The sequence below is a fragment of the Homo sapiens genome, chromosome 6 (assembly GCF_000001405.40).
Source record: "Homo sapiens chromosome 6, GRCh38.p14 Primary Assembly".
Lineage (NCBI taxonomy): Eukaryota > Metazoa > Chordata > Mammalia > Primates > Hominidae > Homo > Homo sapiens.
Window position 1 is genome coordinate 9369480 of NC_000006.12, and position 72089 is coordinate 9441568.

Genomic DNA, 72089 nt, shown 5'->3' on the forward strand with positions numbered 1-72089 from the left:
GTCCATTGCTTCATTTCACAGTTCTCTGTTATTTCCTCTTTCCTCACATGCTATCTTTTCTAATTCCTAAGGAGCCTCCAGAAAATGAGAAGTTAATCAATGAAATTTTAGAAGATATATTTGCGGCTTCATTTCCATCCCTTTTTAAATGGTTGATTCAGTAGTTAAAACACTCCAACTATAGAACATGTAGGAATATGGGATATTATGTAACATGCATCTCTTTTCATGCATATTTGAGCTTTCAAGATATTTTTTAAAAGTACAATATCAAGATTGGATGCCAGTGTAAACTATGGACTCGGAGTGATAATGATGTTTTAATGTGGGTTCATTAATTAACAAAGGGGCCACTCCAGAGGGGGTTATTGATCATGGAGCAGGCTGTGCATGTGTGGGGGAAGCAGATATATGAGAAATCTCTGTATCTTCCTCTCAGTTTTGTTGTGTGCCTGAAACTATTTTTTAAAATAAAAGTCTATTTAAAAAAAAAGATGTAAAGGAAATACTTGGGGATTGTATAGAGAACAAAAATAACCAGCTTTTTTCCTATGCTCACACTCAACACAGAACTCTTCTGTGACCAGATGTATGGGGGGGGTGCACACTGACCAATTATCTGACGCCAGCTGGGTGTCAGATAATTAACTCAGTCTGATACTATCTATCTAGAGATAGTGTCAGATTCCACAGATGAAGGGCTCACTCCCACAAGACTGTCCCCATTTCAGGTGCCCAGGGCCAGCAGTATGTTCTCAAGCTACCCACAATTTCTGTCCAACCTGGCTACAAACTGGAAGTTCTCACAACCACTTTCATGTACTCAAACTTGTTAGAATGGCTGACAGAACTCAGGGAAACACACTTTACATATGTTTATCCATTCATAAAAGCATATACTTCAGGAACAGAAAGAAGGAAGAGATACACAAGGCAAGGTATCAGGGAAGGGGTGCAGTTTCCATGCCTTTTCTAAATGTACCACCCTCCATGTGTTCCAAAACCCCAAAGATCTCTGAATCCAGTTTTCTGGGGTTATCATTACATAGGCATGATTGATTAAATCATTGGCCATAAGTGATCAACTCAACCTTCAGAGCCTCTCCCCTCCCTGCAGGTTGTGGAGTAGGGCTGAAAGTTCAAACGATTTAATCACATAGCTAGTTACCTTGGCAACCAGTCACCCAATCCTAAGGGGCTTTCCAAAAGTCATATCACTAACATAACTCAGGTGTGGTTAAAAGAGATTTCTTATTGTATTATCCATTTTCACGCTGCTATGAAGAAATACCCAAGACTGGGTAATTTACACAGAAAAAGAGGTTTAATGGACTCACAGTCCCACATGGCTGGGGAGGCCTTAAAACCATGGTGGAATGTGAAGGAGGAGCAAAGGCACATCTTACATGCTATGCAGGAGAACTGCCCTTTATAAAACCATCAGATCTCGTGAGACTTATTCACTGTTACGAGAACAGCACAGGAAAACCTGCCCCTGTAACTCAATTACCTCACACTGGGTCCCCTCCATGAAACATGGAGATTATGGGAGCTACAACTGAAGATGAGATTTGGGTGGGGACATAGTCAAACCATATCACTTATGAATAACAAAAGAGCTTTCTTTCAGCTTTATTGCTCTTATCACTTAGGAAATTCTAAGGGTTTTAGGAGCTCTGTGCCAGGAACAGATATGAAGACAAAATATATATTTTTTGTTATAAATCACAGTATTACAGGCACCATATATGATGAAGGAAATAAAAACCATAGCAGGGAGCTCATACTACTTATATTGCCCTATTGAGGGGATTTATCAATAAAAGTACTGAAGACTCTTGAATTTTATTAATTACCTAGCCATAAGAAGAAAGGCTTTAGGCTTGTCAATATGGAAAATTAGAGTGGATTCATCTCACACACATAATTTCAAAATTCTCTAAAGACTATTCTCCTGAAAGGAGATGTTATAAGGAGTTAACTTTTAGCCTGGGCTCTGGGCAGGAAAAACAAATCCCCTAAGATTTTGGCTGCATGGCTATACCTTTAGAGGAGCTTAGGGTTGAAGTATATCCTGCCTTTATGATTGAAGAAAGCAAAAACCAAAAAAATTAAAATAAAATAAGTTAAAGTGGTACTTATGTTAGGGTCTGTTTGAAGCACTTACAGCAACTGTGGGATGGCTGGCAAAAGCCAGCCAATTCTCTCTGAATATGGCTTCTCACAGAGAGCTCTTCCAAGAATGAACTCACAATTCAAAATTACCAAAAACCAAGTGATATACATCATCATGAACAAAAGTCGGTAAAGGTGGACATTAAAGAAATTTTGATAATGCAATTCAGTTCTAGACCCAGAAAATCCATATTATTATCAAGCACATTAAGAAAACAATGATGCAGAAAAATTTTTAAACATTTGAAAATTTATCCACACATATTTACATAATTCATAGGTTAAATGAAAAATCAAAATGGAAACTTGGAAATATCTAGAACTGAATAATATCAATATATTACCTCGGAAAATATGAGGGTTACTATTAGACTTACATTTAGATGGAAATGTTATTGTTATATTTGTTATGTTACTACTTTACATATAATTTTAGAAAAGAAAGGCTAAAAATTCACTTATTATCCAAAGTGGCAAACTGACAAAACAAAACAAATAGAATAAATTTTTAAAAAGAAAGGAAATAATGAAATTTAGAGCAGAATGCAAATGTGAATTGAAAAGAACCAACAAAGTCAAAAGGTGATTCCTTATAAAGATTAAGGAAATGGACAAACTTACAATCAAGAAAAACAAAGAAATGGCACAAGTACTTAGTATTAAGAATATTAAGGTTTAAAAAGGTGATACAACTACAGAGAAATCAGAAATTATAAAAACATAAAGACAGTGCAATGATGAACTTGATCAAAATAATTTTGAAAATTTAAATGAAATAAAAGATACCTTAAAATTATAACTTAAGAAAGCTGTCTCAAGAAGAAATGAAAACCCGAGAGAGGCTCATAACCAGATACTGTTAGTTATAAAACATACACACATATATTGATACAACCTAACAGATCAGATGGTATTAGAGTTACATTCTAACACTTTCAAAAGATAGTGAACTCCAACCTAACAACAACTTTAGTAGAAAATAATGAATAAGCATTGAATAACTTATTTTATAAAGATTAATAACTGATATCAAAACTATATAGGATCATATAAGAAAAAAATCATTAGAGGTCAGTCTCCTTATGAATGAACGTATGTCTGAATATTTTTAAATATTAGGAAGCTGACTTCATCAACTAATATGTAAACATAGAAATTCATCAAGACTAATTGTTTTTAGCACGGAAACTCAATAATATGTTTACACCAGAAAAACCATTGTTGTAACATGTTATGTTAATATATAAAAGGAAAAGCAACTGTTCTCCTCAAAAACGCTGAAAATTTTTTAGCAAAATTCAAATCCCACTCATGGGATAAAATACTCAGTGAGTTAGAAATGGAAGGATAGGGCCAGGCACGGTGGCTCACGCCTGTAATCCCAGCACTTTGGGAGGCCGAGGAGGGTGGATCACCTGAGGTCAGGAGTTCAAGACCAGCTTGGGCAATGTGGTGAAACCCCGTTTCTACTAAAAATACAAAAATTAGCTGGACACGGTGGCACGTGTCTATAATCCCAGCTACTCAGGAGGCTGAGGCAGGAGAATCATTTAAGCCCTGGAGGCAGAGGTGGCAGTGAGCTGAGATTGTTCCACTGCACTCCAGCCTAGGCGACAGAGTGAGACTCCTTCTCAAAAACAAAACAAAACAAAACAAAACAAAAAACAAAAAAGGGATAGAAGAAGAAATATCCTTAACCTGATAAATAGTGTCTATCACACCTCTTCCTTGGTGGTGAAAACTCTTTTAAAACACTCATGATCTCTATAGCTATTCCACATAGTATCAATGGTTTTATCTGAGCAGTAAGATAATTATCCAATATCCATGGCAAGCAATATGATTGAAAAGAAATGTCAGCATAATTTTCAGATAGTATAATTGTCTACACAGAAATCTCAGGAGTATCTTCAGGCATTCCTAATGGTGTAGCATGTTTTTAAACATATATATATATATTCACTCAATTTTTCTGCTGCCATTCACTCTCAAAATTCTTAAAAGAATGATTTACACATAATACTTCTATTTCCTAATCTCCTATTCACTTATCAATATATTGTAGTGTAACTTCTGATCTATTCCTTATTAAATTATTAATCTTTATTTTACTTGACTTCTTAGTAGCATTTGACATGATTGACCGTTGCCTCTTTGGAACAGTCTGCTGCTCTGCCATGTGAGGTCACTCTCTTATGCAGTCACACTTCTTTACCAGACTTCTAAATTAGAAGTCTCTCTTTATCTTCCCTCTATATTTTCACTTTAAAGAATGCCAATCCCAACAACATAAATAATGCATCTATATTATAACTCCAGACTTTAGGTCTCATGTCTTTAACATGGTTTACGGATAGTAAAATAAATATTAAAAAAACATTTGATTTTCAAAACCCCCAAACAGTTAAAATAAATTTTAGAAATAATTCATTTTACAAATAAAAATAAAGGAACATGTCCAACAAACCATATGCAAGAGCTTTATATTGAAAAGTATAAACCTTTATTAAGATATATTAAAGACGACCTAAACAAATAAAAAGTTATCGTGTATAAGAACCCTCACTAGTATAAAGATGCCAGATTTACCTCAATTAATTTGTAAGATCCATATAACTTAAATCAAAATCTCAGCCTTTCTAGGGGGTCAAAATTGTAAGCCTTTCCTATAGAAAAAGAGCAATGAGGCCACAGCAGTCAAGAATAAGAAGGTGAAAGACCACGCCCTGTGAGATATCAAGACTTACAGTGAAAGCATACAATAAACAGGCACGTAGAGTAGGATAGGGAGTCTGAAAGCAAAGCCACATGTATATGCAAAAGATGATTTATGACCCCCCATTGCAAGTCAGTGAGAAATGGATGGACTACTCAACAAATATTGCTATGTCAAGCATTCCTAAGAAATATCAAATCATGTTGTACACAACACAACCACTCATCAGGAAGGGGAATGGATACTAAAGTGGACTATATTTATGTTACAGAATAATATACAGCAGTAAAAGCAACAAATTAGTGCTATATATACAAACATGAACAAATCTCAAAGCCAAAAACGCAAATATCAGTAGGTCACATGCAGTACCATATATTAATATGAAGTTTGATTTGCAAAACAACACTGTATATATTTCAGAATTCTAAAGAAACTTACATATATAGTAAAAGTATACAGCAAAGTGTCAATAATTGCCATTCACACACACAGACACACACATACACTAGTATCCTCTTGAGATAAAACTGGAAAGAGTGCAAAGGAAATTTCATCTCTATATATTTAATATTAAATTTTGTAAGTGAATTGTTAGAAAAATGAATTTTTAAATTACTTTTAAATTATAGTTGTGGCTCTAAAATATTTTAAAATCCTCAAAAAATTATTTCAAAAGAGTTGCAATATTTTTTTTTCTATGACCAGAAGATTGACTTGTAAGAATTATTTCTTCTCACCTTTGTAATGTCATCATACTCCGTATTTACATTTTTCTTACTGGCTCTTTTCTCCCTCAGAAACAATCAGGGATTGAACCTATCTAACTGTATAAACACATGCACCATGGTCCCGAGGTTGAGAATGTTCTAGAAAGAGAATTGCCCTCTCAATAGCTCTCTCAAACCGGTTTCCACCTGTTGGGCAGTAAGGGCCTGCGGCGTGTTATTGAACTAAAGGATTTATGTGGGAAATTTCCAGATTCTAAATGGATGTTGAATCCTATTTCAGTGTGTGAGTGTTTTCCACGCATTGATAACTTGGGCAGATGGCTTTCTCAGAGCTGTTGAACACTCAGTTGAAACACATTTTTTTTCCTAACAGGCTACTGAAGCTAGCACAAATTCTAAGAAAGAAAAATAAACCCTGCAAATCAACACAGTCACACCTCAGAGTCACTATAATTAAGAAATAGTTCTTACGATTTGCCCTAATGTGGAACCAGTAGATCATATAACTGCAGGTAAAGGCAATGAAATGTGAGGCAAACTATTTGAATGAGCTACACATTTTCCCTCAAGAACAGAGTGCATTCTACGCCACAGGTGTTTCAGTAATTGCAGTACATTAGGAATATATCATGTTTAACAGGCCTTGTACACACATTTCCACCTGTGTGAGGTGGTGGTCCGATCTCAATACCTCTGTCTGAGTATCAAATATATGTGAGTCTGTGCGGCTTAATAAGGCTCGGCATGCTGAACAAGTCCTATAGCTCTGGTCACCTCCTCCTTCTGCCATTGATTAGTTGCATGATGGAGGTAAATCACTTGACCTTAACATGTCTACATTTCCTCGTGTAAAATAGCTCAATATTACTGAAGAGTTTTGCAGACCCTTTATGGGAAGTAAAATTTTAATTCTCCCCCAACAAGATGATAATTAAAAATGTAAATGTACATTCTAGATTGCAAGGAGTAAAAATGCCTGGTTGATTGAGGTTTGGATCAACATCTTGACAAAAGGAAAGTGAATTATCAAAGTACAACGAAGTTTGATTAGAATTGTTTTTATCAGTTGAATTCCTATAGAAACCATCAACTTAAGTTTTCCCACTAGAAGTCAAATGCCAGAACATAGCTTGTCACAATATCATATTATAGTGCATTATCTATTTACAAAATATAATGTTTGCTTTATTTAATGATTTAAAATTGAATTACATAAAATAAAGGGGATAGGATTATACGATTAAAAATATAAGCCCAAAGTCACAGCAAAGGAAGAAAAGTACACCAAACATATACTTTTGTAAAATACATTATATTTAACTTTGAATTTCTTGGCAGCTAAGGCGCAAGGAAATTAGAAGTGGTTATACGATTCTCTCTATCAAACAAAGGGAAGAATAATAGTACTTTACAAGTGAAGCAAATGTATTATCATGGTGTTTGAGGTTTGTCACTTTATTGCGTGCTTACACAAGGAACATGAAAAATAGTTTTTTGTGGAATGTTGATTTACAACGTAATTTAAATCCATATTTTGTGGTAGCTTGTAAAACTGGCTCTAATTTCCCACCTCTTCTTAAATTCCTGCTCTTGGCCATGTAAGTTTGAAATCCCCATCTATTCTAACTCTGCCTCAGCCTTGGGATTGCTTGAGCCACAGGACTCAACAAGCTCAATACTGGCAGAGGGTTGAAAAGTGTTGGCACAGTTGGGCTTGCTGTCTCTTGACTCTCTGCCATTGCCATGAAAGCCCACCCAGGATAGCCCGCTATCAGTTGAGAGGTATGAAGAATGCACCAATTTGTCCCAATCTCCTCAAGACAGGCTCCGAGAGATAAGCCACCAGCAAACCCAGTCCTGGACCTATGTATTATAAACACAGGCACGGCCAGTAGGGCTGTCTAGACAACCACCCCAGATGTTTAAGATTACTTTTGTTTGCCACTGGGGTTTCGTGGTGGCTTATTTTGCAGGGAGAACTAACTCATGTACTATATATATACTACATATGTGATGTTTTCTCATCCCATAATCACGAGCATAGGACTTAATTTTAAAGTTCATAAATATAGCTTAAATATGTGTAAACATTCCTTTGTAATCAAAGTGAGCCACCATCAGTAGAGCTTTTGCTTTGAATTTTTTTTTCAGGTTATGATCATGTTTGTGCTCATTTATCCAGACCATTTCAGCTGAGGCTCACCAAACAAAATCCTAGGACTCTAACTAAAACAATTACTTTACCTCCCTACTTCTTCCAATATGCTGACCGATATGGCTTTTTCATTCCATGCTGAGGTTTACTTTAAAGAACTGGGGATAGATCTAGGGCTGTCTCTTGGGTAAGTTAAATTCACACAGAGTCTGTTAAAGAGAGGCAGAAACCGTTTGTACATTCATATGCCACACCGTTCTTCACATGGAGAAGTTGTGGAGGAATTTTGGTCAAAGGCAGAGACCTGGACAGTGTCTGCCATTAACCCCACATCTGTCAGGTCCATTCTCCTGTCTAATAGGTATGGCCAGTGGAATGAATGGTCACCATGCAGAGATAACATAGAGGATTCTATCTGGGGAAGTACATTGAAATAGATTCATCTTCTCATTTATTTTCCTGCCGTGGTACATATAGAAAATTATATGTACTATAGTTAACGGAGTAGATCTGTTGGGATTTGTATGCCACTTGCCCACGGTGTATAGAGACCCCAGGCTGCACCTTGCATGCCTTGGGAATGGAGAGAGTCATGCATGGATTCAATGTTAACTGTTTGCCTCATTTTGGTTGAGAACCTCCGGAACAGATGACTCGAACGACCCTCTTGACTTTCATTTAAGTTCTGTGACCAGAGATTTCCTGTGGTTAATGGGGAGAAAAACTCAGGGTACGAGAACTTTTGACTCTTTCAAAAGCAACCGAAAGATTCCTTAGAAAATTGCTTAACATTTTGAATTTCATGTTTTCATCTGAAGAATGAGAGAGCTAGAAAAGCTTAGTTATCTTTAAGTTTCTTCTCTGTATTAAATGTTATATCAGCAGGCATATTAATGCATAAAATTGCTGACTAGTTCTGTACATTTTGGGAATAGAGAGAAGAAAGATCTTTGTATAACAATCTGATATATGATTACAAAATAACCATCTCAACTCATTGGACTTTTATGGTTTCTAGGTCATTGATAATAAGGCTTTGATTAGATGCTAGGTTTCTAGAGGTTAAGAGTGACAATAAACTAATTTTTAGGAACTAAACAAATGATCATTTCCCAAGTGTAACTTTTCAGAGACCATAATGTTTTGATCTTGTCATCACTTGAATTCAGAAATGTAAATGATTGAAATAAAATATTTAGTCAAGATATTTCAATTCAATATTTTAGATTGCATTAGATTTAAAATATGTAAAAATATTAAATAAGCCAGCTCTCACCAAAATCCCTTTAACGAATATATGTTAAGTCATATGATGTTTTTTAAAAGCAGTCACCAAAGAGGGTGGGAAAAACCTAAGACGCGAATTTTAGAAATACAACATTTCTATGACTGTAGTAAATTTTCAGAAGCCAAAAAAGATGTTGAGATTTAAAATATCCACAATCAATATTTATTACTATGTTATGGGTTTTCCTCTACACTTTAATAAATAATACTAAGCTTTCTTATTGATCATCTAAGACCTAAGACAGAAATAATTATTGAAATATGAAAAAAGAGAAAATACTGATACTAGCCTTTTTTTGATCCAGTATATGGTATAAGAAAAAGAAAGGTCCAGGAAGTTAGTAAAGAGCTATTACTGAAAACACAGAGACTTAGAAAGAAACGAGGCTCAAAAATAAATAATAAAATTTATGTTCTTTTTGTATTATGGTTTGATTTGCTAAAAGAAGTACAGACAAAATGTTATAAGTCTATCTGCCAAAGTCATCCTGAAACAAATTATAAATAGGGTTTTCCTACGTAAATTGTGTGCATATGTGCTTTTATGACATGAACATTTTTGTTAGGAACTCAGAATCCCATTCCTTTTTAGTTTCTTAATTGTCTTCAAGTATCTACTTTGACCCTGAACTTTATTTATTTATTTAATTTTTTGAGACAGAGTCTCACTCTGTCACCCAGGCTGGAATGCAGCGGCAAGATCTCTGCTCACTACAACCTCTGCCTCCTGGGTTCAAGCGATTCTCCTGCCTCAGCCTCCCGAGTAGCTGGGATTATAGGCATGTGCCACCATGCTTGGTTAATTTTTTGTATTTTTAGTAGAGATGGTGTTTCACCATTTTGGCCAAGCTGGTTTTGAACTCCTGACCTCAAGTGATCTGCCCACCTCTGCCTCCCAAAGTGCTAGGATTACAGGCGTCAGCCACTGTGCCCAGCCATTGAACTTTAAATTTAGATTACTACAAGGCTGTGTATGTGCGTGTGCTGGATTTAGGAAATCAGTCACTTTTCTAAAGTTTAGTTCGGAAAACAAGCACTCAGAGACTATTTTTATCCATGTACATTGCCAGGTAACACAAGAGTTGTAAGTAGTTATAATAACCCCAGTTCTGGAGAACAGTCAATTCGTTGATTCATTCATTCACTCATTCAGCTATTCTTTTCTTCCTCTAACTTATTCCCAAAGACAGTGTCCTAGTGAATGCAAATGCAAAGGCCAAGAGGTTTGTCACTTTAGGCATTCACTTTAGGCATTTGTCACTAGCCCCAAGACATTCTCTTCCCTTGGGGCTAGTATTGCTGTCTACCTACTCACTGCCCACTTTTCCTTTCTCCATTATTTACAGAACCTTGGCTTTATTCTGTTGGAAATACTTACCTTTCCAAATCCCTGCTGTCCAGTGATGATAATGGGACTCAATTCTAGCCAATAAGTTGTACTGGTTACACCTTATTGGCAGAGCTCAACTGGGTACAACTTATGGAAAGCTGCTATTATCTTCCAGCAGAATTGACAGAATCAACAGACACAAGTTTTTTTTTTTTTTTTTTTACCATTACCATATCTCCTTCCTCCTGCCTGGAATGCAGCCGTGATGCCTGGATGTGGAGCAGCTATACAGTGAGAATGAGGACAAGAGCCACAAGTGAAGAATGGTGCATGAGGAAGCTAGCAAGGATCAGGAACTTTGAAAAGCTCTCAAGCAGCTCTGAGCAATTGGCTGACCATATCTGGACTTCTTATAATGTCAGAAACATCATGCTATTACATTCTTTATGTATTCTATTCTTCTCGGGACACTCTTTAGATTAGACTTCCTGTGTATATCTCTCTTGTTCTTTTGGTTACGTGACTCTGTTATTTCACAGATTTAAGAGCAACAATGGGGACATTTTCTAATGAATACAATAAGATGGAAAGAAAGAATTGATGTGCGGAAATGTCATAGTGAGACAGTGGTAGGACTGAGAAGAAAAACAAAGTCCTAAAAGTCAGCTATGCTAGAAACTTGGACACACCATTAACTTTAAAAGTGATGTACATAAATATATTGCAAGAAGAAAAAATGGAATAGGATTTCCCAAATTAGAGCAAATTTACATTTTCCTTAATGTTACCATGTGAGACAGCTCTGCTGTCACTATTGTCAACAGGAAAGAGTGGGTTTTTTTCTTGATAATTTCTTCCCTCCATAACCCCGTCCTAGTCATAGTGAAAAGGAAGAATAAAAAATAGAAAACAAAATGCACCTTGATTCAAAATTCTCAGAAACGACATGAGAACTTCACACATGGCATTTGTTGTGTGTCTAAAGTGGCTGTGTCAAGTTTCCATTGAGTAATTAAATAATTTTACATCTAGAAACCTGCTCCTAATTTGTTTATTGAATATTACAAATCTTAATAGAGTGCTATTACCTATATCTTTAGAAGGAAAATACGTATTTTTTAAAACTGATATTTTGGACCCAGAGGGTTCTTGGCTCAAGTTCCTTCAAGGAATGCTTGCGCTGTGCACCTTCATATGTTATTGGTTAACATGCTCTAATTTTGTTTTTAAAAAACTGATCTTATTGGTGACCCAAAGGCCTTTTCTTGTTTTTCTAGTAACATAAGGGGAAGGTGAGTAGAAAACGTATGTGAGAGAGGGGATAAATTGCAGGCCTGCACTTCCATCAAACAGACCACTCTCTAGGACTTCCTTTGTCTTGTCTCATCATCTTTCAGAACCTGAGGTTTTTAACTTTCAGGACCTGGGACAAATATTTTTAACTTTAGTTAGTTAGTGATTCAGTGGGGGATTTTTGTTACCTTATTTTAATTTTTTAACCCTCATAAACAAGCTAAAGTCATAATTGTATATGGAGAGTTTAGGGAGAGAGTCCCTTAATAAAGAAAAGAAATTATAAACATGAATAAACAAAGACATTTACAAATTTAATTCATTTTAGGATATATTTACCAACTAGGCCAAAAAAAGTTTGTGTTAAAAAAATGAGTCCAAATATTTATGGTAGGTTTCCCTTAAATTATTTTAATCATTCTTGTTATGGGTTGTATATATGTGTGTGTGGAAACAATTATCATGTTAACACATGATTCATAGCATATATGTTTGCAAATACCCTCAATACTAATATGTTATTTCTTCCGTATGAGGTTTAACATTCCAGGCTAAGTGTTTAAAAATATATAAAAGAAGTAATAGGGAAAACATATGTTCACACACCTTGCTTTGCATGACAATTCATTAAAGAAGAAGAAATATAACCAAATAACGTCAATCTGGCTGGTGTTAAATATTATTTGCTGTGTAACAATCAACCACAGGAGAAAAATATTTGAATATTTAGACCGGCAGTTTTAATCCTGCAAGATAGATGTGTTGTTAGAAAAACACCTGTTGCTAATGTTTCCAATTAATGTCACTTTACAGTAGATCTTTATGAGTCCAAACATAACACCTTTCTCTTGCCTTATGCTTATTTAATACCACAAAACCAAAGATAGGCAATGTTAACCTTGATTTACAAGTTCTTCTCTAACGCTTGAAATGGACATTTTCTGATTCTTTTCTTTCCTTTTTTTCTATCACTTCCCTTTCTTTCTCTTCTCTTCCTCTCTCTACTTTCTCTTTCTTACCTCCCTCCTCCTTTCATCTCCTTCCTTCCCTTTCTCAGTTTCTCTCTCCTCTTCCTTTTCTTTTTTTTAATTATTTTAAATAAATCAGCCAGGTCAACTTAAAATTTCTCAATGCCGACTTTGAAGATAAAATAATGCAGTGTCACTTATTACCTCATAAAAAGTAAACCACATTTCAATTTTTGTATCAAAGAGAGGCTGTATTTTGCTGTTATACACATATATTATGTATATATACATATATGTATATACATATATGTATATATATATGTCTAGACATATATACATATATATATATAAAATTGGCCACATAGAAGAATAGTTTAATGAAAATAGAATTTTACAATTTAAATTGCATATTGATTTTTTTAACTTGATTTTGTTGTTATTCCTTTGCACTCAGAATCTTAGGAGGAAACAAATATGCTGGATAAAAATTCCAAGATATTTTTAATCTATATACTGAAATGTATTACCAGATAATTGAAAAAAATTCTATAAACACAAAGAAAAAAAAACCTGGAAATAGATTGAATACAATATTAAGCAAAGGTTTTTAGTGCTTTCAGGGTTCAGCCTCCAAGGCCAATAGTGTACTGGCAATAGGAAGGGGAGAAGTCATTAGCAAGTAAATTGTGACTGAAGTTTGTCTTCGGTTGTGGTCTGTTTGATTATTACAAGCCACTCAATTTCATTTGTTTTGCTCAGGCTCTAGCAAGGATTTAATCACAGTTATTGTCTAAATTGGAACCTAAACTTCTCTTCCTCAACAAATTATTTTTTCCTTTTTAACTCATCTATATTTGTTACATTTTCAAGCAGAATGTAACTCAGGTATTACGTTTCCATTCACAAGCCTTGTTCTGCTACGTTTTGAACGGTTTTACCACACACCTAGGTAGCTTCTAATCTTGGTAGTCTAACCAATGCTTTTCTTTGGAAAACAAGCCCATACATCTCCAGATCAGTTCCAAAGAGCAAAACTGCAAGAGGAGAATGGCATTACCTGGCCAAATGCAGCGGTTTCAGGCCCAGAAGGAATATTCTGGCAGAAAGTGATTGAGTAAAATATTGAGGAAAAACAAAAACCAACTTGGATGATAGCTACAGTAAGAAATAAGAAATTCAAAGGAGTGAGATGAGACATTACCTCATGGGTACAATGTACACCATTCAAGCGATGCACGCGCTAAAGCCCGAACTTCATATCACTACACAACATATTCATGTAACAAAACTGCACTTGTACCCCCTAAATCTATAAAAATAAAAAGAAGTTAAAGAATCACATGGGATAATTTTAAAAAAAGAAAAGAAAGAAAGAAATCTAAATAGTTTCAGTATTATTTGAAATCCAAGGCCCACTTCATATGTGCCACTCATTGACAAATTCAAAATATCTCAATACTTACATACAAACAAATTATTTGCTCTGCTTAACAGAAGGTGAACTTAAAGCAATTTACAGAAGCAAACAAAATATAACTTCTTTGATTTAGAAACTTGACTAGACTACCCATGAGGACAAACAGAGATTTCATGATATTCCCTTATTTTCTAGTTCTAACCATTCAAAAACCCCTTCAGATAGCACGGGCTTGTTGTAGTTTGTCAAACAGTAAATGCTGCTAGCTACAAAGTGAAGGGGAAAAGAAGTAGATGTGCTTTTCTACTACTTTCACACCAGGAAAAAATGTAACCTGTTTTAGTTATGATTAAATATGTGGTAGTGACTTTTATAAAAAAAGGAATCACTGCTTCGTAATATAAGAAATATAAGCATATATATTTCAGTCTCTTTCTGTGTTCATATGGGTCCTATTTATTGAGAAATCATAATCCAAATGTGTTCTTTAGAAGTAGCAACACCTTAATGAATTATTGAGAACCAAAAGGCAGTGCATGTAGTCCATGCTTATCACACAGTCATTGTGTCAGAAGGGATCTGAACGATGTTCTAGTCCAATCCCCCCCTTCTTAAGCTTAAATGTTATGTCATCTGGTTTGAAAAGCTACTGCAATGAAAAACTCAACATAATAGTTATTCTAATTTCAGAAAGTTATTTAGCTATTTTTAAATTCTTTAAAAGTAAGTTCATTTAAAAATACTAAATCTTTCTTCCTATGGGTCCAAATATTTGGTTTAATTCTGCCCACTGAAGCCATGTAAGACAAGTCTCTCACAATTAAGTTAACCGGTGACTTGTTAACGTATCTCTCTTTTTCGCTCTGTCTGGATTTTCCTTTCTCTCTTTCACATCACATCTCTCTCTCTCTCTCTCTCTCTCTCTCTCACACACACACACACACACACACACACACACACACACACAGCATTCTACTTTGTGAATATCTATGAACCTTTTTATTAGCTTCAACTTAATTGCCAGAAGTCTTTGCTCCCTTCCTCTAGATTAAGTTAGATGTTTCTTCTTTATGTTCCTGTAAGATCCTACTTTTCCTCTGTCATAACACTCAAGCTTATTAAATATAATTGACCATTTAATCATGTCTTCCTGACTAGATGGTAACATCTACAAGAGAGAAAACCCTGTATGTGTTGCTCCAAAATCAGTTGCTATCATCTAGCACAATGCTCTGCACCAAGTAAGAAACCAACCAATATTAGTTAAAAATGAATGGAGGCAGAGTGTGGGGTAAAGGGAGTGGCTGGGTAAAAGACGGTGGGATTGGGTAACAAAGAGTCTTACATGCCATTTTATTGCATTTGAATGTCATTCTTTAGTTAATGGGGAAAAATGGAGGGTGTTTGAGGAAGGGTCTAATGTTACAGAGTGGGACTGCTAAGAAACAGAAGGGCCGCCCTGGCTCCCCTGTTGGTCCCCTCCTCAACCCTAAGCCAAAAAACTTTATTTGTAAATATTCATACCGAAAAGTTATAAATCATAATTGCACGTGTCAGAGAATTTTTGCCATTGGGTGAACACACCCATTTCACCTACCATGTAGATCAAGAAATAGAACATTACTAGCCCTCAGAAATTCTCCTTCTACCCATCCTAGTCAGTACCAGCCCCACCTTCCCCAAAGTAACCACTATCCTGAAATCTAATACCAGCAAGTACTTTTGCCCGATGTAAGTTTTATAATTTTATATCCTGCATTGAAGTCTTATGATCCATTCTGAGATAATTTTTGTATAGTATGTGAAGTTTAAGTAGTATTTTTTCCGTTTTTTTTTTTTCATTCATTCATGTGGCTGGTTTTGGCCTATGGATATTCATTTGTTCTCACATCTTCTTCAAGAGCAAAATTCCTTCTTTGAATCTTTGTCAAAGTCTGTTGAGTATCATGTGTGGCTCTCTTCCTGGCTCCTCTATTTGGTTTTGTGGATCTATGTGTTTTTTCTCCAACAGTACAACATTGCCTTGATTACTGTTGCTACATAGACTTAATATTGGTGGAACAACTTTTTCTGCTTTATTCTTTTTTGTCAAGATTGTTTTAACTATCCTTAGGGCCTGTGCCTTTTCAGATAGATTTTAGAATAAGCCTGTTTATGTCTACCAAAGCCTTGTTGGGATTTTGACTACAATTGCCCTAAATCTATAGGTCAATTTGGAGAGAACTGACTGCTTGACTATGTTGAGTCTTCTTTTTTTTTGAGACGGAGTCTTGCTCTGTTGCCCAGGCTGGAGTGGAGTGGTGAGATCTTGGCTCACTACTACTTCCACCTCCTGGGTTCAAGCAATTCTCCTGTCTCAGCCTTCCTAGTAGCTGGGATTACAGGTGCGTGCCACCACACCTGGCTAATTTTTGTAATTTTAGCAGAAACAAGGTTTCACCATGTTGGCTAGGCTGGTCTTGAACTCCTTACCTCAGATGATCCACCTGCCTTGGCCTCCCAAAGTCCTGGGATTACAGGTGTGAGCCACCGTGCCTGGCCTATGTTGAGTCTTCTAATCCATGAACACAATAAGTGTCTCCTTTATTTAGGTCTTCTTTTATGTATTTCACGAGCATTTTGTAATTTTCAATATATAGGTCCTGTGCACGTTTTGTTAGACATATACCCATATGTTTTCCTTTGGTGCAATTTTATATAATGTTGCATTTTTATTTTGGTCTCTGCATGATTATTATTAGTATATGTGTAAATGCTATTGAGTTTTGTGTGGGGAACTTGTATCTTACAACCTTGCTGAACTCACTTAATTCTGAGGTTTCTGCATGTTTTTCTTAAGGTTTTCTATGTTGAGATTATCATATCATCTGATACAGATAGCTTTATTTCTTCTTTTCCACTCTGTATGCCTTTTCTTTCTTTATCTTGCCTATTACAGTGAAGAGAACTTCCAGTATTATGTTGAATAAAAAATGTGATCGTGATCATCCTTGCCTTTTCCTGATGTCAGGGCAAAGGCATTCAGCTTTTCACAATTAAGTGTGATGTTGGTGGGTGCAGTGGCTCACACCTGTAATCCCAGCATTTGGGAGTCCACGTTGGGAAGGTCACTTTTGTGCAGAAGTTCAAGAATAGCCTGGCCAACATGGCAAAACCCCATCTCTACTATAAATACAAAAAAATTAGCTGGGCCTGGTGGTGCACGACTGTAGTCCCAGCTACTCGGGAGGCTGAGGTAGGAGGATCACTTGAACCCAGGAGGTCGAGGTTGCAGTAGACCGAAATCACAGCTGTGCAGCCTGGGCGGCAGCATGAGACCCTGTCTCAAAAAGGAAAAAAAAAAGTGTGATGTTAACTGTGTAGGATTTTTTTCTGTATATGTTCTTTATCAAGTTGAGTAAATTATCCTCGATTCCTAACTTGTGGAAGGTTTTTGTCATGACTGGATGTTTGATTTTGTCAAATGATTTCTCCACTGTCACTTGATATAATAATAATATTTTTCTTCTTTAGCTTGTTGATAAAATAGATTACACTGGTATATTAGCAAGAATTTCTAGGAAATAATGATCATCAAAGTGAAAATACAAATTTTGTGAGTTGTTAGTTTTATTTAAAATGAGACACCCATTAATGATTAGAAAAATAAAAGAACATCAAAGAAGATGAGAGGAGATCGGTAGTGACAATAATGATATCAGCAATATCAACCATATCTACCTCAATAATAACCATGAATTGAGCACACATTACATCCTAGAAACTGTACTAATTGCTTTCTATATATATATATATATATTTTTTTTTTTTTTTTGAGACAAAGTTTCACTATTTGCCACCAAGGCTGAAGTGCAATGATGCAATCTCAGCTCATCGCAACCTCCACCTCCTTGGTTCAAGCGATTCTCCTTCTTCAGCCTCCTGGGTAGCTGGGATTACAGGTACCTGCCACCTTGCCCAGCTAATTTTAGTAGAGAAGGGGTTTCTCCATGTTGGCCAGGCTGGTCTCGAACTCCTGACCTCAGGTGATCCACCCACCTTAGCCTCCCAAAGTGCTGGGATTACAGGCGTGAGCCACTGAGCCTGGCCTGTTTTCTATATCTTAATCCTCAGCATACACTATGTGCAATAAGTATATTTAATCTAATGTAAATAAAACTTAATATTCATAATGAAGCAGGTTTAATTGTTGCATTTTAATGGTGAGAATACTAAGGCTCAGCAAAGTTCATCAGTTTGCCCAAAATCTCTTAGTTACAACATGTTAGAGCAAGGATGGTGAATCTGAACCTTTAGTCAATAAGTCAGAAAGCGAATCAGTGTTAGAGAAGAATGTGAATATGGAGCACCAACCAGGCAATCAATCTGGAAGTCCTATACTGGATAGGTTGTGCCAAATTTATTGAGGTTTAGGGGAATATGTTATAGTTTTGTTGACATATTGCAGTTTGGCCTAGGCCTTGCTACAGCAAGTATATCTGACATATTTTGAGGTAGCCACATGAATTGCATACCTCACTCACTGGTGTGAAGGGACCTCCTTCAATAAAGTCAGAGTTGGTCAAGACTGGCTCCAGAACATGGCAAGAGAAGGCAGAAATTGTCTTGTAGAAATAACAGTTAGTAGCACAGAGTGATTTAAATTTAAACCTTAATTCTATTTGTCTTAGATAATACTGGTCTGTGAGATATAAATATAACAATACTAGTAGTTAATTTTAAAATTATTTAAATAACCAGCTTTAAGGTTGTTGGTTTATGGAAAATAGAAGCTGAGCCAATGTTCTGAAGGCAGGAAAGAAAGCTGGATTTCAGGAATTTCTTCCTTTTCATCTTGATTCATGAAGTCAAGACTCGTAGATAGTTATTGTTCATATCAAGAAAAGAGAAAACACTGGAAGTGAGGTAAGAAAAGAACGAAAAAGTGCATTCAGAACAATTTTGCCCAAGACTATGCATTTCCATCTTGAAATTCTATTAGGACTCCACAATTGTACAAATGTCACAGTTCTTTTTATTTTATAAAATAGAAAATGATTACAGTTTTGTGTAATGTATTGTACAGGTTTAATAGGATTGCACTCTTGCCAAGTACTGTAGTAACAAATAAATGCAATAGAAAATTGCTGACACAATAGGAAACTGCTAGTTCAACATAAATGGTTTCTGTAAATAAATCTAGTGTAATTTCCCTATACATCTTGACTCCTGCTTTCAACTCTGCTCACAGGAGAGCAGTTGCACAGTGCTTGCAAAAGCCCATACTTTTGCCCGTTGTGTGCATTTGTGGCACAGCAGTTCAGACTGGTGGCTACAATTATGGCAAAACTCACCAAAGGAACCTGAGACATAGTGCTGACTCTGGATTTAGGTGTCTTCCCGAAAAGCCTATTGCCAAAAAGACACAGGTGCACCACACCTGAAAATGTGAAAATAGCCCCAGAAAGGGCCAATGGGTCGTGAGTCCACTTCCCATCCCAGTTGTGGTATGACTGAGCAGTTTTCAAGTTAGCAGCCCTTTTCTGTATTAGCCATACTCACGTGTTCAAACAGCTAAGTGTTAGATTACTCTGGAAGTTATAAAGCATAAAAAAGCAAGGAAGGGTGGTATTTAACAAAAGTGATGAAAAATAAATAACAATATTTTAAAGATATTTTTCCAGTCTTACCATGCAATTATTGATACCAACTGGACTAAGGAAACATTATTTGGACAACAGAAAATATAAAATATGCATTCATTTTTATTGAAATGTACATATTTTGGGCAGCTATACTGCACATCTTGGCAGCTTTGCAAAAATCTCTCTCAGGAAGTGAAGTTGAGAAGAAATTCAAGAGTTGAGAAGAAATTCTGTCAGGCAAAAAGCACCATGACATGGAAATCAAGCAGAAAACTAAAAATAATACCAAAGATTCATTCATCGAATCTTAGTCATTAAGCACATTTACTGAGTGGTCATTATGTGTTTGCTGTTGTACTGGTTGCTGGCATACAAAAGTGAATGCATCTAGTTCCTAATTTGATTAAAGAGCGGGGCTTAACAGAAGCGGTGGGAAGTCATTAATAAATAATTACAGTGCAATGGATTCAGTGTGGTCACACAAGTACATGAAATAGATGGTGGGAACATGTGAGCTGGGCTACTTAAATCTGCTGGAAAGTGAAGATGGGGCAAGGAGGATACTCCTGGAAGAGAAAATCACATAACAGAAGACAAAAGGCAAGAGAGAGTGTACTGAAGGAACCAAAAGACCTGGGATGCCAGATTGTTATTTTATCTTGAAGGCATAGAAAGAATGTGCTGCTACAGAAGAGAGAACTGGCTGGAGAAGATGAAAAAGGAGGCAGGGGATGGTCTGGAGCCTGTCATAGTAATCCAGGCAGACCGTGTTGAGGGGTTGAAAAAAGAAAATGGCAGTGAGCATGAAGAGATGAAACCAAGAGGAAGACAAAATACACAGACTTTCTTATCCTCATGAAGGAGGTAAGGAAGAGGCGTAACTCTATGCCCATCCCCATCAGGTTCTGGCTTTAGTGATTGGCTGAATGTGGGTGATGTTCACTGAGACAGAGGCTATTGGGCAAGTGACATGAGGGCAGAAATTGATGAGGTCCATTGTGGATGAGGTGCCTTCAAGGGTCACTGAAGTGGAGATTTCTGGAAGGCTCAGGTCACACTTGAAATTCCGTGAATAATACTTGGAGGGAAAGGTGGCTTCAGAAGACTTTCTGGAGCATCACCAGAGGTTGAAATGCTTTTTTAAGGTTGTCTACTTCCACTGGGTAAGCCCTGTTCTAATCCCGTATTTCCATCCTCCCCATAGCCTGTCCTCTGGAACTTTCTAGGTCATCAGAGAAATAGATTTTTTTAAAAAAGCTTTTCCCTGAAGGAGCTCCTTCTTCAAAGAAATTACTTAAAAGTTCAAGAAGTGAGAAAGTATACATGAAGCCACAGTGGTAGAAACAAGGAAGAGATGCATGAGCCCAGAGATGTTTGACTTTGACCTTTTGGACCACCTCAGTTGTGTGACACATATGTCATCTAGGGTTCTTCATAACACCATGTGAAAACCATTATCCTGTCTACTAAATTTGCCACAAATCAAACTGGTCAAGTAATGACTATTGTTAATACTTAGGATCTATAGAGAGGTATTCTCCAAGACTTTAGAAACAGAGGAAATGAGAAATGTAAAATTCTTTTCGGAGAAGTAGGTAATTTCAAAATCACCAGCCTAACAACTCCTGGTAAATGGGTAGGTGAAACTGTTTCCTTTTAGGTAGATCTGGCCTTTGATATTAGCCCTATCGATTCATTAAAACTATGACAAGAATAATACTAATAGGGCGGGCACGGTGGCTTACACCTGTAATTCCAGCACCTTGGGAGGCTGAGGTGGGCTGATCACTTGAGGCCAGGAGTTCGAGACCAGCCTGGCCAACATAGGAAAACCCCATCTCTACTAAAAATATAAAAGTTAGCCAGGTGTGGTGGCATGTGCCTGTAGTCCCAGCTACTCAATTTGGGAGGCTGAGGCACAAGAATCGCTTAAACCAGGAGGCAGATGTTGCAGTGAGCCAAGATTGCACCACTGTACTCCAGCCTGGGTGACAGAGCAAGACGCTGTCTCAAAAACAAATAAACAAAAAAGGGTAACAGAGGAAAAACAGAGAGCAGACATATAACCACATTAGTGGGTATTCCTTACTGTGCTAATTGACTCCCAGTGTTCCTGTCCCATTATTGAGTATTCAAGGCCCTAGAAATAGACAATCACTTATATTACTGAGGAGTAGCTGAGGAGTTTTTTGAACTTCTTATCCATGCTTTGTCTTTAAATCCATCAAATAAATTTTCTGACTTTGATTTGCCTTTCCAGGAGCAAGGTCACGGGGCTGTGATTGCTTATGTATATCTTCCCTTTGTCTGCATAAATTTTAGATGCATATTAGTTGGTTAGAATATTTCACTTAATGTCTACTTTTTTGATTTTACAAAAAAAAACCAGAATGCATTGCTGAAAAATGACATCTTATTGAGATTTTATTTTCAAGTTTCTGTAATGTTAAGATTTTGTCACTGAGTTATATCTAGATGTGGGTGTTGATATCTCTGTTCATTTGTTCATTTATTCAACAAACACTTATTGAATACTGCTATGCCAATTGTAGGGATTATTGATATTAAGATATAGCTTTTGTGTTCAAGGAGTTCTCAGCCTGTGATCAAGACAAATATGTAAACAATTCATGCAAAAACATATAAATTTGTTTCCTGAGAGACTATGTAAACACCACGGGGAAACCTGATGTGTTTGAGAGATTTCAATGAAATCTTCAAAGAGTAGCACACATTTGCTATCAGACTCCAAGGCTAGGGGATCTGTGCTGCATTAGTCTGTTTTCACACTGCTATAAAGATACTACCTGAGACTGGGTAATTTATGAAGAAAAGAGGTTTAACTGACTCACAGTTCTGCATGGCCAGGGGAGACCTCAGGAAACTTACAATCATGGGTAAGGTGCGAAGGGGAAGCAAGGCATGTCTTACCTGGAGGCAGGAGAGAGAGCAAAGGAGGAAGTGCCCCTTTTAAAACCATCTGATCTCATGAGAACTCACTCACTATCACAAGAACAGCATGGGGGAAACCACCCTCCCAATCCAATCGCCTCCCACAAGGTCCCTACCTTAATACATGGGGATTGTAATCCAGATTATAATTCAAGATGAGATTTGTATGGGGACACAGAGCCAAACCATATCATATGGGAAGAATAAAAGAGGGTATTCAAGAAAGAGAAAACATTTGTGCACATAATATACTGCTGCAAGTGAAAATAATTCTGCAGACTCTGAGCGCTTGTGGAGTTATGGTAGCCTGTCTATGGCAGTGCAAGATTGGTGCCTATCCACTCCAAGGGCTCCAGACACATAAGATAGCCCTCCACAGAGTTGTGCAGGGCTCACCTGCACCTCTGTACATGAGAGTCTTATTCTGAGAAGAGGATTTCAGAAAAAAATTTAGGAGCCTGACTTAATATCTACAACACTATTACCTTCCCACACTCCTCTGAACTCTCTGACTGCACTTACTAATCTTTAGGTAGACTCCACTTCCTTCTCTATTACTGTATTGTTGATAGTCTTCAGTGTCTTCTCCTTGGTTCACTGCTGTTTTACTCTCTTCCTTCTCCTAGGATAATCCCTTCTACTCCTTGGTTGTAACTATTACCAGCAGACATGCCAGCCCTATGGCCAATACTCTTAATATACCAGAGTTGTGTATTCATGATGCTAACCAAGTGAACATAACTAATTAGTTACAAATAATCCCTAACATTTAATAAATATGACAAAGTATCATGTACTGTGCAACAATATCATATATAGACTATTTAATTCTCCTGACAATCTTATTAGAATATTATTCATTCTATTATAGAGTTGAGAAAAATTTAACTAAGAAATTACGTAAATTGTCCTAGGTCACACAGCTAGAAAGTGACTAGGTCAGGATGCAAATCTACAACAGGTGGACATCAAATGTGGGTTGTTATAAAAGTGAGTTTGGCTTCCCAGACTCTTTTGCTTCCTCTCTCACTATGTGATGGCTTTGCACACACCTGTACCTCCTTATACTTTTCACTATGAGTTACAGCAGCATGACAACCTCACCGGATGGACTGCCCAGTCTTAGACTTCCCAGCCTCCAAAAAAGAGCCAAATAAATTTCTGGTCTTTATAAATTACCCAGTCTCAGGTACTCTGTTGTAGCAACACAAAACGGACTAAGACATCTAGCATCCTCCAAAACTCACATCTCACTATTTTTTTGTCTATTTGTTGCATGTGTATGGGTGTGTTCTTGTGCATCTGTGTGATTATAAATTCATATATTTAACATATGATTTGTCTCTACTTATTGCTGTTATCATTCCTATTGGTAGTTAATTTGTCCAAATTTTGTCCAAAATTTCTTACACAATAGGCTCCCACATCCTTTTCATAATCTCTGATAACTTCCTTTTATCTAGTAAAATAATGTGTCCCAAGCTCCTCAACTTGTACATTTCTTGCCTCAGACTTGCAATCAGTCATTTCTCCAAGAAGCCCATGTGAAATGAGCACTGGGGATGTGAAGTTTACTGCTTCTCTTCTGGCCCGAAAGTTCTTTTCAGTGAACACCTTATAATTGCGACTTCAAATTTGAATTTGAAAGTGTGTGTTTGCAAATATACCCACATATTTCCACTTAGAACTCCGAATTATAACTATAAGAGTTACTTATGAGAGAACACAATTATGTTTTCATGCAGATCCCTCCACTTAGAATTGAGAACCATAGCATGTTTATCTAACCTCTTCTATCTTATAACTGTAGCTCTTTATTTCCTCACCATATTGATTCTTAATATGGTAGAGATGATAGAATCATGTTACTACATAAAACACTATCAAAATAAGATACCAGCACTACAACCAACAATGATTACTGAAAACAGTTAAACATTTTTGCGATTCTTTCTGTATAATTTGTAGTTTTATTATCTGTATAATATAGCTCTTAGTTACTATAATCAATCTCTCATAAATCTCACTTACTTTCAATTTTGTAGGTAAATGTATATTTAATGTTTACAAACTTTTTTTATGTTGATGTCTCTATAGTCATATTGGTTGTCTGAAGCTTGTTTTCTAATTTATTTCTAAGGAATCTGTTCATTTTTTCCTCTACTTTGGTCTTGAGCTCTCCCCTTAAAGTGACTGTAAACTCTGGCCCTGCCCTCATGGGACTCCAGGGATTTGATCATCGGTGTTTACAGTGTGTCTTGTGTCTTTCTTGGGGTATTTCTTTATCTTCCTGGATGACTCAATGCCTAAGTGTCCTATGTGTGACCAGGTGTCCCTCTCACAAGAAAATTGATGACACTGGCAGATGTCTTTGTGCTCTTGTCTGACCTGTGTCCAGTTTATTTCTACCAAGATAGCCACTCAGTAGGAGAGCCCTGAGCAGGAGGAGAGTTAGGCACAAGTGTGTCAGTCAGACGAGAAACAGGAGAGGGAGCATGGCAAAACACACGAAGTAATAGAAGCAATTCTACTACTTACAGGTCACAGAGCCAAGAGGTGTCACACCTCGTAGGGCCAACAACAGGAAGGGGAAGCTGCCATGTGAGACATGCACACTCAGCCAGTGGGAGGAAAGGGAAAGAGAAAGAGAGAGCGAGGGATCTGTGGGCCAAAGGCTGTATTAGGATCTAAGGCATTCCCCAAGCAGGTTTCCCATGGGGAGTTCTAATTGGTGGGTTCATCGCAAGCATGCATGTGGAGTTGCACAGTGACTCAGAGGTGGTCTGTGTGGTACATCTGCATAGTCCATGTAGGGGGTGGAGGTCAGCAGGCAGGTGAAGTGGGTTGTATCTAGCTCTCCCATAGACAGGTGGTCACCAGGAGGTGGTTGTATAAGGCAGTTATCTGGATTAACCACATTGAAGAACTGGGAGGAGGCAGAGAACTGGAAACTGTCAAGGGTGACTGAGGCCCGCATCTGGTAAGACAAAGTCTAACTTCTATTTAAAATGAATATCAGAGGAACACGAAATTATAAGAATTTACTACAGAAAGGCTATAGGAACAATTTGTTTGAGTTCTTTCATGTGACATCAATTTATCTATGGTCTTTATGTGGAGAAGTCAATTTGCCTGGATATCAAATCCTTCATTCATATTTTCTTTTTTTGGCTAACTTGTAATTAATATTCTATTTTCTTCTGGCATAAACTGATGCTGAAAGTCTGATGACAATCTGGTCTTCTTTGTTTTATAAATTACTAAAACACCAAGAGGTGTTTTGATTTTATTTTTCTTTGATGACCAGTGGTTTTTACCGGTACGATACTTTTACTGAATGTGTCAGTTTTGTTAATTCTGGGTTTATTTTTCCAGGTATGCTGTATGCCTCTTTAATCTGTAGTTTGGAATCTTTTTCCTTTCTGAAAAGTTTCCAGAATTGTGATCTTATAGTTGTTCTGCTTCCTAGCTTCGGTTTTCTTTTTCTAGGGACTTTCATTATATGTATGTTGAATTCTTGATTGACTGGTCTTTATATGTGTCATTTTTTCTCCAATCTTTTTAATCATTCTCATTCTTTTTGCTTTAAAATCTTTTTTCTCTTTTCTTTTATATAATTTTAAGTCATTATCTCTTGAATTTGTTTACCATTACATGTGTTCTTGTTTATGTTCATTTCTGAAAAAACATTTTCGTTTAATTCTTTTTGGAATTTTAGCACCTCATTTCTGAGTTTTTTTCTAGTTCTAATTTGTGCTACTGCTTAATAACTTGAATCATTTTCTTAATACTTTTTAGTTTTTAGTTTGGGTTTTTTGTTGTTTTTGTTTCTTGTTAGAAATATTTGAAGATAGCTTTTCTCTTTTTGTGGGCATGCCTTTCTAGAAGACTGTTGCCTGCAGAAGTGCTATCCTGATATTTAATCTCTTTTTTTTTTAAAGATGACATTGCATGGGATTGATATTAATTGTTTTATATTGCTAATTTTTACAAAAATTTATTTTCCTTCATTTTTAGGAGGTAAATTTGATTTAGAATAGCTTTACTAACTTCTTGGGTTGTTTTGGTTTTGTTTGTTTGTTTGTTTTTGAGATGGAGTCTCACTCTGTCACCCAGGCTGGAGTGCAGTTGCATAATCTTGGCTCACTATAACCTCTGCCTCCTGGGTTGAAGTGATTCTCCTGCCTCAGCCTCCCAAGTAGCTGGGACTACAGGCGAGTGCCACCACGCCCGGCTAATTTTTTTGTATTTTTAGTAGAGATGGGGTTTCACGATGTTGGCCAGGCTGGTCTCAAACTTCTGACTTCAGGTGATCCATCCATCTCAGCCTCCCAAAGTGCCAGGATTACAGGCATGAGCCACCGTGCCCAGCCAAGAATAGCTTTACTAACTTCTAAGGAACTTCCAGGATAGCTCTTGAACTCTCTTCTGTGGTCCTTGTGAAATGTTTAAAGATATGATACTTTGCTTTCTGAAATCTCCTTAGTCCCTTTTCCTTCTCTACTCATTCACACATATGCACTGCATCGTTTTACTGGAATATTATTTTTCCTTTATTCCTATTGTCCTTGTCTTGCTACATTTCAATTTTATTTCCAGCAATTTCTTCTCAATGTGGGATTCTTTTCCAGGGAGGGAGGTTTGGCTGGTTCGCTGTGAGAAGTTGCCAGGGCCTTGTTGGCCCAGTCTGCTCAAGACATTTCAGATCCTTTGAATTCACCCACCACTGGAGCGTGTACTCCTCCCCACGCCAGCAGCTGTTCTCAGACTGGGTCACAGACAGTTTTCATAAGCATCTATTGGTTATTTTTGAATTCTTAGGTTGTAAAGATATTGTATTTTCTCCCTCAGCATCTCCTGCACAGATACTGAAAACATAGATTTTACAGCTCTTTATAGTTTCATTGGCACCCATTTGTATTTTGGAGTTTGTGGGAAATATAAATCACAAAATTAAAAGTGGCTGAGATAGCAATTGATGGAACTCAGTTGTATCAGAAAACCATTAATAGTGCCTCCCCATAAGACCACATTGGACCTAAAGCCTCCTCCAAATTCGTGAGGTCAATTTTAAATTACATATTTTATTTTGATTTTAAAATCAAAAATTTATTTTCAGATCACATTGGGACCAAATTTACAATAGATTCCTCAGCAATTATTTTTAAATTATTATACATCCTGCATTTCGTAGTTTCACCAAATGAGAGAAAGTTGATTCTTTTTTCAGGATTTTCTCCCTAAAACTCTACAAAAGTCACGACCATTCACTGCTGTGTATGTCAATGTATGTTTCGACTGCATTTACTGAATCATTAATTATTAAACTCTCAACATAAATAATTGCTTTTTACATGATAACTTTAGGTCAGATTCCCCACCCCCTTTTTTTTTCAAGAATGGCACTGTTTCCCTAATTTATAGCTTGCTAATTCTGGGGTAGGAAGGTTGCAATGTAATTTATACCAGCCATATCCCATCTTAAAAATGCGTTATTTTGGTCTTATTTCAAAAAGTTTAGGAGTACCGGAAATTTCTGATAAAACTCAACTATACCATACTCTTGTTTATGAACACCTGAGAAGGATTATTAAATTGGATTTGAATTTGAGTCCCTTTCAACTATGCATGTATATGAGTATTTGCATTATTATATTGAAACCATGGGATACACGAATCTTGCTATTACAGGCATCTAATGAGGGTGAAGGGATGACAACTATGCAGAAATCATACCCCACTCACTCCTCTCTGCTGTGTCCACAGCACTTTAGTGCTATTTAATGTTTTCCCACTGAATCTGGATATAACCTCAGACTCTTTCTTAACACCATGCTCCAGGCAGGTAGCACAAATCAGTTAGCCCAGGAATTCCAATCTATTTTGAGACAGAAAAGAATATCATCTCAGAGGCATATTCTTAAGCTGGCTGTAGCTGGTGGGTGAGGCGTGCCCTGTGGAAGCCTTTTTCAGCAGCAGGCCTTGGTGCCCTGGCACCTGCAGGCTTGTTAAGCAGCCGGGCCTGATATCTTCACCCATTACTCTGAGAAAGCACTTGAATGACAGGCACCGAGCCAGTGTTTACCCTGTGGGGCTCGTGACACACACAGTGTCTGTCAACACTTCCTATCACTCTCCTGCTTATGCAGACTTTTTTTTTTTTGCCTGATGTATTCATCACCAGACTGCAGACACCTAGTTAATCCATTTAGAACCTATCACCTCTGTTCATCGGCTCATAAACCTATTACATTGGAGGCGCAGTTCTGAGGGACACAGGTGCCAGACCAGTGCACAAAACCCAATTGAGTTATGTAGCAGGCAGTGAGGGGCCTCTAATCACCATGCTGACTGCATGGGGAATTGCCCGTGTTATGTGGTAGCAGCCACTTTATTAAATATCGATTTAAATCACGGCCTTTAATCAAATCGGATAGAAGACCTTTTTCACCTTCGCCCCTCTTCGGCTCCTCCTCGCCCTCCTCCTTTTCCAATCAGCCTGCCTGGTGACATCCGAGCTGAGGGATGAATAGTCAGCAAGGAGTTCACCAGCAAACCCTTTTCAACAGTAATGAGGCATTTGTGATAATCGAGTGATGAAATGTAAATGGGCAGTAATGAGCACAATTACATCCACTAGGGAACCATCAACGTGGCTTCTTTCCTCACAGATAGATAAGCTCTTTCCCTGTCATTGCCTACTGCTGACTTCACTGGGAGGCAGGGTGCCCAGCGAGCGCAGGGTGGGGGCGCGCCCTGGGATGGGTGGGGAGGCTGAGAACTGGCGGAGAGCAGGGCCGTGGCAGCGGGCGGGGCGGAGAGAACCCCCACCCGCACTACAAGGCCTTGAGCACCCGGGCCTTGCGGTTCCTCTGCCGGCTCCCATCCTTCTCCGCCTCTCCTCCTCCTTCCCTCCGAGGACGCTGGGGCTCCATTTGCCGCGCGGCTGGAAAGTCGCCTGCGTGCGCTAATGAGCTCAAGGTGAGCCGCGGCCTGTTGGTTACATTGAAAAACTGTGCGGAGTGACCGGGGCCGGCTGCGTGTGAGCAGAGACTGAAGCCAAGAAATGGGAGCCTTGCCAGGAAGCACGAGTGCCACCGCTGCTTGTGTCATCTTTGTAGTCAGGCGACCAACAGCGGAGAAAGACGCCGGCATTTCCAGGAAAGCGGGCAGCCCCGCGCATCTGCCACCGGCCTACCCAGACTCTGGCTTGGCCTGGCGCGATGTGTTGACAGGCCGGGGATGGTCTACCCACTGCAGACCAAATCTCAGAGGATGGGAAATGTTTTGTGGTTTTAAAAATTCTAAAATAACTTCGGAACAACATAGGGTGCCCTTGACATAAGAAATATGCTAAGAAGGTGTTTTACGAACGCAGTAAATGAATTACTGGTTCACCACTGTGATTTTATTGTGCATATATAGTCGTATTACAAATGATACATATATTCCTTATGAATAATTTTCTAAAGTGAATTGTGTTGATGTATAGATGTAACGGATCAGTTAGCAAAGTGAAAATTGATTTTAATAATTTTTCATCAATTAAAAGTCCACCATGATCATTTTGTATTCAAAAAAGTTAAAATTTTTAAAATATTTCTTTTGTGTGTGGTAGAAACTACCTATCTCTTTTATTTTGTTCTTTGAACTTTTCATCATTAAATGGAAAGCCAGAGTTGTCAAATTATAATAAAATATTAGGCCAAATTCTGTCCACAGAACAGTCTACAAAATTTACATGACTATTGGTCAATATGAGAAATGCATGTATGGTTTAATAATGTTTTTTGGCCCCAAGACAATTTGACATGTGGAGGCATTTTTTTTCCTTCAATTTCTCAAGTGTTTACTTTCAGCACTACTTTTTCTTGGAATATTCATTTCAAAGAGTACTGTGTTTATGGAACGCTCAGGTCCATGCGTGTTTTCTTCTTCATATCCTTGAACATATGTGGAAAGTTCAATAAAATGACTCACTCAGTAAACTGATGAATTGGCTGTTGGCGAACTGGTCATTTGGTTTATCACATATTCAGTAAATAGCCTTTTGGCAAGCCGACTTTTGTTCAACTGGCTTTCAAAACTTTGAATGCACTTAGAAAGCTATAGTGATTGTTAAAAAATGCCAATCCAACCAAATTAAAACAAAATCAATCTCATCTACTAATTTACTATAAAACGGTAATATCTCATCAAATCATGACCCTGGGCTACTGCAAGAACCTTACTCTTCTGACTAAGATGTATATCAGAAACTTACTGAGGCCGTAAATATGCAAGCAATGAAAATTTGAGAGTTTAGCATGGCATAAAACATCTTCTCCATGCCCGGCCTTGCCTGTTCCTGCAACCTTGCTTCTTTCAACTCTTCAACTTGTAGTCTGTCCTCTGGGTAACTGAAATGTAGTAGTTCCCTACAAACATTGTGCAATTTCACACCTCCATGCCTTTGTTTATGCCAGTCTTTCTATCCTGAGGACTCTACCCTTGCGTTCTTTTTTGCCTTCTTATTCTTCATCAATGGGCAACCTGCGCATCCCTTCCTCCTTGAGAAGCCTTGCCGAGTTCCCAAGACTACATTATTTTTTGTTTGTTTTTTCAGCATCAATTGCTTTATTTGTTTCTTAGTTCTGTATAGCATATTTTATTCATAGTAAAATCCTTGGGGTTAAACAGCCAAAGATCAATTTTTAGGTTTATATCTCTCCCATGTAGTTTATTGCCTCAAGCATAGTAGTTTCTCAGTAAATGTTTAGTAACTAGAAATGGAAAAGTTTTAATTCACCTCTCTGACTTAATAAGTTCTCAGAGTTGAACCTAATTGCATTTTAGCTTTGTCTTTTTATTTCTTACCTTTTATCTCTTACTCCTTAAAAAGCAGAGTCAGAAAATAACCATTAAATCAAACGTTCTATGAGGTTGTGTGTTCATGAAACCTTAAAAAAATTATCTCTTCCTTTCTGGTAGAATAAAACTCAATCTTCTCAGTATGATTGTTTTACTGAGAATCTGACAGGAACAAAGGTATAGATCTATCACTTAAAGAATGCTTTATTTGTGGTTGTTTTTTTCTTTCAAAAACAGTTTGCATGAAATGACAACATAAGAATAGCTGACCTAGTTAAGAGAACAAGCTGCTTAAACAATATGGAACCATGTATTTGAATTTAAAATTGCACAACAATAAATCCTTTTAGATATATTAATTGAAATAGATAACCCATTTAGAAAAAAAAGAAGATGACTACTTGGTAACAGATTTTTGTCTGGTTAAAAATCTCATAATAGATGTTTCTCTAATTCAGACTGCCTTTGCTTACAATTCATTATGATCCAGTGGGCTGGAAGGTACCAGTGTTAAGCTATTTCTTTTGTTCATTTTTTGGTGACTTTTCCTCCAAGCTAACTCTTTAGTATTATTTCACTAGTGCTTAGCAGCTCTTCCATAAGAAGAAATTGGAAATATAATCCAGTAAATTGCATTAATTTGGGGATGGGAGCAAGACACACATTTTAAGAAAAAGTTGGCAGAATGAGATGAAAATTTAAAAATTATAATTTTCAGTTAGTCACTCCTTTATTTTGAGCTTGCTGCATTATATGGAATTCTGAAATATGCCTAATTTTAAATGCACATATATCATTTTATCATTGTATTCATTTATTATTTTGTAAAAATCTGTTAACAGTAAGCCTAAAGGCCATACTTAAGCTACCATCCTAAAAAAAATATGAAGAAGCTCATTTGAGTCTTTTAGAAACAACATCAGTCTATTATATACAGCACATATCAACAATACATTTCACTTTCAAACTATCGCATAACCCATCCTGCAGTTATTCATGGATGCGTTTAGAGGAGGTTATTTTCCCCCTGACAAAAATGGGCCATTTTTCCCTGTTTAGCAAAATCTGGAACACAGATCATTATAGTGCTTTTGGCAGCTAATTTGAACATCAGTGACTCAACTTTGAGAAGAGCCTTTTTTCTGCCCTAAAGAATCTCTGAGTTTTCAGACTCCAGTAATTGAAAAATCCCCAAACACTCACTCACAGAGGAGATACACATTACTGCAGGAACAGTCTACAAATTGTAAAGTATTCAATTTACATCCCTAGCACCTCAGGGCAGTTCTGAAGAATTTATATCTTTGGGAACCTTTGAACTAACAAAAGATAACATTTCACAGTAAAGTCTACTTGCATAAAAGTTTTTAACTCCCTTCTTTCCTTTTGCAAAGAAACTACTTCTTTCACTTGCAATTCTAACTAGGAAAAGTTTATATTCACTAAGACGCAACCATAAAAAAGGTCGGACAGAAAATAAAAGAAAGAAAGAAAAAAACTCACAAGATGATGCCTGAATTTATGTTAATCACTCCCAAGCCCCCATGGCATGGTTATTACAACTCTTAGTTTTAAAATAACAAAGCACAAAATGATTTTATTTTTGTGATTGTACTTCAAATTTGAAGAAAAACATGATAAAGGGGTGGATTTTTATTGGATCCTTATTGCTTTTATTGGAACATTAAAATTTGGAGCATCCATGCAGGCAACCCCTTGTCAAAAGGTTCTGATTAACAAATAAAAATTCTTCTCCTTGTTAATTACCACATATACTTCCACAGCCAATGAACCTTAAATGATTCATTTAATTTAAAAAATATGGCTCTATAGTATTTGGTTTTCCTTATTTCCCAGCTTTTGTAAGTGAAGCAGTAAGAAATCTGCAACGGATTAAATTGGACCTATATTTTCTAGGTAGGGAATGGTTTTTCTCCGCCCCTCCCTCTGGCTTTTTTTTTTTCTTTCTTCCTTCCTTTTTTTTTTTTTTTTTTTTTGAGATAGAGTTTCGCTCTTGTTGCCCAGGCTGGAGTGCGATGGCACGATCTCGGCTCACTGCAACCTCCGCCCCCTGGGTTCAAGCGATTCTCCTGCCTCAGCCTACTGAGTAGCTGGGATTAGAGGCACGTGACACCACACCTGGCTAATTTTTGTATTTTTAGTAGAGATGGGGTTTCGCCATGTTGGTCAGGCTGGTCTCAAACTCCTGACCTCAGGTGATCTGCCCACCTCGGCCTCCCAAAGTGCTGGGATTACAGGCGTGAGCCACTGCGCCTGGCCTCCTCTGGCTTTTTGATCAGAGATGATTTCTGGCAGAGTAATTACTAATCTTCTGACATCTGTGGCTCAGCCCAGTTTTAGCATTTGGATTGAAAATACAAAAAGCAAAGGAAAAACCCTCTATGAGACGCTCTCTAAATTTTTTAATGAGCGTATTCATTATCAATACTATAAGTATTGTAAAAATAAGGAAATGTAACGATAAGGAAACAGTTTAAATGCAATAGTCTGATAAGCTTTTTTTTTTTTTTTTAGGTTAAAACTTGATCAATGTTTCTGTTAACTAATAATCTAGGAATCAACAATCTCATAAAACTGGTTTATTCAGCCCAGAAAATTAGGCAATCCATCATGACTGATTTGCTCACATTTCCGTCTGCAAATAAGTGAGATGGAAACTTTAAAACCAATAAGATAATGCACTTTACAAATTCAACTGAGAGAGATGGATAAACTAAGATGCCACTGGCATCAGTTACAAAAAAAAAAATCTGTCGTGTTTCCAATTATTTGAGCAGATTTTTGTATCCCAATTTGCTGCCAGCCTGGCTGCATCTAGCCCCCTCCTCCTGTTTTCTCAAACCAAATCATCAGGTCTTAAATCAGAACGAGCTCATCATATCATCCTATGAAAGGCCATCAGGGGATAAAGGACACCAGATGTTATATGAGTTTTCTTTTAGGCTTTCATTTCAGCCTTCCTGCATTCCCCATGCTGCTTTTTACTTGTCAGAAACTAAAATGTGCTTTGATAGATAACAACCCTATTTTCTTCACTGGCTGAGCTTAGAGAATACCATTAAGTATTGATATCTAGGGTGCTTAACTAGGGAATGCAATCACAGCAGTGCCAAAATTGGGGTTCTGTTGTATTATTGTACATGCCAAGATTTTTGAAAAACTCAAAATTAATTTTGTTTTCCCGAGGAAAAAAATACATAGTTTTAGTTGTGGGAGATGAAAGGAAGGGGAATCAAGGCGAGTCCTTATTAGTATCTCTGCTTCCTCCTGCAGATATTAGCACACATCCCGGAGTCCAAATAACCCTGCCAAGCCGAGCAGAGGTAGATTTTTGAAATGGAATGATGGCCCCAACTGCCAAAGCAAATTATTAAAATGCTCTATACTTTGAGAGCTTAGCATTTGCCTAACTTTGGGTTTGTTAACAAAGGACAAAAAAAAAAAAAAAAAAAAAGAGCTCTTCCATAATCTGTAGAGTCTCAGACATGCTGTCGTCCTGTTTACTGATGATAACAACTCGTTGACACATGGCAAACTACAGCATCTTGATTCACTTATGGGGCGGTTCAAGGTCAGCCACATACTAGTTACAAGAATATAGCCACATTATGTGATTTGATTCAAGAGACTAGCTCACTCTTCTCTGGTTTCCAATGAAATGATTTTTTAAAAGGACTTTCATAGCCATGGCAGTGTATGTGTTGTAAAGGGATTATGCACAAATCCTACTTGTGGCTAGCGTGTGCTCCTCCTGGGAGGTAGATAGATAAAAGTTACAATGAATGAGAATAGGTGTTTACCTACAATGACCTTAGGTCATGTAAGTGGAGGAAAACCTTGAATCGTGTTTTATAGGAAATATCACTGTCCTTAATCAGAGGTGGTTCCTTTCTCTCCTCCAGGGAACATTTGGCAATGTCTGGGATTGTTTTTGATTGCCGCGACTGGGGGACTGATGGGGAGGAGTGGATTCCTGGCATCTAATGAGTAGAAGCTAGGGATGCTGCCAAGCATCCTGCAACGCACAGAACAGCCCCAGCCCAACAATTATTCAGCCTCAAATGCTAGTAGTGGTTGAGAAACCTCGGCATAAAAGATGAAAACAGTAAAATGAGCACTAATGTCAAACGCTGGGAGAATAAGAGAGGGGAGGAGGTGCCAGAAGTGGTCAGCACTGTCCATTCAAAGAAAACTGGGGAGTGAGCGAATGCTAGAGTCCTTTCACGTGGTTCCTGGAGGTGCAACAGGATTCAACCTAAAGAAACTTCCAGGGCTGCCTACCCCACTTACAACCTTCTGCACGCAGTGGCCAGAAATTATTAAAAAGTATCCGGTAATATTAATCCGTATGATAAAAAGGTACCCTGCTGTTCAGATTAAACCTTGCAATGGTCCATGACCCAGAGACTACCAAAATGGTGCATCATGGCTACTAGGTAAATGTTCCTTTAATGAACAAAAGAATAATTGGATTTTAATTGAATGAATAAACAAATGAGCTATTTCTGGATGTCCGCACTTGGAGAGGTTTACTGACTCTTTCTTAGTCACTAAACCCAGCAGGAGTGGCTTAATGACTCATACCTTAGGGATTTTAAGGGAGGGATGCAGACCTCAGAGCTTCTGATATGCACGGAAGCATCCAGCTCACCTGTCTTCTCTTAACCCCATTAAATTAATTCTCCGCGTTGCAGCCGTATCGCTGCCTAAAAATATTCATCATAGCACCCATTCCTACAGGCTACAGTTTAATTATTTAGTATTGTGTTCAATACCATCCTTGATCCCAAATTAACCCCCTCTTCTTTCATGTTTTGCTACCTTCCATCACCTGTTTAATGCTCTGATCATTTCCTGCCCCCATGTGTTTCATCCTTCCATACCTTTCCTCCTATTGTTCTGTTGGCCTTCGATAAAAACCTCCATTTACGCTTCAGGTTAACTCCCACTCCCACTCCAATGAGATAATCATCTCCACTGGGCAGTGTCCATGGAAACCTTTGTTTAGACTAAATATCTTATTTTCCTGTTCTCTTTCAGCGTCTTTAAACGTCATCATGATAGCGTCATCATTAAGTTGATGGTATTACGGTGATTTTCAAACTGTGCTGAGTTGTTCATTTCGTTCAGGCTCCATAGCATGTGACAATGACAGAGAGAAGTAAATGGAATTCTGAGTCTGACCTCTCTTCAAATGTGGAAACTTTGCTTTCATCAGTTTTAGATAGGATTACCCATGTAAGACATGATTTAAAGAAAGTTATCTGCAGCAACATCAATGAAGAGTAACAAAACAACTGAAAATATTATAATATGATTTTTAAATTATCTGCCTGTGGTACTTTTATAAAGTCTGCAATGCCATGCACCAAACATAATGCTTAGAAATAAAACGTAGGTGTTGAACTGAATAGATTTTACCCACCAAAAGCACTGAATTAATGGTAGGTAATGATAATAATAATATTTTTTATTCTAAGTATTCAAAGTCAATGTTTTTATATGTAGCAAATGATCACTAAATAACATGTATATATGTGTGTGTGCATATGTGTGTAAATATAGAAAGTTATATATTGCATATTTAACTTTCTCTAAATGTAGATATAAATGTGTATATATGTACACATATACTGATATGTACACTTATCATCTCCCTACAAAAATACTTCTTTATTCGAAATTGTAAAATGATGCTGAATCTTCAAATCCTGCTCCCCATTTGCATTTCGTTAAGGAATTTCAGGATTTACTTACAAAACCACATTCTGAAAAGTGGTTTGTAAGTGTTGTTGCACGTGAGAATTCAACGTAATTATCTATTGTCATCAGAATAGACATGAAGGATTATGAGAAGTTCTTTTTGTCATGAAGCCCATGCTGATCCCATATCACATGGGGATCAATCTGCAAATCAGTCATCGACAGGGGAGATGAGATTTATTGATTGTACAACCTGAGCAGCTCTAAATATGCAAGTGTCACCATTGGAAATGAAGACAATGGCTTGAAGGCAACCTGGGACCATCATTCACACAATTTGAGTGGATTTTCATAAAGGGAATCTGAGACTGCGGCTGGTTAATACATGGCTAAGTAGGCTATGGCTCAAATTATGAAAAACTGACAAGCAATTTATAAGTTAAATCGTAAATATCCAAAGTCCAGGACCTTGTGTTTTAAGAAACAAAAATGTGTGACTGTCTAAGCAAGAGATACTGGACAAAAATTTCTATGATATCAGAACTCATCATCCTAAAATAGAATTCAGGGAAAAATTAAATGGATTTTTAAAAATCAGTTAACACAATGTATTACTTATTAAATTCTTTCATGGAGCAAATAGAAGACTAATTTCTCTGGAGCCATTCATGCCCCCAAAAGTTATAATTAAAGACACAAATTGAATGATTTTAATAATGATGAACGTTCACCTTTTTAGTGCTTAGGTATGGTAATATGATAGTCACAGAAGGACTCCATCTTCCATTTTCATTTAACTTTCTCTCCTGGGATTTATAAGGGCACTTTTTCTCATTTATTTATTTATGGACATTAAAATATCAGGAGCTGAGTGGCTGCTTTTTAAAGATTGAATTAGTCTCAACTACTCAAAAAAGCATAGCAGGGTTTTGAGACCACGGAAGGCTTTCTGAATTTCCCAGTGTGCACATCTAGGAATATTTACCTCTTCATATCTTTCCAGTTATACAGGGTCCTGCCAAGAACAAGGATTTGCACGTATATTGGCGCACTGCCTCTGTTGTTTTCCTTTTCGCAGAATACAATTAGTGATCAGTGATGCCTTTATAGAAAGCACTCATAACAGAAAAGTGAAATCAAAAATGTTCTTGAAAGATGGAGGCAAAAAAAATGCAGTATTAAAACTTGCTGGAGAATAAGCAACCTCTGCAAGCTGGTTGGTCAGAATATTTGTATTTTCGTATCATTTAGGAAAATCCTATTATGGCTTTAGCTACAGAAACATCCCTGGTGTGCAAGATAGAGGCAGTTCATAAAACACGCAGCATTTTCAGCCGGAAAATAGGGCAACCTATTGCTTTCTGTAGATGGCTGTTACACCCCAGTTCCCATCAATAGAACATAATCTCATTGCAGCAGGCAATACTTGATATCAACGAAACACCAGTTTTCTAGGTACATGCGACTATTCTTACCTAAAAGACAAAAAGATTCTATTTCTGCAATGACCAGTATCTTCAGAACATAGTTAATAAAACAAGGTAGTCAAACAAAGAGGTACAGTAGTTAAACACAGGTACGCAGAGAATTCTACCACCCTTCCACCCTTTTTCTTTGCTCTTCAATCTCTCTCTGTCTCTTTCCTGCATAAACTGTCAATTCTCCAAATGCTACTACAAAATGATTTCAGTCAGTGTCAGTGTCAGCTGACTCAATAATTGATAGCCCGATCATTAGATGCTAAATCAGATGACTGTTTCCAAAATGCCTTCTCACTACTAGAGTAGGGGGAAATCTATGTGCATTTGCCTCTTGATCAGGATAATTTCCCCAAAGAATGGGCTAGATGCCAAGTTGCAAAGGCCTGTTTGCATCTAGGACTGGGTAGGCCACACACCCAATTTAGCCAATCTTTAGCCATGCAAAATAAAATAAGTTTTGCTGTGCTGATGTCACAATGATTAAAATATAATAAGCTAATGAGATTACAATAGCTGATTGTGAACAAGACCAATTGTGTTAATTGGAAGCTCCTGAATGGCAATTTTAGCTGCTGCTGAGTTTTGAAATATAATCAGTTTTACTAATTTTATCTGATTTCTTAATGAAGCTTGCCCTGAGCAATTGTTCTATGTGTTCTTTAGCAAACAGTGTGTGTCATAACTGCTGACATTCATCTTGATTACTTTAGTTAAAATAAATAGTTATACTTGGGCGGCTTTCAGAGAATACATCATAGTAGATGTAATGCTGGAAAGCAATGGGCTCTTGGTTTTTTTCTTTGTTTGGCTACATTTTATTTGCTTCATTCCAACCATGAAGATTTTCTTTGGTGTTACCAGATCTTTCCCAGAGTCTTGGTGTATGAATCAAGCAGAGATACTATTTGTTGTTTTGTAATATTCCTCCATCAATAAGTGGAGTAAATTCCTTCATCAATTTACAGGAATAAAGATAAGATTGGCACTGAGGAGAAGGTAACAGACTTTTGTGTTGGCAACACACAGATTATACCATCAAAACCATCCACCAACATTAATGGCTGAGGCTGCAAGAGAGCGAGCACTCAAGTTATTTGTTTTCACAGAGGATTAATATACATTGGATGGCTCCTCCAAGCTTTTTGAGTGTATTGGAAGACTGCCACGCCATACAGCCAGTTATAAAAGACTGAGAATGCTAAGAGAAAATAAAGTTTGGGGAAACCAAAAATGCCATTTGAGTAAGTTAAAAAAAAACATCTTTCATGGTGTTGATTTTTTTACTCACAATCTTTCAACATCTGCAATTAGGATTGTATATTTAGATTATTTAGTGCTTGTGAGCAAAGATTAAATGGATTTTTACAGGAATAAGCTAGGGGATAGGATAAAAGCTTTTGGAATCCTATGGAACATCTAAAACAAGATAATACATATTAAAACATCATGAAAGAGTTTTTTTTAATTAAGTGATTGCACAAGCAAGGGTATTATACCATTCCCCCCAGCCACATGAACAGTTAAAAACATTTTTATTGAGTTGCAACATTGCTTACAGGTAGGCATGTAAATTGCACACATCTTGTGTACTGCTCAATTCATTTTTATGTACGCATATATCCATGAACCACCGAGACTGAGATCAAGAGCTAGAACATTTCTCATACTCCAGATTCACTTGATAATTATTTTATCTTTGTTGGTGTTTCTTTTACCTACGGTTATACAATAAATTAATAAATGTCTCCATTTCTTATGTGGTCCTTGGCTCAGTTTAATATTGAGGCTATTCTAGGCTTGTACCTTAGGGGTTTCTAAGCTCTTCTTTTTCTGCCCTCTGGAACAGTGTGCATAAGTTATGGATTATCTATTTCTTGAAATTCTGATACATACAAAGAGTATTTAAAAACCCACCTGGGCCCATCTATTTTGTTGCTCTGCATTTCCATGATCATTTATATTTATTTACCTATCTTCCTAGAAAATTCTCTGTTGTATCTAACTTTCAAATTACAAGTATGTATTTATTATTCAAAGAATTCTCATACCTATTTCCTTTTTTATAAAGCTTTCTGTTTTGATATAATTTCAAACTTGCAGAAAACTTGCAAGAATAAGAAAAGGAACTCTCATGTACTCTTCACCATTCACTATTACCATTCACGATTTATTTACACTTTGCCTTACCACTTGCTTTACTGTTCTCTCTCATACTGTCTCCCTGGATAAAAACATAGATAGGTAGATAGATAGATAAAACATATTTCTCAACTATTTGAAAGCAAGTTAAAGATATCATGTCCCTTTACCCCTAAATACTTCAGTCTGCATATGCTAAGAACAAAGAATATTTTCTCACATAACCACAGTACAGTTATCATTATCAGGAAATTTAACAATAATAAAATACCATTATCTAATGTACCATTCATATTTAGGTTTTATCAATCATCTCAATAATGTCCTTTATAGCTACATTTTTTTTACTAGTTCAAGATCAAGGCCACGATTATGCATTTAGTTTAGCAATATCTCTTTAATCAACTTTAATCTGAAATACTTCCTCTGTCTTTGTTTTTTTTATTTTGTAGAATGCTACTCAGATTAGGTTTGTCTGATGTTTTGTCATAATTGAATTCAGATTATGCATTTTTAGTAGAAATACATCAAACATGTTTTCTTTTTATCTCATTTTATTAGAAAGTGCATGCTGTCAGTTAATCCAAATATTAGTGATGTAATATTTGGAGACTGAATTAATGTGGGATCAACTTAGGTCTTTATATTGTAAAGTTAATATTCCCTGTTATTAATAAGTAAGTTACTGAGAGATACTGTGAGCCTATGTAAACATCTTGTTCCTTAACAAATTTGCACCATGAGTTTTACTTTTTATTGATGATTTTCTAACCTCATGTTTGCATATTTATGTCAGTGTTCTACTTGAGGAAAGAGATGTTCTCCTTTTCTCTATTGATGTATTTATTGATTTATATTCATATAAATTCTTATATAATGAGTTATAATCCGCTTCTCTGATAATTATTTTGATGTTCAAATTATCTCAGATTTGACTGGGACAGCTGAGGCTTGCCATCCTCTGAATGTGTCCCCCAAAATTCATGTGTTGAAACTTAACCCCTGATGCAACAATGTTGAAAGGTGGGGCCTTTGGGGAAATGTTTAGGCCAGTGGTCCCAAAACTTTTTGGCACCAGGGACCAGTCTGACTGGTTTTGTGGAAGACAATTTTTCCACAGATGGCCAAGAAGAGAGGGGGGAGGGGAGAGGGGGGATTGTTTCTAGATGAAAGTATCCCACCTCAGATCATCATGCCTTAGATTCTCATAAGGAGCACATAGAGTTCATGCTCCTATGAGAATCTAATGCTGCCCCAATCTTACAGGAGGCAGAGCTCAGGCAGTAATGCTCACTTGCTCACCACTCACCTCCTGCTGTGTGGCCCGGTTCCTAACAAGCCACACACTGGTACTAGTTTGCACTCCATGGGTTAGGGACCCCTGGTTTAGGCCAGAAGGGCCCCACCCTTATGAATTGATTAACACTATTGTAAAACGGCTTGATGAGGACGTTTGGTCCCTTTTACCTTTCCAGCCCTTCTGCCACGTGAGAACACAGCTTTCCTCTTCTCTGGAGGATGCCATCTTGGAAACAGACCAACTGGTCTCATCACACAAGGAAACCTGCTGGTGTCTGGACCTTGGACTTCTCAGTTCCAGAACTATGAGAAATCAATTTCTTTATAAATGACCCAGGCTGTGGTGTTATGTTATAGTGACACAATGGACTAAGACAGGGCTCTTTCAAGTTGGCAACACTGTCCTTTTAATATGCTCATTAACATGATTTTTTAGCATTTCCTTACTTTCTGGAGAAACAATAAGTTACCACTTTCTCTTACATTCATTCTTCCTAACACCTCCTCTTTTTTTAAAAAAAATAGAAACGTTTGAAGCATTCATGTACAGTTGTTACCAATGAGGAGAGGAATGATTATGTACTGTGATTTTTGTAATAGGAAAGGTGTTAATCTCTAAATTATATCTCCTCTCATGAATGAAAATTTTAGCCTCAGAAACTATAATTTCTAAATGACCACAATCCCCAAAATCACAGGAACCATGTCTGTTATATTTATCCACACATACCTCTGACTAGCACAACAAAGAAATATGTATTGAATGAATGAATGGGAAGCAATAGAAGAAGAAAAAGTGAGAAACAGCTGACCCGATTATTGCCCCTAATTGTTCCTCTATTATTAGTAAAGGCCTTGTGACTCAATGTTAGAAACGTGTTCCTTTACTTCAGCGATCCTATTTATTAATATATTTTCTTTCTTGGATCCTGTGTTTTGAAAGGTTTGTCCAGCAAAGTAACTGCATTGTGCAATGATCTTAAGACGTTTATCACAAGTCTATGACTACAAACGGATTTCCTTACAATGTCAATCATCCAAATGTCAGTACCACTGCGTACTGAAAGAATTAAGAATCTGCCAGAATTTCCTTTTAAAATAATATTAGAAAGAGACAACAAGAGAGTAATTGGCACCCATGGATGTTGCATGTGAAGTAACTTGTAAATGCATGTAGTTTTTCTCCTTTAATTTAGGGATTTATAAAGATAATTTGAAGTGTGAAATGGTAGAGGTAAGTTTGTCGTTCTTAAACTGTATTATCTCACTTGACACTTGATCAATGTACACTTTTGCCTTGCTTGCAATTGATCTTTCCTCAGCTTGTGTTGCTAAAATTTCCTCTGCTGGAATTCATGGTTCATGGTGGCCCTCAGAATTTACGAGGGAGTTTTTAAAAAATCGAGGAGTATAGAAAAATAATTCTGCATTCTTTCTGAAATACTCCATTTTTTCTTTCTACACCTCCTCCCACCCATAGGTATACATTGAGTACACCATGCACTCCTCACCAGCCCACTCCGCTGCCCCCTAGTGTTCTTTGGGCAGAATGTGAATGGGTTAAGAGCAACCAGCCAGTCGTTTCCCTCTTTACTTATTTGCATGTTTTAAGATCATTGACTCTATATTTCAGTCGTTCCAAAAGTATAGCTACACAGTGAAATGATCTGAATTATGTTCTCCTCTAAAGCATATATCAAATTACAAAATATAATATTGAAGCTGAAGTTATTTTCCTTCCCATAGAATAAGAGAATGAGTTTAATGGGAATTCACAAATTTCCTTAGCATTTCTCAAGTACAAATGACACAGAATTGTAGCTGTGATTTCAGATGGTGGGAGAAGAGTGTTAGTAGCTCCTTACAATTGGAGAGTGTCATGTTTCATATGCCAATATGCATTTTAAAATTGAACTATCTATTTAGAAGTTGTTACAATTATGGAACAGGTAGTTTTTCTGTTCTTCACCAGAAAAATACAATTAAAAACTACTGAAGCCATGACTGATTATTAATTTAAGTAAAATTATGACCCAGGGATGATGCATTGTTCAGCTGCATTTTAGGAAATCTCTTCACATATTTTGATAATGATACCTGAGTATGAACCATCTTATTTATACTGCAAAGTGTTTCTAATTTGAGAACTACAATAAAATAATATAAAGTGTTTTTTCTGCATTTAGATATAAAGTTTGTATTACTCATTGATTGCAATAAGGAGGTTGCTGAATCTACCTGTTGATGTTCTTCATATTGAAAGTAATTCATTTATGAGTTTAATCTCCTGAGATATGCTGTATTTGTGTTTGTGCATATACAAACATTCATAACATGTGGAGAATATATATGAACTTATTTGTATTTATATATAAATGCATATGTACAGAAATCAAAATTTTTTTCAATGAGGGTAGTAAGGTACTGTCAATTGGATATTAACAACATATTTAGAAAAAAAGTCTAAATATGGCTCAAGGATGAGTTAAGTTGGTATGCTAGAGCAAGCTAAGAAAAAAAAAAAACGCAGCTCACTGCTACATTATTGCTATAGTCAGTGTCAGCCATGGAGATAGAGATAAAGAAAATGCTCTAAAAGAGAACGCCTCACACCGTGCACCTTGATTTCTCTCTTGTATGGAAGAGAAGCTAACCTCTTGTAAATTTATATATGGACTCGTTAGACATTGCAAATGATTTGACTGATTGGTCAGGAACCTGGAAGTATCAATATTGGACAATTTAGGATAAGGAGGTCTGGGCTAGAGGGATGTGGATAAACCTACAGGTATAGGTACAGGTGAAAAGTGTGATGACTTTTATATTGCACGTTCACGTTCACCAGTGGACGGTCACCATGTAAAAAACACTAAACCATTAGTAGGCAGAATGGTTCAGCCAGTGGATATCAGTCATCCCCTGTCACTGGCTAACCCAGTGCTGATCCTTTGGGTGCATGCACAGAGTAACCATGATTGCAGAAATGGAAGCTATGCACAAATTCAACAGCATTATCCCCCATTCATCAAAGTTGACCTTGTTATTGCTGCTTTTGAATGTCCAAACTTCTTACTGAACCCCCAATATGGCACCACACCTCTAGGAGATCAATTAGCAACTTGGTTGTGAGTTGATTAACTTGACCCTTTCCACCCTGAAAGGAGCAGCAATTTATCTTGACTGAAACTGACACATATTCCAGATATGACTTTGCTTCTTGCCTGCAGAGATTCAGCCAGCCCCACTATCTTAGGCCTTACAGACGTGGATCCTGTGTAACATGGCACCAGACCAAGGGGGACACTTCATCAAAGCAGATGTAGTAGTGGACATAAAATCATGGTATCTACTTTTTCTATCACATGAACCCCCGGGAAGCTGCCAGCATAATCGAAGTGATGGAATGGCTTTTAAAGTAATCTTGAGGCAGAACTTAGGGATGACACCCAGAAAGGATGAGGTGGCATCCTTCAGATGCAGTATGCTCCCCAAATCAACAACCACGATATGACATTGTGTCCTAATTTGTTAAAATACAAAGTCCAGGGCCGGGCATGGTGGCTCACGCCCATAATCGTAGCACTTTAGGAGGCCGAGGCGGGCAGATCATGAGGTCAGGAGATCGAGACCATCCTGGCTAACATGGTGAAACCCCGTCTCTACTAAAAATACAAAAAATTAGCCGGGCATGGTGGCGGGTGCCTGTAGTCCCAGCTACTTGGGAGGCCTCAGGCAAGAGAATGGCGTGAACCAGGGAGGCGGAGCTTGCAGTGAGCCAAGATTGCGCCACTGCACTCCAGCCTGGGTGAAAGAGCAAGACTCCGTCCCCCACCACCAAAAAAAAAAATACAAAGTCTGAAAATCAAGTAAAGAAGTAGAGGTGGCTTTGCTTACCTTCACTTGCCATATAAGGTGGCAGATGGGTCAAAATCAAATAAGGAAGTAGGAGTGGCTTTGCTACCCACCTACCCATTGACCCACTTAGGCAATTTGTGCTTCCCTTCCCCACAAACTTGGACTCTGTGAGGTTAAAGGCCTTGGTTCCCAGAGAGGAAATGCTTTTACTAGGGGAAACAGCAAGAGTCCCATAAACTTTAAACTATGATTGTCACCCATTCATTTCAACCAAGAATGGTTGGAACATCAGCCGGGAGGGAAAAGAGTCTCCATCCCAGCAGAGGTGATTGACTCTTATCATCAAAAATAAGTAGGTTTGCAAGAAGTAGTTTCACAATAGTGACAAGTACGAGTATGTTGGCTTTCCCCCCCATAATCCACTGGCTTGACTCTTGATACTCCCTTGCTCAATTTTGACAGAAAATGGGCACATTCAGCAGCCTCAGCCTAAGAGCATGGTGACCACTGGCTGTGACCCCCCAAGGATGAGGGTCTGAATAACCCTAGCGGGTGAGTTCCTGACTTTATACATGAGTACTGGTGCTCTCCAGAGGTGGGAGGAATCTAAAACAAGTAGTACAGTTGGGAAATGATGAGGACCAATTGTAATCTGTAGACCAGATGCAGAACTTTACAGTAACCATGTGAGTTTCCTCAGGAAAAGGACCAGCTGGAATTCTGGAAGAGCTATTGCCACATAGAGGATCTTCTCATGTCAAGCAAGTGATAGTCTGCATAGGAAGCTTACTTAACAGAAAGGTCCTTTTCTCTGCCATTCTGTATTCTGAACAGGCATGTTGTGGGCTGAATGGTGGCTTCCTAAAAGATATGTCCATGTCCTGTCCTCCAGAACTGTGAATATTGCTGTCATGATAAATTTTGTGTCAACTTGGAAGGCGTTTTCGGATGAGATTTATATTTAAATCAATGGACTTAGTGTAAAGCAGGGTGCGCTCCGTAATATGTGTGGACTTAATCCAAATAGATGGAGGTATGACTAGAACAGAAGACTCATCTCTCCCAAGCAAGAGAGAATTCTCTAGCAGCCTGCTTTCAGGCTTTATCTGCAACATTGGCTCTCCGTGGTCCTACAGCGGGCTGCCTTCAGACAGAAACTAGATTTTTGGCTCTCCTATGTCACCAGTCTGCTGGCCTGCCTTGCAGATTTTGGACGTACCAGCTCCATTATTATATAGGTCAATTCCTTTTAACAAATATCTTTCCATATAATAAATCCCTTTCTATATATAACACATCCTATTGTTTTTTTTCCTCTGGAGAACCTGACCAATACAATTACATTACATGGTAAAAGAATGAATATCACCTTATATGGTAAATGCTGTGATTAAGTCAAGAATTTTAAGCAGAAGAGTTTATTCTGGATTATCCGGGTGGGCTCTAAGTTCAATGGCAGGTATCCTAATAAGAGTGAGACAGAGGGAGATGTGACAGACAGAAAAGGAGGATGCAAGATGACCACAGAGGCTAAGATTAGAGTGATATATCCACAGGTCAAGGAATGCTGACAGCCACCAGAAACTGGAAGACACAACAGAACTGTGAGAGAAGAAATTTCTGTTGTATCAAGCCCCCCTAAACTAAGGATTAGCAGAAATGTGGCTCATGTCTAAAAATGTAAATCATATGTATTCTAAGGGATCTTTAATGATGAAATGCAGCACCTCTCTAGCAGAGACTGCAACATGCACTGGGTTCCTGGTTTGGGATAAACTCTAATGGCAGTAGTCACATTGCTGCTGAATGCACCATGCCCCTGTGAAACACAGGTTCACTCTCCTAGACTTCTTTCTCCACTACGATGATGCAATGAGTTCTCTTTCAAGGCTTCCACTGTCTACTTGAAAGTGGACTCAAGTCCATTCCAAACTTTTAGGTCTCCTAAATGTAATAGATGGGAACTAGTTCTTTCTCTCATGTATCAAATTGATGTAATTGAAGCTACCTTGCCTGGAACCATTTGCCAGAAATATTACAGTGAGAGAACTTGACCAACTGAGACAACTTGGTACTAACCTTAAGGCAGTTTTTACATTGTGGTCTCTGGACCAGAGGCATTAGCATCACGTGACAACTTGTTAGAGATGCAGAGTATCAGGCACCACCCTGGAGCTACTGGGTCAGAAACTCTGGGGTTGGGAGTCCAGCAAGTTGTGTTTTACTAAGCTCTCCAGGTGATTTTCTGATAATATTTTCGGAAGATATTCTGGCTTAGGTGGTTATTGAATAGTTCTCCTAACAAATTCACATTTGCATGACAACTTCTGCAGCTTCTTACAAAGCAAACAATAACAACAGAAAGTGTTTTTTCTTGGGTAGAGATGGTTGCAAGCAGAAACAAGGAGCAAGAAGCACCAGAGATAAATGGTAAATAAGTAACTGCAATTTTCCTGTTTTAAATACCTGTTTTTAGTATAGGGAACTGAACTCCCTGTTTTACAGACTTGGCTAGAATCCATTTCCACATTCTATGTAGATACTGATAAAAGCCTGAGTATCTGTTTCTGTCACACTCCTCTTAAACACTTCTTTCTCTAAACTTTTTAAAATTCAAAATCCAAGAAAAACAATTATGTTTATAATGGTAAAAAATTATATACAAGTGTAGTCATTTGGACTTAGGCAGTTCTGCTTCAGATCTTAGTTCAATGACTCGACCAGCCTACTAAGCTCAGGCAAGCTACTTACTAAGTCCCAGTCCCTGGAAATATTAAAATGAGGTTAATAATATCTACTCGTTGGGTTGCTGTGATTCTGAAATAAAATCATGAATACAAATAATATGACATAAAGTATGGTATATAATAAGCATGCAGTAAATATTAGGTATTATCTATTTTGTACATCAAAATAGCCTTTCTACTTTTCTTTTGGAATGGTCTGCATTTCCTCTTAAAGATGGAAATACCTGCTATTTTCTCCCTTGTTATTGCCAAATGCAGAGAATGTAAATATATGAGATTGCTGGGGAGACTTGGCAGTCTTTTCATATTTACTTGGTCTGTTAGATGCAAATCCAATTTGGGGATATCTCACTAAGAATATGATTTGTTATCTGAGTAAGTCTATGCCAACAGATCAGACCAGCTTAAAGTGCTTCTGTTACAGCCGGATGTATTACAGTTTATTTACTAAATTTACCTTTGCTTTGCTTCTCATTTTTTTTCTCTTTGCTTGTTTGGCTTTGTGGTTGTGACTGTAGTTGTTAATTCTTTTCTCATTATATATGTATCAGTTTGGATCTTTTTGTGAACCTTGGATCTATATGACTCTGTAGTAAGCCCAAGAACTTATTGAATGATTGAAGTTAGAATACAAATATGCTAGAAAAAGACAAATGAACAGTAAAATATCATAAATATAGTCTATGATTAAGATATACAGAAAGAAAAGCAAAGAAGACAATAAATATATGTGGGAAAATACTTGAAAACAGACTGAAAATTAGCTCTTCATTAGTGACACAATCAGGGGAAATGGATTTGTAGTATAACATAGAAGCAGTAGATTTAATTCCCTGGTAAACTAACTTATTGAAATATTTTAGTGAATAAGATTAACTGAAAAAATTGTGCAGAAAGTGGAAGAGTTAAGATTTGAATTCAGTTCAACTTCACATTAAAGCCCCTGACTATATCCAGGGACATCACAGGATAACATTTTATAGGAGAGTTGAGGTATCTTTGTAATTCCGAGACCTTTGAAAAATAAAGTCATCTTTCTGAGGTCTTACCTTTATGTAAAAGATGAATGTAGAGAATTTGGCTTATATTAATTATAATTACAGATGTAGTTATAAGATATGCAAACTTTATTTAAACCATCCTATTAGCACCAAAGCAGTACAGATTGAACACATCCTTGCCAATATCTAAGGCAGTTCCTCGACAATCATTTCTGAGAAAAGGGAGAGCACTCAATATTTCCTGTTCAAGAGCCTTCAATCACTCCCTGTTACCTGTAGAATGAACGCTGAAGTCCAAGTACATTAATACGGTAATCTAGTCCTTTCACAACCTTGCCGTCATCCGTTCCCTCAATAAATACTTCCTAAATTCCTACTGTGTGTCAGACACTAGTCTCATTAGGGAAGCAGCAGCAACTAAAAAAAAAAAAGGCCAAAATCCATGTCTTCCAGGAAGTTACTTTCTAATCATCCTCCTTCCTCCAGAGATTGCCAACTCATAGAGTACAATACTAAATCTATGCTTCTTTGTGTCTATCTACAGCTTCTAATATGGTTCTCCACACAGAGTGGACCTTCAGTAGTTTATTTTTTAATAAATGAATTACATCAATTTTATAAAAGTATGGAATCTTGGAGCTAGAAAGAGTCTCACTGCCCTTGTCCCACATGTCGTTGCACAAGGGCTGTATTATAAAACACCTTTGGGTAATACGGCATAAGATTTCTCTTTTATTGGAGATTCGTAATGCACATTAACATATCAAAGGTCCTTAGGATTTCTACTATTGAGAAATTCCTAGAATTTCATAAATTCATTGTATCTCAGAACTATTTTAAGGGATAATGCTTATTAATGTCCTTACATTCTTTGGCACTTATTTTATTAAATATTGATATAAATGTGTTTTTTATTGAATTCTACGACAAATATTTCCCATTAAGAAGTCAATAGAGTTTTAAATGTAACACCTTGTCAAACTCCTTGGTAAATCTGAAATTTGTGTAACAATGGTAATATGTTATTCAATGACTTTATAAATGAGAGGCGGACTGCATATCATTCCTTTTCTGCTTATATTATGAAGTCTACTTAAGACCATGCAAGGAAGTAGTCATGGGGTCTCAGCCCCAACTTATTTCATTTGTTCTTTGGTTCAACAGTTTGATCAACTTCTGGACTATTCTCCTTTATATAGGAAGAACTCACTCCTCTCTTTATGGAACTGTGTTATGTGGGATTTCATCACCTCCGCAATGTAACCTTCAACTTATGATGGATCAAGTGCTTGTAAAGAAAAGCAGATTTAACATGTCTCAGATTACAAATGCAGAACTATAAATGTAAAACAGCCGAGTATGTAGGAACTTTATGTCATAATTAGGAATGGAGAGCAAAGCCTTTATAAACCTATTCTCAATTATCTACAATTCCTTCAAAGCAGCTATCTGGATCCAGGCTTGGTAAAGCATTTTTCTAGCCAAATGATTGTCAATATACACCTGCACTGTTAAAAGATGGCGTCCCTAAATAGCCCATTTTCTTCTCCCTCTCCATTTGGTACACCAGATGTTTGGGTTTTTTATTTGTTGAAGAGTGCATCGAGTTCCCGTATGTCCTTTTAGAAAAAATCATAGCTTTTAAAAATAAAGCTGTCTTCCTAAATGGCAGTGGGCCACAGATAAAGACCAACATGTGTTGTAACTCAGAATGTCCGTTGCTGTGGTTACATTTTTATGATTTAGCTGTAAAATACTTAATAGATATGGTTCTTGATGATTTTTCTTTTAACTTTAAATGACAGGTGGGTTATTTCTGTTCTCTTAATTTTGTTAAAAAAAAAAGAAAGGGGGGGTGGTGTATGTGTGGAAATTGAAAAACTTGACTTTGGTCAATGAACTGGTCATTGAGAAAGCTGAGATTTGAACACCAAAATCTGTGGTCTCCTACACCTACTTGACCCTGCTTTAAGTGAAATCTCAACTCACTATACAAGTTTCAACTCACTATACTTCCCACTTCCTATCCTCATCCATCTGTTACATCTGCATGTACAATTATGTTAAGCATGCTTATGTCACTCAATGAACTTATTTCCCTTTTGTCAGCTCAAGAATTTCTTGTATGAGATTTTTTTGTTCATGTTTCAACAAGTCCCCTCTTCAAAAATTGCAGTTCCTTCCTCCAGGAGTAACATGGATGTTTAGGAAGTGAAGTTTATTCCATTTCCATATAGTTCCGTGAAGAGGAAAAAATGAGAAAAAACAAACAAATGAATAAATATTTCTAATTATGGAAAGCCTAGATAAGAAACATCTACTTATAAGTCAAGGAATAAAACCTGCACATACCGACAGAGAAATTACGATCTCTAGAATGTAACTATTATGAGTTCATGTATGCCCATGCTAAACACCAAAGCTGAAGTTAACTATTAATAGTTTTGTCATCATGGAGCTGTTGTTACTATTACACATATAAGCAATTCAACTCCCAACTCTTTAGTTACTCTGACTCCAGGACCTCAAATGCTACCCATAGAAAAACAGCCTGGTGAATGGCAGGAGTGACACCATCTTGAAGTGAAACCACCACGATGACCAATGTTTGACTCCTGCATGCAAAGGTGTTCCCATAGCATTGATAACTCCTTCTAAGGATGCTTATCCAATCCCCAGTAGTCATCAGTTTTGCAAGAAGTCTGAGGCATGACCAACTGCTCATATTTTACCAAAATAGCTTGCTATATTAAGGATATTTTCTGGAGGGTTGGTGTGGGGATCCACGGTCTCATGGCTACCTGTGACATCAGTTCTGTTCATAAGTTCCTATTAAATGTCTCTTTTTGAGAAACTGTATTTGCCAGCCTCTTTCTTTGACCTCTCAGCTCCCTTGGCCTTTGGGGTAGGTTTTCCTATACCTGCTCCCTGCAGAACACTACCTTTAAGGGCTCAGTATCACTGCCATTGGTACCAAGTAAATTTAAATCTAACAAGAAGAACATATCTCTATTTCATCTAAACTTCCATGATATTTCATCCTTATCTCACCTAGAGCTTTTATCTATAATTGGAACTATTAACTCATAGCTCTCCTCTTACGCAATTATGCAATTAATTTCCTAGGAACACAGTCCAAATAGCAAAACACATCCTTTGACTCTTCTCAAAAATAGTAACATTGCGCTTTTTATATAGTTGTAGTTTAATAGTTGTTAGAAAACAAGGGTGTCTACTTTTAACATCTTACCATTTTTTTAAATTAATATTTTGATGCACTAGCTAATGCAATTAGAAAAGGGAAAGAAAAATGGGAAGGTAGAGGCAAAATTAATATCATTATTATTATTATTGTTATTATTATTCAGACAATTTTATCTACTTAGAACACCCAAGAGAGGCATCTGAAAAACTTTTAAAAAAATAAATGAACAGAAAATCTAACAAGGTTAATAAAAAGTTTATTTCAAAACTCAATAGTCTTCCTATAAAAAATCAACAGTTAGAAATAAAAAGATTCCATTTATTATGGCCACAAAAATATAAATTACCTTGACATAAATTTAACAAAATATGTGATTTTTATATGAAGAAACTGTAATTTTACTGAAAATTTCAAATTTTAAAAGTGTGAATAAATAAAACAACACAACCATCTCATCTTAGGAAGTAAGACTAGATTATAATACACATGATTCTCCCTAATCTATATTTATAATTAAAAAGTTATTAGAAATAAGAAATGATTATTTTGATGCTACTTTAGCTAGTTTTTTTTTTCTTTTTTTTTTTTTTTTTTTTGAGACAGGGTCTCACTCTGTCACCCAGGCTGGAGTGCAGTGGCATGATTTTGGCTCACCGCAACCTCTGCCTCCTGGGTTCAAGCGATTCTCCTGCCTCAGCCTCCCAAGTAGCTGGGATTACAGGCATGCACCACTACCACCCAGCTAATTTTTGTATTTTTATTAGAGATGGGGTTTCACCATGTTGGCCAGTCTGGTCTCAAACTCCTGACTTCAAATGATCCACCCACACTGGCCTCCCAAAGTGCTGGGATTACAGGTGTGAGCCAATGCGCCCGGCCTAATTTGGCTAATTCTGAGACAAATATTTAAAAAAAAAAATGAACAGAGAAAATCTTCAGGCACATTCTGAGAGAAAAATCTATAATGATGGTCATTGTCAATCTGGTAGAAGAAAATGTATATTTCTTAATGATTTTAATATTTTAATCTTGACATGGTTGAGTGAGGACCTCCTAGAAAGAGATCGTGCCTTTGTTATTTAACTCCAGGGAGTAGGAAAGGATTCTTAACCATTTAGAAAGCTTCCTCTTTTCTTTTCTCCTTTATTTGAATTATAACAGATTGTCTTCAAAGGCATATTCACTATCCTTGACAGTGTACACCACAGAATGGAGTGAGCTCATTCATCTACTGTTGGAGGTATACAGGCTTAGTAGGTGACACAGAGGGATGTAGTGTAGGGTTGCCTAGCTTAGTGGTGATAACAATTCATGTTGTCCTAGCCTTTATAATTCACTAAACATTTTCATTAAAACAACCATTTTTTATTAATAAGGGATGTATTAATTAATTGTTTCTTCTTGCACCCGAATGAACAAATGTTTATTCTCTAACATTCACATTCTTCCACTCCCTAGTCTTCTATCAGTGTGAGTATACATGGTGTGTGTGCATTATATTTTTCTGTAATCATATTCATGCTACTAATTCACTGATTTTTGTCATCACAAATCCTACCATGTACTCTAAACTTTAAAAAAAGATAGATTTTTCCCCCTGCCTTTGAAGTTTTTACTGTGACATTGTTCAGCTATAATTATGTCATGTTACAGTATGCCTATCATCTTGTGCTATATGATACCAATCTGGGACTTGGCTGATTAGTTGAATTATTTCCCTTGTTCAATTAGTTTGAAATTTTCTAATCCAAGATTAGTTAATTAATCTTTTCAGACTTTCATTCTAATCACAACTCTACTCTAGGAATCAAGATGTCATGCAATCATAAGCAGGCCTATAAAACACGCACAATGTGAAATGTATACAGTTAAATCCTCACCCATAAATGGACGTTTAGCAAGTCCAAGTTTTTCAAGGTTGTTTATGAATTTCGACACTCTCAATCAATATAATCAATAGCATTTCAAATCATTAAATTTATTTTGTTACAAAATAGAAGGATGTGCCTTCGTTCCTGGGTTCATTTTTTAAAATTCCTTGTTTACTATTTTTATAATTACTACTGGCTTTTAAAAGAATTGCAGTTCATGATGACTAGAAAAACTATAAACCAGCTGAAAAAAAAGAGCAAGAACTTTGAATTTATTTAGGTAATTCAAACAATGTCATGCATTAATTTGATTCCATTTTAAGTCATCTTTTCATCATAAGAAAATCTGTTCACTACACTTTGTACATTTCTAAGGACAGATTTAAGCTTCATGAACAATTAGCATGTGGTGTTTCTAATTACCTCAAATTTCATTTAGCTATTCATTGAAATGTGTTCTTAAATATTATGTTTTTGCTCATATTTTACTCTCCTACAGTTTACAATGCCTCAATAAAAATTCCCCTGAATTAGGCTGAACACAGAATAGAAACACCTTTCTTCCCATTTCATTATTTATAAAGCTTGCCATTAGTTGCATTAGTTGTGATTGCTTTCTGTGTCCCAGTGTAAAAGTACCAGTACCATTTCACACCATGTGCAGAGTGGGCATCTCACTAATTGCCCCCCTCAAGTTCTGATTCAATGCATAGGGCTTTTCTTTATTTATTTCTCATTTTTTATCACCTTCTATGAGTAAGCATTGTGTGCATTACGTATTTTATTATTACAATTCTCCCAACAATATTATGACTTTAGGAGCATTTATCCCATTTTACTGATGAAGAAACTGAGGCCTAGAGAAGTGCACCTGTTTCCCCGAGGTCACTTAGATGATACACGGTAGGAGCCAGAATCTGAACCCAAGCCTATCTCATGCTAAAAATCCACATTTGTCCTTTCCAGTCCACTAATTGCAAGAATTGCAATCCAATGAATTGCATTTCCAAATGCATGGTATATGAAGAGTTGTCTAGCTTTCAGGATGAAATATTTAGATTTCTTGCAGACCCACAGCTCTCATGAGTACAAAAACAAATCTACCCTGACCCTTCTTACCACTGCAAGAGAAGACCTAGTGGTGGCTCAGCAATAACAAAAACCTTTGTCTCCATGTAACTGCAGTCAGATGAGCTGTGCTCTGACCTCCTCCGTTCATTTAAGATTCTAGGACCTTCTCTGAACAGAGGGGCTGAAGTTTCTTTAAGGTTGCTGTCATTTGGAATTCTAGGTCGTACCATGCTGCATGCTTGTGCAACTTCACAGCTACCTTTTAGCCAGCACCTCTAGCGTACTGTATATTAATAGAATATTGATATAGCAAAAGTACTGTATGGGATTTATCATTTGGTAAATCCTCCACCATCTGCAGTTTTACAGAGCCATTTAATTAGCAATTTTACAACCTCCACTCCTCTCATTAAATTAATTAATAATTAAGTTCAAATATAGGCATCTTTAATGTCATAATTATATTTCAGTTTTATGGTCACTGGAGTTTAGCTCATTAGGGTAGGCACTCATAAACCATAACCCTGCTTAGTGGCTGAAGCAGGTCCATGTCACTGGGCTGATTCCAGTTGATATTTTAATTTCTCTTTCTTTAGTAACAGCTGCCATTTTGTAGAGAGAAATTTCAGTCTTTGTCCTCTGTGAGCATAAAATAACAATCAAAGTAACAACATCAACAAATGCAATACAAAACATGTATCATGTGATTCTCAGAGTCTCATTGACTTTTATGATGTCTCCCTGGAATATTTTTGTAACATTAGCCCTCACTATGTTTTCTGATTGGATAAATTCTCCCACCTTTACACTTGGCATTAAGCACAAAGTAACCATGTCAAAGACTGGTGAATGATGTAGTCTCATTGACTTTATGATTTACTAAGTCAGTAATGGCATTTCACACAATATGGTAAGCTGTACATTACTTCAGATGGAGTGGATTTATTTCAGTCATTATCACTGATTAAACCCGCTTAGTTGAAGAGGCAAAACAAAACTTGCCTTTGAAATTGTTCTTATTTAATTTTGTTCGCCTTCACATAACCCAGGACAGTGCTAATTATTCCTCGATGGAGCTCATATTTCTAATGTAATTCATATGTAAATTCTAATTTAATTCATATGGGAATGTTTGTGTTACTTGTCTCCTCTCAGGCAAGAACACAAACACAGAATTAAAGCTGTTTGGAAATAAAAACTTTATGTTCCCTTTTTTGACCTGGCTTTGATTTGCTTCGCTTTTTTGTTCCTATAACAAAGCTTAATCACTTTTGAAAGTTAAGATTCTAAACTATAGTTTAGGGAATAAAAACTATCTTTACACCTTTAAACAATTTGCAGATATTTTGAAGGTGCAAATTGCATTTTCACATGCTAGCAAAAGTTGTATCATTTAAGCCTTTACTCAGGTTTTCTCTGGTAAAAGATATTGTTCAGAATCTTGAGAACTCTAAAATCACAGTCTTCGTAAACTCTATTAAGGGAAAATATACTAATTTTTCTGCTATTTTGCTGACAACAGGCTGTGATGAAGATGAAGTAAGATGGAACAGATCTCAAATTAAAGATGGTCTTTTAAAAACAGTTGCGGGCTGTTATGAGCAAATACGGTATTGTAACTGACATCTTTGAAGATTCATGATCTAAGCCACATTATGTTTTTTAAAAACGCATCAGGCTAAACCAGTTATGTATGCCAAAAATATTACATTGGTACAAGGTCAAGACCAGGTGGAAAAAACTGTAGGGTGTTCTACCTAAAATCCACAGTAAACTACTAGTGTAGGGTAAGGCAAAGAAAAGAGGCACAGGTAACAGGCACTTCTTAAGAGACTGAGAAACTAAAAGTAGCAAAGGATTGGGAATGATGGTGAGGTTGAGCACAGAGCTGGTGAGAAGTTCACAGTCACTTCGCCTGTCGTCTAGGGCTGCTCCAAAACCAGAGAGACTCACAGAGGACCTTTGCAGTTTGCCAATCTGGCTTTTGTTCTGCTAGATGTGTGTGTGCATGTGTGGGTGTGGGTGTGGGTGTGTTTGTGTGTGTGTGCTTGTCTCACTCTCAGTGATATTGAATTATGCCTTATGCCTGAGAAATATTTCTATCTTGTATTTAACACCAAATTTTCAAACTTAAGGGTAATTCACCAATACCATCAAGGAAAAACAAGTAAATATTTAAGATGAAGAACCCAAGATGAAAAAAAAAGTTAAATCACAATTAGATCTGTTCTCTGCCTTAATCATGTCGCCCTGGACTCCTTTTTAAGGTGAAAAAAAGTTGATTTGTTTTTCTTTGTTATCTCTTATCACTCATCCATTAGATATTGCTTTGTAAAATATAAGCTCAAGGAAGCTGTGATGTCTCAGCTAAGTATGAATTACAAATGTAGAATGGCCATAGACAAATACTATAATGACTTGTTTGCATTTTGGTAACTGATCAGATTTGCACTGCAGTCAGAAAGGACCTTTCCAGTCATACCATCCTTACATGGCTGACTTTGTAATATCTAGGACATAATTACACTGGCATTAAATATGCACACACACATACACACACATCATGCCAACATTAGAGCTGTCCGAAACTATTTTCAATAATTGATTTGCCGTTTAATTGAACAGCATGACTGACTAACATAGCTCATTACTTTACTCATTAGTTAATTATCGAAGAAAGTAGGACAAGTCAATAAAATGGAAGGCTGTAAATTCCAATACTAATTAGCACCATTTCCTTAGAGACATATTTAAGGGCAGACTGGCTACCTGAATGTCCTAGGACCTTGTGGATGAAGGAGAAGGATAGATGCATCATGAATCTAGATTACAGGAAAGGAAGAGGAGTAGGCAGTAAGTAGACATATGGATGTACTTAGCTACTGCTCCCTCCACTGTTTGAACTGAAACACATAACTGGGTAGGAAATAACCATGAGGAGAAAGGAAGATCATTCATTTAGTATCCTTTGAAAACAGCATGCAAAACAAACTTGCCTTACTTCTTTTAAAATCTTGTTTGCCACTGTGGTTTCCCCATCCAGTTTACGGACATTATTACAGTAAATGGCATTTATTTGTAGATTTTTATAAGTGGATTCCATCTTCAGTATAATTCTAGGAGAGGAAGAAGTGCTCTTCCAAGCTAGCAAATGGTTCTTTTGACTTATAAGGAAAAGACAGCATAGCCATTTATGCTTTTTCAATCCACATTAACCTCATATGACCAAGAGTTATAACTATGTATTCATCATCCAATAACCCACACATATTTAGAATTTTATCTAACTTTCTCATTACACAGAAGTGGATTCAAAGCACCCCCACTTTGTGTCAGTGTTAGTTATATGCCTTTGGAAAAATCTTCCATCTATTGTAACTCAATATTTTCTTAGCTGTGTAGTGGGGACAATATCACCTATATTTCACAGCTGTTGAGAAGCTAGAAAAAACTAATGCTTGGTTTGTTCTTGATCAGTGTCTGCCACAGTGCCTAGCACAGTTCTTACTCCTTCCTAGAAAAAAATACCTAGCCATCTTATCTGAGGCTATCAAATGGCTGAGAACAATTGCAACACAGTCACGATAGAGTACCCTTTGCAAAGCAAGGGATTCTGGCCATGTGTATTAGTCAGTTCTCATGCTGCTATGAAGAAATATCCGAGGTTGGGTAATTTATAAAGGAAAGAGGTGTAATTCATTCACAGTTCCACAGGGCTGGGGAGGCCTCAGGAAACTTATAATCATGGCAGAAAGGGAAGCAAACACATCCTTCTTCACATGGCAGCAGGAGACAGAAGGCTGAACAAAGGGGAAAATCCCTTTATAAAACCATCAGATCTCATGAGAATTCACTCACTATCATGAGAGCAGCATGGGGGTAACTGCCCCCAAGATCCAATTACTTCCCACTGCCTCCCTCCCATGACATGCGGGGATTATAGGAACTACAATCCAAAATGAGATTTGGGTGGGGACACAGTCAAACCGTATCACCATGGGAATTTTTTTAAATGATTGCAGCTTATAAGCCTGGTTATGATTGCTTTGGGTGCAATGATGACACGCTGTGAACTGTGCCCAAAGTAAGCCCGGTCGGTGAGGAAGGGTTATCCTCTGCCTGGCCACTGTGGAGACATTCACATTTCAGTAAGAGATGGCCAATTAATCTTGCATTAACCTTAATCACTTTTGCCTTCAGTCTCCCAAAAGTTGCTCATTTTGTTTGTGTTGTGGTGGGACCAGACCTAATAGGTGCTCACTTTCACACTGATTTCATGCTTATTTAATGCAGCTATAAAAGAAGAAATTTCATCATTTGTATAGTCTGTGAAATTCTCCCCAAATACGAACAAATGCACATTCACAGAGTAGATGCAGCTATTATTAATCTTTTCTAAAAAATAAATAATTGACTTGGGTGGAGATACTCAAAGGTATATAGTTAGTTAAAGGTTAAACTATGATTGAATTTTTCCTTTCTCAATTTTCATCATTCTTTTCATAATCATGGGTTATAGTCATATTACATTATATCTAGAAGGACATCTAAGATTGTCAAGTCCAACTCTCTTGGTTCAGAAAAGGAAATGCAGCCTCTGAGAGGTGATGGAAGTATTGCAGACTTTAAGGCTAGATGTTTTCAGAGATTGGTCTGGATCCTGGATCTCTTTATCCTATATTCCAATGCCTCTTTCCCAGTCCACATCCTCTTCCTCTAGGGATTCACTTTAATTTCAATCTATTATTTTTTCTTGTTTTCTGTACCCCGCTCCATCTCTTTCACAGCTCTACAGAAGGCTTGCACTCAGTTTTTCAAGGCAGTGCTCAATCTAAGAGTGGGAAGGAGAAGTCTTTGTCTCTTAAGTAAAAAGCTGCAGGTTTTTAGAACTTGTCTCTATGGATTTATAACAGCTTACTTCAGGGTGAATATTGGTGTTCATGAATCAGGCCTTCCAGCTTGTACAAGGGTATACAATGGGTGAGAAAAGTTGAAGGAAAGCTTGTAAGATTTTCCTCTATTTGTAAACCTACACATACGTGCTCTTCTTTACCCCTGTGCTAGGTTTCTAGCCTTGTATCTGTGTCCTTTGTCCCTCTAGCTTCTTGCACTCTTAAAATGTCAAATTCCTCACATTCACAAATGCCCCATGTGCTTTTGTTTCTCCAGTGCCTGTGTTCATTCCAGTCCCTCCACCTGAAATGTACTCTCCTTCTGTCTCTGCTGGCCAAAACCCCAATCAACAGGATGAGGCAAACCAGGCACACCACCTCGACAAGGAAGTCCTTCGGCACTCTCTAGAAAAAAATCAGTGAATCAGTTCTTGATCTCATAAAGCATTTTGTTGATATTGAAGTCCACATTCCAGATTACTTCAGTTGGCCTTCTTCCCTGCCAGATCTCATGATCCCTGTAGGCATCTTATTCTTTAAGTAGGTAATCTAGCACAGAACCTGGTACAGAATTTGATAATTGATGACAAATATTACTTGAATGAATGATTGCATAAATGAATAAAAGATGAGTGAAATGGAGTTGAGCGGGTATTTTAAAAATTTTCGCTTTTTCAAAACTATAGTAGTTACACTCCATAGTAAGGTAGCTATGGATTTTATCATTTTTAGAGACATTTTCTTGAAGATTACATCTAAATATATGGAAATACAATTTTTTAGTGTGTACTATAAAATATCTTGATTACAATTTTCTAAGATTTTTATTAAAAACAAATTAAAGCAGCAACTTTTTAAATCTATTTGTAATAAACTCAAATTTAAATATAAAGGGAAATCACATCTTATTTTTCTTTGACGTATTATAGTTATGTTTGGCATTATTCTCAAAACCACAAGCAATGGTTTCTTTTTCCAAACATGTTTTAGAAGTACAGTATTAAGCCAAGCTCTTCTAAGGATTATGCAGGGAGTTTTATCAGCCTTTTTGAGAATCAGGCCTCAGGTACTAATAAATGAGGCTGGGAATTAAAGGGGAGAATGTGGTGGGATGGTTTAATGAAAAGCTCTGGTTAAAATGGTTAAAAAAGAACCCAAAAAACAAAACTCTAATGATTTTAGTAAAAGCATTTAAAAATAATTACACACACTTGTATGCACATTTAGAAATCATGTTTCAGGAGAAAATGATTAAATGACCCATATCAAATATAATCAACCTGGGAGAAGCTAAAGCGAACTACATTTTTACTTTCAAATGCTCCTTTTAACGCATGAATGCAACCGCAAGGTACCTTAGTATTTGGAAAACAACCACCAAGAGAAGAAGCAAGAAATTTCAAAGTTTAAGTTCTTGGCTCACGTGAATTGGCACTGTAAATGTGACAAAGTTATCTATATTCATTGGAAATCTCTTTATGTGGAAAAACTATGTAATGACACATTACACAGGGAACTAGAAACACAAATGATTAATGAAATAAATGCTGACAAAAATATAAATCTAAAATTAAAGGCTTTTTATTAAAATTATTTTCAAAGCTACATAAAGCAACTGATTTAAAAGTGAAAAATATATTATCCAATTGATGTCATGATATAATTATTTGCTATTTACTTCCATTCAATTAACTAAATTTAAGTGTTTTAGCAGATAACTTATGGATTTAATAGGAAAAATAGTTTACCTCAAATAAGATAATTTATAATAGAGTGATATTTAAAACATTTAAAAGCATAAAGAGGGTCCATTAGTTGAGTATGCAGATAATTGCTTTACCTGATTTTTTATTTATTTATTGTTATTTATTTATTTATTTATTTATTTATTTATTTATTTATTTGAGATGGAGCTTCACTCTTGTCTGCCAGGCTGGAGTGCAATGGTGTGATCTCAGCTCCCTGCAACCTCCACTTCCCGGGTTCAATAAATTCTCTTGCCTCAGCCTCCCGAGTAGCTGGGATTACAGGTGCTCGCCACCATGCCCAGTTAATTTTTGCTTTTTTTTTTTTTTGAGACGGAGTCTCACTCTGTCACCTGGGCTGGAGTGCAATGGCGCAATCTTGGCTCACTGCAACCTCTGCCTTCTGGGTTCAAGCGATTCTCCTGCCTCAGCCTCCTGAGTAGCTGGGATTACAGGTGCACACCACCACTCCTGGCTAATTTTTTGTATTTTAGTAGAGATGGGGGTTTCACCATGTTGACCAGGCTGGTCTCGAACTCCTGACCTTGTGATTTGCCCGCCTCAGCCTCCCAAAGTGCTGAGATCACAGGCGTGAGCCACCACACCCAGCCCTGAAAATATTCCTATAGTAGAAAAATTGGAAATTCAAGATAAAGATAAATGTGTGGTCTATACAGAATTTTTCTAAATAATTGGCTAACATTTTCAAACAACTTGTGTTAATTGTTCAGCTTCCCTATATATATAAATTTGACTTTGTGAATTTTAAACTTACTTAAGAAAATAAAAATTGTTTTCATAATGTGTCTTTTACTGCAATTTCTATAAAAATGTGCAATTTTTTAAAAATATAAAAGACTCCTTAGTGAGCATAAATAATTTTATTTGGAACATATTTTCAGAGCTTCACATGCAATAAAATATGTTTATTAGGTCTAAATGTCTTCTTTTCTTCCATATTTTTCACTAAATTCTTTGTCATCTGAACAAACTTTCGCTCTTTCATTTGATTATCACAACTCACATTTTCCAAGCAGAGGTGAGGTCACAGGTATGAAAACACTTCACGCTGATTTTTTAAAATTTGTTATTGTGAGAAAGTATATATAACATAAAATTTCCCATTTTAACCATTTCAAGTGTATAATTCAGTGTCATTAATTATACATTGTTGTGCAATCATCACCATTATCCATTTCCAGAACTTTTTCATTAAAACTCTCTACTTATTAGACAATAATAACTTGCCTTTATTTTTTTCCTCCTAGCCCCTGGGAACCTCAAATCTATTTTCAGTCTCTATGAATTTGCTTATTCCAGATATTTTACTTAAGTGGAATCATACACTATTTGTTCTTTTGTGTCTGATTTATTTCACCTAGCATAATGTTTTCAAGATTCTTTTTTTCTTTGTTTGTTTCTTTTTTAACTTTCATTCTATGTCCAGAATGGTGTATTGTAGGTTATCTTCCAGGGTTTTCACAGTCTTGGATTTTACACTTAAGTCTTTAATCCATCTTCAGTCGATTTTTGTATATGGTGTAAAGAAGGGGTCCAGTTTCAACAGATTCATCTGTATTGTAGCATGGATCAGAATTTCATTCCTTTTTTTTTTTTTTTTTTTTTTGGAGACGGAGTCTCACGCTGTCGCCCAGGGTGGAGTGCAGTGGCGCGATCTCTGCTCACTGCAAGCTCCGCCTCCCAGGTTCGCGCCATTCTCCTGCCTCAGCCTCCCGAGTAGCTGGGACTACAGGCGCCCGCTACCACGCCCGGCTAATTTTTTCTATTTTTAGTAGAGACAGGGTTTCACCGTGTTAGCCAGGATGGTCTCGATCTCCTGATCTCGTGATCTGCCCCTCTCGCCTCCCAAAGTGCTGGGATTACAGGCGTGCGCCACCGCGCCCAGCCCAGAATTTCATTCCTTTTTAAGGCTGAATTATATCCCATTGTACGTATATACCACATTTTGTTTAACCATTCACCTGTTGATGGACAGTTGAGTTGTTTCTACATTTTGGCTATTGTGAATAATGCTGCAGCACACATGGAGTACAAGTATCTGTTTGATCTTTGCTTTTAATGATTTTGAGTATATTACAAATTTCCATGTAATACTTGTAAGTTTAGCATTTGAAGGAACTGTCAAACTGTTTTCCACAGTGGCTGGACCATTTTGCATTCCTAAGAGCAATGTAGGAGGGTTCTAACTTCCCTACATTCTCCCTAACACTTGCTATTTTCTTATTTTGGTTTTGTTTTTTATTTTAACTATCCTAGTCTGTGAAATGGTATCACATGGTGGTTTTGACATGCATTTTTCTAATAACGAATGAAGTTGAACATCTTTGCATGTGCTCACTGCTTATTTGTATGTCTTCCTTGAAGAAATGTCTATTCAAGTTATTTGCTCATATTTTAACCAGGTACTTTGTTGAGGAATTGTTGGAGTCCTTTATAGATTCTGCATATTAAACTCTTAGATATAGATTTGAATATCCATGCGGATATAGATTCGCAAATATTTTCTACCATTCTGTAGGTTGTCTTTTCACTTTCTTGATAATGTCCTCTGATAACAAAATAACTTATCAATTCAAGTTATTTATTTAATACTCTCATTTTACAGATTAATGTCTAATATAACTACCTTCTTAAGGAATTCTTCATTTCAGTTCAATTGAACAGGTTGTTATAAAATATGTTTGTACCAGGAGGTAAGAATACAAATATTTTTAAAAAGGACATAGTCCCTGCCTCAAGGAATCTTAGCATGTTGTAGACTCATAAACAGATAATTTGTTTGACATAAGCAATAATAAGTAAAGCGGTTTCTGTAGGGCAGCTGATGTTTGCAGAAAGTAATCTAAATCCATAATTATCATATATAGGCACCAATTTCACCAAAAAAAAAATGTGTGGGAAGTGTAAATAATTAAATACCATCTCTGCCATGTAATAGCTCTTTAAACTTTGTCAAGTTCACCAACTCTTGAGGTACTCTAATTTCCTCACCTGTAAAATTGGGGTATTGATTCTCATTCTTAACTTCTGTGATTGTCGCGAAAGATCAAATGAAATAACAGATGGGAAAACATTTTGGGATTTAAAGCTACTATGCAAATGTAAAGCCTATTATTATTATGTATTCTTGTGCACCAATTACTTGGCATCATAATAGTTGGTAATAATCATTAAGGGTTATCATTAGAAATATAGACCTGTCTGCAAGCTTACATGCCATCTTTGTGTTTGTGTACATAGTGCACCTCTACAGTTGGGAACATTAGTATGTGCGTTTGTTTTATTTTCCAAACTATGCAATTCTTTTCTGGTAAATGCTATTAAACTGCTGGCTTTCATCCTCCACAGCCTTTTTCACCAGTGCTGTATTCAGGCATTTCCACTGCAGCTGGTGTAAAAGATGCAGGCTGGAATTGTTCTGGTCGAGTCTGAGTGGTCCTCTTTTAGAAACTGGGCCCTCGGGCCTCAGCAGCCTTTAATCAGCTGTAACTGGAGTGAAGCTGTCAGCTCCTGCTTGTTTCCTGTCAGCTTTAGTACCATTTAGAGCATCCCTGATAAATGTACAGTACAAATTTAACAGTCGACCTGTGAAAAAGAAAAACCAAACATCTCTAACACACTGGAAGAAACTTTCTTTAGCCATATCACAAAAAAATCCGTGGGCTAGAAGCTCCAGTGTTGACAAAATAGAAACTGGTGACATGTAAATGGATGCATTGAAGAATATGGTCATCTTGAAATATCTAAGGTCTTTAGAAAATGTCTAAATAAATAGGGAAAAGGAAAGAGAAGAAAAGAAAAAGGCTTGGTTGGGATGGGCAAAGGTGCTGAAAAGATGAAATACCAAGGGAAGGTTCTTCTTTTGATTTTTTTCCTTGAGTTAGAAGAAGAAGAAAATCCCTGTGCATGTTCTCCAGCTACTCCAAAAGGTGGAAAGTGTGTGGTTTAAGTACAGGCAATCATGATGATAATTTGCTAGTACCGAATTGCACTTGAGTTACCACTTCATCACTCACTGCCAATGTGAAACCAAGAGACATCGAGTATGCAAAATGGTGACGTTAAATTTCATCTTACTCATTTATAAAATGAAGATGAGAATAAGTCTGACCTCACAGAGTTCTTGTAAAGATGAAGTAAAGTGATACTTGGACTTCATAAATGGTATAACATTCTACAAAATTCAGCTAAGTTAATGTTATACCAAACAATTTGCCAGTGTCCTGAAGGGCTAACAACAAATCTACTAAAAAGAAAGAATTCATTTTTCTAAGTATACTAATACTAAACATGGGCTTACATTGAGTTGTTTATATAGAATGCTCCATTCACACTTATAATTCTCTTTCAGAAAGCATAGTCAAATTCAATGAGACATGTTTCTGCTAACACAGTTACACTCAGTCTATAATCTATGACCAGTTGATTGCTTCTTCAAATGAAAAGAGGAGACATTGTTCAACTCCCACTTTTGCGTGAGAACATGCCATGTTTGGTTTTCTGTTGCTGTGTTAGTTTGCTGAGGATGAAGGCTTCCAGCTTCATTCACGTCCCTGCAAAAAATCATGATCTCATTCCTTTTTATGGATGAGTGGTGTTCCGTGTTGTATATGTACCACATTTTCTTTATCCAGTCTATCATTGATGGGCATTTGGGTTGGTTCCACATCTTTGCTACACACTGGGGCCAGGGGCATTGGGGCAAGGGGAGGGAGAGCATTAGGACAAATAGCTAATGCATGCCAGGCTTAAAACCTAGATGTCTGGTTGATAAGTGCAGCAAACTACCATGGCACACATATACATATGTAACAAACCTACATGTTCTTCACTTGTATCCCAGAACTTAAAGTAAAAAATAAATAAGGAAATAAATAAATAACAACAACAACAGCAAAAAAGAGTAGACATATTTAAATCTTTAAAGCAACCTTTCACAAAGTATATTCCATGGAATACCATTGGGTGAAATAAAAGTTTTCATGGTCAAATATACCAATTTAATAAATGCAACACATTCTCTCCCTAATGAAAATTTACAACACATTTTAGCATGTCAAAGGCCCCAATAATTCCAGCAGTAAAAAACCAGTTTAACATGTTGGAGTTATTCCCAGTTTGATTTTTGTATTTTAAAATCCCTGGTAACTGGTCCAGAACTTGCAGTGTGTAGAGTAGAAGTGGTTGAGTCAAATAGGTCTCCATTATAATTCTGGCTTGTTCACTTATTAGTTCTGTGACTTTAGTGAGTTGCTAAATTGTTCTGTTTCTACTTCCTCATATTTAAATATAGATAATAGCTGTTTCAATGGCCATCTCGTAATAAGCTAGTACATGTAATACAATTAGCACAAGTGCTTAATATGTGTCAAATATCACTATTATTGTTGTTATTCTGTATTTTATTCACCAAACAATTTGAGTTGTAGGCTGCTGACTCACTTCTTTTTTTAATAGGATATATATTTTTTAGGGGGAAGGGGCATGACACACCCTCTTCCTTACTTTATATACTAAAAAAAGGAAAATCTGGGTCCATAATAATATGTCTAATGATAATAATGAGAAGATGGCAATGAAAGTGGCTGGTCAAATATTCAACCTTAAACTTCATGAATAGACTTATCAGTTATAAAGAGAATATATCAATATATCTCTCTACTCATTCATATTAATTTCCTTATTGATTTATTCAAAATATGTATTTAAAACTTATGTGCTAGACTCTGTACAACACAGTTGATGCCTAGCAGTCAAAAGGAAAAGAAAAAAGACAAATAGGTACCTACCCTCATATGTTCAATAGTCTATTAAATAGCCTATTAAGTACAAATACGATCCTTCTTGAAATGCTGTACATGCATTTCAGGTCCTTAGAAAATCCAACTTTTAAATATTGAATGTAAAGGAAATACTGGAAATGAATAGAAAGATCATAAAGAAGAAACAAAATATAATGAGAAAATAATTCAACCCGCACATGAGTCTGATGATCTGGGCATGAATCATCATTTCCATTTGCAAGCTAAGTGATTGAAACTAGAGACTTAAATATTTGAAGAATCCATTTCTTCAAATGTAATCTTATAGAAATTAAATTATCAAAACATTCATTTAACATGTAACATATCTTGACTATTTAACAGACTTTGAAGATTTCCATTGTGTCAGGCACTGTGCAAGGCACTGACGATAGAGAAATGAAGAGAGCAAATGCAGGTTTAAATGCAGATAATTCCGTACTTCCTTGTCTATCACCTCTACTTTTCTGTGAGGTCTTTAAACCTCTAATCATATTAATGCATATAACACATGGAGGTTGATACAAATTACAGGTGTTATGCTGAAGAGGATATAATCAAATCTCATGGTAGAATCAAGAAAGATTTCACAGACATGGTGCCATTTAACCTTAATATTTGGGGATGAATATAAATTCTCAAAATATACAAGACAGTGGGAAGAGTGTTCAAAAAGGCAAGTTCTGGGATGTTGCAGGAAAAGACACTTAAGCCAAAGAAAAACTCTAAGTAACTGTGTATTAATCTCGAGACCAGCAGTGGCAGATAAGTTTCATTTTGAGAGTCAGTTTGTATTGATTTCAAGGGAAATATTTTTATGTATATTAACTTAACGGTATTCTGCTCCCTACTTACTTGAGGTCAACCTTTTCTTTATTCTGTTAGAGAACTGAGCATGCTTGTATGAAAACTAACATTTTATAGTGCAATTTTTTTAAAGAAGTATCAATGTTCAGCTTTTTTTTCACTTCCAAAATAAAACTTGAGAATAAAAAAGGAGTTTTGGCCATCATAGTCGAAAGAGGAATTAAGGAGATTATTACCTTTTACTCCTTGCACCAGCTACTAGAGAAAAGTATATTTGATCCTTAAACAATGTGAGGATTAGGGGCACTGACCCACGTGCAGTCAAACATTTAATATAACTTTTGACTCCCTAAAACTTTGACCACTGATAGCTTACTGTTGACTGGAAGCATTTCCGATAACATGAAGTCTATTAACACATATTTTGTATGTTATTTATATATGTATATTATATGCTCTATTCTTACAATAAAGAAAGCTAGAGAAAAGATGTTACAAAGAAAATCATAAAGAAAAGAGAATATATTTACTATTCATTAAGTTGAAATGGATCATCATATTGGTATTCATCCTCATTATCTTCCTATTGAGTAGGCTGAGAAGGATGAGGAGGGGTTGGTCTCAGGGGTGGCAGAGTTGTAAAAAAAGTTTGTATCTAAGTGGACCCACACAGTTCAAACCTGTGTTGTTCAAGGGCCAACTTGGAGGAGACTGGGATCACAGAGAAAAGAGATCTTGAGCTTGGGAGAGTATTTGGGAAGCTTTGGAGATCCAGAATATAAAGAGAGCAAGCCATCAATTCTATGGCCAACAAATAAGGAATCTTTAAGGTCACCCTTCACCACTTGATTATACTTCTAGGTTTAGAAACCACATCTTTACTTATAACTATCTGTATATCTTTTGTTGATGTTCCAGCAGACATATTTTCTCATGTTACAGCACCTTCTAGGATTCTCTAAACTTCCTATGCAAATATTGTTGGTCCAGGGCATCTCTAAGCTTCCCTACCCACTTCTTCTCTACCCACTTCCACCACCTCCTCCTCCACTCCCAAAAGAAAAAAAAAATTAAAAAGGCAGAGCTTTCATAGGGTTACATAGGGTGTGAAACAGAAAGCTCAAGCAACAAAATTTGAATAGCAGAAGAGAAGGGTGGAACCCATTAGTGTTTCAGGAATGATGAGCTGGGAATAATACAGGGACCTGCACATAAGCTTAGAGAATAAAACATCTGTGTTCATTTAGTAATGTCTGCAGTGAATTCAGGAAGAAGGGTGTTGACATACATGTTCATGTCTGCAAATGCTGCTGTGGCTGAGAAGAGTTTCTGAAATAGCAATTTGCAGCCTTTTATACCCAGTTAGAATCTAGGGATTACATTTTGGTCATCTGTAGGACTAAACAAATGAAGACCATGAATGACAGAGCCCATTGAATGGTGTACCTTTACTTTCCGTTACAGGGCAAGTTGTCTTTGTGATGATTGCACAAGGAGGCAGGTGAGGACAGGTTCTTCCTCTTATTTTATGCCTGAGGAATTGAAGGCTGAGAATACTTCAGTGTTCCAAAACAATAGAGTCAGGAATAGCAGAGAGAGAACTCAAACTTGCAAACTCATACCAAATTTGTTAGAACATGGGATAACATAAAATTTTTTTAAAATGTCCTTTTTATTTTGGCAGTATTGCAATGGCTTAAGGATTCTTTTTATAGTCATTACATTAAACATTTGAATTTTGGTATTCTTTCCCACCTGTGAAAATATCCCACCATAATTTTTTTTCCCATTGAAATATCAAGCTTAGTTAAAAAAAATTAGGCTTTTGCTTTTCTGTTTTTTGCTTGTAAGAAAGATCATTTTATAAGTATTTCTATGCTTTTATATATTTTAAATGTCAACATTTTGAAAGAGTTTTTGCAAATTTAACTTTTAAGTTAAAATTTTAAGAGACATGGCAAGCAAGCAACATTGGTACCTTGGTGCTGAAACAAAAGAAAATTGTAATACTTTCCTAAACATGCTTAAAACTTCCTGTTTCCCATTGTGAATGGTGGGTTAGAGCTTTGAAAACAAAATAAGACATTGCTTTATTCAAAGGGAGTTGCTTGTACATAATAAATTTGTGAGAATTTAGAAGAATGTAACTTTGAATGACAATCCACCAATAACACAGTGATATATTAGACATATAAAGATAAGTGTGGGGCACAACATTTATTTGGGAGATAAGAAAAATACCCTGGGTAGTCCTCTCTATATTATCTTGTTATTTTGAAATTAAAATATATCTGTTTAAGTGAGACAATCCCTGATGATTCTACATAGAGAATTTTTTTTATTCTCGATGTCTCTCTGTAGGACAATGCCCAAATCGCTATTAAAGAAAAAGCCAATTGTTGTTTTTCTTTAACCGATGGATTAGTACCTGGCCAAGTGAGCATCATTGCCACAGAAATATAGATGGCATCACCACTTATAGCCACAATAGTCACAACTATCCACCTGAGAATCTTCTTCAGGTGGAATGGGTTCTGGAGGGAGAAGGGGTACATAGGATTATCTTTTCTTTTTAAGTAATTTTTCACTGAAATAAAACATATGTGCAGAAAAGTGTATAAATCTTAGTTGTACAGCTGAGTGAATTTGAATAAAGTGACCAAATTCACAGTACTGGATTACGTTGTTTTCTCTCAATTCCAAGCCCACCTCTTTCTCTGCTCTGCTTTGCGATGATGGGACAAGGACTCTGCAATCTACATTTCTTCTTTGCCAGTTGATTCTGCTAAGCCTGCAATAAGGTTCCAAAGGAACATGAGAAGGCTGGTGGGAGAATAAAGGATGTGCTTTTTTCTATTTGCTCCTGGTTCTTATTATTGTCACCTAAACAATGGCCTCTCAGCTTGACAACAATGGTTGGTTTCCTCTCTAA

General features: G+C 36.7%; 1 annotated feature.

Annotated features, from left to right (window-relative positions):
* Positions 35339–36538: an enhancer, noted in NCBI's record as "P300/CBP strongly-dependent group 1 enhancer chr6:9405051-9406250 (GRCh37/hg19 assembly coordinates)". NCBI's record gives its function as "activates an origin of replication core promoter dependent on BRD2, BRD4, P300/CBP, MED14 and CDK7 cofactors, with strong dependence on P300/CBP, by STARR-seq in HCT116 cells {active_cell/tissue: HCT116}" and the evidence as "EXISTENCE:reporter gene assay evidence [ECO:0000049][PMID:35650434]".